Here is a 72089-nt window from a genome sequence, read left to right on the forward strand (position 1 = left end):
TGTGTTTCCTATACCTATGAGAGGAGCTGCTTTCCCTCCTGTAATTTGGCTAGGCGTTGCATTGATGCGATGGAGTGCATCGTTGCTAAAACTTCATTGTACTTATGTTGCAACTCCCTGACCTATGTATTCAGTGTCTATAGGTTTGGATCCTCCTGTAGATTTGTCACCAACTCCATTGCTTGCTCGAATAATGTCGTGCAGTCAGCAACTGTGGCATCCAGAGTGGCCATTCCTTCTTTTTATCGTGGCTTCACACTTCTCCTAGACCTCAGGCGGAGTCGTGGGCTGCAACTTTAACTACAGCTCTGTGATCTTCATATTGAGTTCAAATTGAACTCAACCAACCTCATCTTTGGCTTCGTGCACACCAGCAACTAATTTTCTGATCTTCACTTTTGGCTATGCATCCTCAGGGATATGAAGCTCAGGCACTATCTGCATGCCTCTACAACTGTTGACTCCAGTCGTGAAATTTGAGCCTACAACATCTCTTTTTATTTTAAATCTTGTGTCTTCTCATCTAACATCCACTCATTTTTCACTTTTTACTCGCTGATGAGGTTGAGATCATGTTGCTCCTAAGTTCTCAATTCCTCTATCACCCCTCCATGTAGTGCATGGAGGATCTCATTGGGGAGCACTGCTATGTTCAAGTTGATGTTCTTGAGTGTACTTAGGATGATGCAATCATCAGTTGACTCTACACAAAGGGACCCATCTAGAAATGCAATAGTCCTAAGGTCTAGGGTCCTCACCAACTCAACTGCTTGGCTCATCCCATGTGCCAGGTTCACTTGTTTTGTTTTCACTTGTCTGGTGCCCACTTGTATTCTTCTTTCTTGGATCTGTAGCTTGTGCAAATCCTTTTGGATGCTCCCCAGCATTTGCATATATTGTTGCTCGAACTGCTACAACACTTCAGTCATGGTATCCCTGATTTTATCCCCAATCTCATCGAGATCGCCCTCCATTAATACCATGGGATCACCCTGTGACTTTTCCGATTTCTGCTTCTTCCTTGATCCTCCCTATTGTTCCTTGCCACATCTCTTTAGAATAAATGGGGTGCTCTGCCCCTCATCTCCTCCACTGCCATGCCCTGAAAGTTCCTCCTCCTCTGCTTCTAGTGAAGGTGACTTGTCACTTTGTTCTGACTCGCGCTGCTCCTGCTCTGTCTATTTCTTGGCAGCGTGCTCTTGCTCCACTTGAGCTTTCTTTGTGGCTTCCTTCTTTTACTGCTTGGCGAGTGTGCAGGGAACTTTCTTGGCTTCCTCCTTTTTCTTCTGTGCTGTAGAACTTCCCGCACCCTTGCTTGTTCCAACATCTAAGTCTAAGCGGGTGCTCCACTCTACTGGCCATCATGCTACAACCTCTTGCACATCTGTCTCCGTCACCAAATATGACTAGTCATGCCATTTCTGTTGTGGATCCTTCTACAATTGAATGTATACTCTGTGGAAGTCAGCCTTGAATTCTACGTATGCTGACAGCTGCGTGTACATGGTTGGGGAAAACTTGGGTGCTGGTTAATATCCATGCGGAGACTCGCTTCCATAAGGACCCAAAATATTTTTGTCTCTGTGATCCGCGCAAGGTCCTTTGTAGCCCATAAAGAGACGAATTATGCTGCCTATGGCAATCCTCTAGCAATTCCCACATGACCTATACAATGGACAACAACAACCAAGTGTAGTGAAATGGCTTGGTTTCATCCTAGGCTTCACAATAGTTTGATAGGAACTCTTGACAGAGGTACCTGGACTAGTTGAATTGTACGCCCTTCACGCACTGAGCAGCTAAGGAAACTACAGAGACCGGAACTTCATTCGCGTGACATTTCCTCATCACCTTTCCTACTAAGATTTGTGTGGCTATTTGAACTGTGGGGTTTGATATTGATAGAATTGAATACCCTCACGACTTCTTCACAAGGTCGAAATATTTCTTCACTCTCTGCAAGTTCCTTTTCCCCCATCTTTCCACCAAACACCTTGCCCGGATTCAGTCCTTCGTATGGCAGGTGTGTGATTATGTGGATTAACATGTCAGTGATGGGGATAAGCCCTCCTATCCATAAACACCCATCATGCATCAATGTAAGAAGTTTGCGCACAAAAATTGTGTTGATAGGGGTGCAGTGATAATGGGGCACCCACAACAGATTAAGTAACCCTGAGTTCTCCACAACATGGACCCATTCCACCATCTCTAATGTGGTAACACCTGACTCTGCGTAGTAGACATGCTTCATGTATTTATTTTTTTCTAAGTGTGGAAACCTAGCATGATCTTCGAGGTCCCAATCCTCCATTTTTAACAGTGGGATTTGTGCGAGCTGCGGACCTTCAAAGAGAACCTACTCAGGAAGAAGGGGCATGGAAATGATAAACTTCTCTAAATTTGGGTCCTTTGTGATCTTCGCCTTTCCTTCCATGAAGGTATATAGTTGGGTAGCTTTGATATAGGTTCCACCCCCCAGTGTTAATATATTTTGTTCCCTGGCCTTTTTCTACCTCGAGGTCCATGGATTTCTCTGGCTGCTTGTCTTTCTTTTTTTTCTACACTGCAAAATGCTTCCTAGGGGACTCGTGCACCAGTATTGGCTTTTTCTACTTATCCTTTTTAGGTTTAATTGTTTGGGTTTCTCTGTCCGGGGTAGGCTTCAGCCTAGGCGAACTTGGCATCGTAGGTACAGGAACCAGAGCTTCCATACTTACCACCTCTAGGGTGGCTCCCTCAGAGGCCACATCACCACCAATACTCATGGTTTCTGTAGGGCTTGATCCAAACATTTTTTCTAGAATGAACTTCTGGTTTAACTCAGATAACTTAGCAAATGTAAGGCTCACGACTAAATCCTCCCAATACGATTGGTTCATAGGCAACGTACAACAAATCTCACTAGCAATTTTGAGAGTGCAAAGTGTTCTCTGTTGAACCATCACATGTAATTTATAGGGGGTTTTGAATTTGAATCCGACCGTTCCTCCCAAATTTTGACAATAAGTGTTGTTTTGGTGGTAGATCTTTAAAGATTATTGCCTTAAATGCCGCCAACCCGCTCCTCTTAATCGTCTTCTAGCTGTCAAGTCATGGACAGTGACTCCAACAGTCACTTTCCTGCTGTGCTGCATAGCACCTCCCTCCATGGCACAACTTCCTAGGTTGCAATTTCACTATTTTTCGTCCAGCTCGCCTACTGTGTAGTCCTCCAAACCTGGCAATGTAGTTTATAGTCCCACGCTCCCTTGCAACTTCATAGAGCACTAAGACTGTCCTGCCACCATATAGTCATTACGTAGGATCCCCTGTATACAGCTTCAATCGACTCCCATTCACTCTTCCCGTAAAAGGTTCTCCATTAAGCTTCGCGAGCTGAACTACGCCTCCATCTGTAATTTCTTTGATAATATATTCCCCTAGCCAATGCATCTGGAATTTTCCTAGAGATTTAGTGAACTTACTATCATATAACAAGACAAGATTGTTTACCTTGAACATGCGAAGTTTGATGTGGTCATCTGTACTTGCTGATGAAATCCTGCCAAAAATCGATCCTTGTCAAGTTCCATCAGCTGCACGAGCTAGTCTTCCAAGGCCATTTGATCTGCCATACCTGTGAGAGCTGCTATGCATCAACTAGGTACAATATAATCCATTGACATTATAGCTTCGACACCATATACCAATCTGAACGACATTTGTCCTGTTAGCTTCTTGCAAGTAGTCCTATAAGCCCATAATACTGCAGGTACGTGCACATCCCATTCATTTTGTTGCAAGTTACAGACATTCGACAGTACGTTCTCCAAAATCTTGTTGAAGGCTTTAACAGTTCCATTGGCTTGTGGTTGATACATTGTACTCTTTTGATGGTAGACCTAAAATTCTTCAGTCAACGCACTGATCATTTCATTCAGAAAGTGCGTACCCTTGTCACTCATCAACACTTTCGGGCAGCCAAATCTAGTTAAGACATACTCAAACAAAAACTTTGCTATTGTAGCCCCTGTACAATCCTTAACTGGCTGTGCTTCTTCCCATCTGGTTAGATATTTTGTTGTAGTGATGATATAGCGTGCACCAGTTTTCTTCCCTGGGGGATGAATTGGCCCAACAAATTCAATCACCCATTTTTCAAATGGCTGCAAAGATACTTGAGGTTGTAATGGAAATTCATCCCTTCACGATGGTCTGCCAATTCTCTGACATGCATCACATGCCTTACAATATGCCTTGGAATCCTTGTGCAGTGTTGGCCACCATAGAACTGCACACAAAATCTTCTGCGTAGTATCCTTTCCTACATAATGTCCTCCTGCAACCCCTCCATGAGCTTCAGCAAGAATGTTATCCCTCTCAAAACCTAGCACATATCTTCACAATATTTCATCTGCACCCATCTTATACAAATGTCTCACAATAACTAAAAAATATGTTACGTGCACTACGAGTTCCTTCTTTAGCTGACTTGTATAACCTTCCAGTTTCATCCCTATAGTGAAGAAGTGAATAATATCTACAAAATGATTATCTGCTACATGCACCACAAAGAGTTGCGCGTCTGGAAACCCTTCCTCCAGATTATTGGGCTCCTCTCCTATTTCGATCCACGATAGATGGTCAGGTCCTACATTCAACCTCCTCGACTTCACAATTACCTCAGAGTCATACTCCTGGAATAGTAGCAATCATCTACGGACCCCCCCCCCCCCCCACCCCCCCCCCCAACACAGGCTTATTGACCAGGTATTTGAAGGCAGAATGATCTGTGTACATATTAAAATGCCCTCCTAATAGATAGTGTCTAAACTTCTCGAGTGCATACACCATGGCCAGTCCTTCGCGCTCAGTAGTTGAGTAATTATTCTTAGCCTTTGATAATTTCCTACTCGCGAAGGTTATAGGATTGTCCATTTCTCCCTCACTAGTCTACATTAACACTACAACCAATGCAATGCAAGAGGCATCCATGTGTACGTGAAAATCCTTCTTCTAATCTGGTAATACCAAGATCGGAGCAGTGACCATTGTTTCTTTCAAGACATCTAAGATGCACTAACATTCTTCGTCCCAACAGAATGTTGAGTCCTTCTTCAACATTTTCTCCATGGGCACAGTAATTTGAGCATATGCTTTGATAAATTTTCTGTAATATCCCATATGTCCTAGCATCATGCACAATTGCTTAACAATTCTCGGGGCCTCCAGATTCACTATCACTGCAATCTTGGTAGGGTCCATTATCATCCCTAGCTTGCACACCATGTGACCCAGCAAAATTCCAAAGGGAACACAAAATAGGCATTTCTTTAAATTCAACGTGATTTGATATCTACGACACATATCCAACATCAAGCATAGATTTGCTACATGGCGCTTTACTTATATGAACACTGTCCAGTCATCAAAGTACTTCCAGGAACTTATGAATGAACTCCTTAAACACTACGATGAATGCGCGAGAAAATATCACAAGTGCATTCTTGAGTCCAAATGGCATCACAGTATACTGAAAACATCCCCATTCCATTGCGAAGGTCATTTTTCTCCTATCCACACGCACGATCTTAATATGATGATACCCAGAGAACCCGTCAGTGAAGGAATAAGCCTCCTTCCCTCCAACATTGTTTAATACTTCATCAGTAAATAGTGTCGGAAATGGATCATGGACACACACATCATTAAGCTTCCATAGATCTACACAAATCCTTATTTCTCCCTTCTATTTCTTCTCCTGAACTACCATCGGGCTTACCCAATCAGATTCTTCAACTGGTTCTATAATTCCTGCCTCCAACATCTTATCCAACTCTTGGTGAACCTTTTCCTCGTATTTAGGATTAAGGCGATATTGTCTTTGCTTAACAGGATTTGCTTCCATCTTTAGAATGATTTTCATAATGCCCAAATATCCTATTATGCCCTTCAAATCCGAAAAATTGGTAGGGAAAAGAAACTGATATTTTTGGAGTAACTAAACAACGTTATCTTTAGTACCAATGTTTACTTGCTTTCTTTTCAACAGTGCGGTGATGTCTGGGTTGACTATCTACGGGCCCTCGACTCCGTGATGCCCTTCTGCCTATGGAATGTTAATATTTCTTTGATCTTCATCCTCCTTGTCAGCAGTCACATTATAGCATTCTAGCACATGGCGCAGCTAGGTACTCCAGTCTGGTTGGACCCACTCCATAGGTTCTTGTGGTGTTCTAAAGATAACTACCTTAATCTCTTGTAGGGTTTCATTGATGCTTGTGAAGCCATATTCAAAACTAAAGGTCAATAAGAACCCTTCCCTCAATATATTCCACTTCGCGGTGCCATGATAAAGCTCCGTTTCCAGATACCAGTTCATGGGAATTGTGTCCAAAGTATGGTAGAATAGGTGTACCCACTCTAGCTACGGTTTTGTTCCCCATGCTTTAGTACATTTTGCTAAGTGATCGCACAGATCATCCTTCTTGCTATATTTCTCAGTCAACCTAGTGTTAGGATGCCCAAACTGTAACCTCACCATTCTTCTATAATCCCGCCATCCATCAAAGCTATCCTTGTGCGTATGCCACGATCGTGCAGGCGCAGTGCACAATGAAAAATCTAACGCTTGGAAGCGATGATCCTCAGGGACTTCACGCTCAAATGCATCCAAAAAATTATGCACATCAGTTAAACCATCATAGTAAGGTAAGTTCCTTACCTCCGACGAAACACAGCGCAACGATTTTGTCATCATATTGTAGTGCAGTGTACATACTTCATGCAAATGATTCTACCAATGCTCCAATTCTTCATCTGAATCAGAGGTGCAGGAACGCTCCCGGTCCCATGCAATCTATCCATCTGCCATCAAATTGATCCAATCCTGGTCTCGCACTGTTATTTTATAGATTTGATCCAGTTCATCCTCACTTTCTTCATAATCACGGACTGGTTTAGTGTAGCATGCTCCTTCTACAGGATCCAATAGTACTACAACTCGAAGCAATTTGTTCTCAAATGACATTGTCCTCTTTTTCCGATTGATGACCCCGTTCATGTCAATGGCCCAGTCAATTCCTAGGAGCGTGGGGTATGGATTGTTGTCATCAATGATCTCTATCACCTCAAAGTCAACCATTGCGCTTGCACCTTCTATATCAACTGTTACTCCATATAATCGTCCCGTAGGGATGATCTTCTATTGGTTCACCATTCTGAGCTGAATCAGAGACCACTACAGTGTAGGTCTCCCCATTCCTTCCCATGTTTGCTTTGGCAAAATGTTTCATCAGACTAGAGATCCAAAATGACTTGGTCCATCTCATAATCTCCTATCTGCGTGGTGAGCCTCATCTCACACCTCATTCTTGCCTTCTTTTTTCCAATATTTCTAACCACCCGGTGTCCATTAGGGACCTTCTCTTTACTAGCGCATTTGTTTATCAAATCCTGCAGCCCCTCCATAGCTTTTCTATCGCGCAACAATTTTATGTAGGTCTCCAAAAACGTAGTAAGCACAGAGGGATCAACCTCTCCAGGCATGTTGCTTTCTTGCACCTTGTCCTGGCTTCTTGAGATGGATGACTTAGCAAAGATTTTCTTGGCCTCCATAAAGGTTTCATTAGCACACACCAGATCAAAATCCAGTTCCTTATCTGGGGCCTTTCAGACCCATCCGTCCTCTTCAGGTTGTTTACCTTTATCATTGCCAGTCGTTATTCCACTTCTCATAACTATATTCATGCTTTTATCTTCCTCGCGGGGTTCAATCCTCATCATTTGTAAGTTCTGCATAGGTTGCAGAGGTTGCACTTTCGTTTCCTGCATCTTAGCTATCAGCACTGGGAATTCTTCTATAGTGTGGTCAAACTAGCTGCAGTATTGACATGACGAGCATGTCTGATTTTGACACTCCTACGCGTAGTGCCTTGGTGCTCTGCAGTTGTAATAGATCACCTGACCCCGACCTCTACCAGGTCCTCCTCCTCCTCGACCTCATCCTCGTCCCTGATATCCTCCACGCGCCTCTCTGGCACCCTACTCTGGAGGCTGAATTTCTGCTTGTATCTGGTATGTAGGTGTTCTTTCAATCATCAGCTCATAGATACGACAGTGGCACTCATCGTGGTCTGCTGATTTTCATAAGTTACAGAAAAACTACTGCGGTGTCTGGATGAAATTTTGAAGCAAATGGTAATTATCCATCACATGTTTTCCAACAACCTGACAAATAGCACACCATAGCGCAGCCTCCACGCTCGGTCCTGCTGGAGCTTCTGGCCACAGGGGAATTGGTGCCCCTCCTGTAATATAATTCGTGAATACAGGACAATGGTATTTATTGTGCCCCTGACTCTTGCACTTTAGACACCAGATTTCCGCGTGCACTTTTGGTTTAGTCTCCTTATCTTTCTTCAAGCTCTGCAATTCCAAGCAGAGGCTTTGTAACTGAGAGTGAATCTATTGTAACCCCAAGGTTGCATCCTAAATGGGTGTTGCATGAAACCTCATCGCGATTTCCAATGCTTCTGCCTGAGTTCCTATCTTCTGTTGCGACAAAGCAATCCTCAGGTGGGGCTGAAGTGAAGCTATAAACCACTCACAACATTGACCATCTGTGAGCTGCATGTTAGTTTCTCGATTCTGATAGTTCAGCCTTTGATCTAATTCCCAAGGCGTCTCATCAACCCTCATCATGATTTCCTTAAATCCAACTACTAACTGTGAGTCAGACTTAGGCTTACTAAACTCCTTGTTTAAAGCAACCTTAGTATCTGTTAGCGATGCTAGAGGATTATTAGAACAATACTTAATGTACCAAGTCAGTGCGTGATCCTGCAGAGCGGTAACCAATTGTGCCTTCTTTATATTATCATCAGTAATCTATTGTGATGTCCAAACAACATTCACAACAAACCAGAACTGCTTTGTATCTTCACTCCCATTTCCCTTGAAAATTGGTAGCTTCATAGTGTTCACCATATTGGATGGTGGTGTTGGAGGTGGGGGTGTGGGCGAAGCTGTATGCAGTGGAGGTGGAGTGGACGAATGATTTACTCTAGGAATCCCCTGAGTGATTAGCTAAGAAATGCTTCACGACGGAGGCCATTCAACCCCTTTGTCATCACTTAAAGGAGGTTGAATCAATGGACTATACTCCAGTCTTGTTCCTTCGTGGTTTATAAAGAGTCTTCCACTTTGTGTAGCTCCGAATGTCAAGGCAATGGAATAACCCGTTTTTCACACAACAACATTTTAATCCAAGTATTCAAAGATCTTAAATACTTACCTCCCAGTCCTTTGAAAAATATCTATTCATTGTAGCTGACTGAGGTATCAATTGCAAATTCTGTAACAAATCCTCCCAGAATCCGATCGAGCCAATGATCAACAGCCTGTGCGACCTAGCTTTTAGAGTCTTCTAATCATTGCACTAATTTAGGAGTCCACACTATAGATTATCAAGCTTCTATTATCACTTTGATATTTCTTTTGAAGTTAAATGAAGAAAGAAAAATCAAAGGTAACCACAAACCACTTTTGGAGATTAGGACCTAGCCTTCCTTATGCTCAGAGAGGGCTCTCTCTTTATAATTTAACTTTGTTTTAGTTAAGATGATTTTAGGCTAGTTATTGCTTGCACGTGGGGTTTTGTTTTGAAATTTGGTGGTGGAATCACTTAGATGAACAGAAGTTTGGTTTCTACCATTGGGCTATGGAGTCAAATGTTAGACAAACAAGACTGGATTGAGTTCTAAAAACAATGTCTACATGGCAAGATAGATAATTTAATGTAGATGTCAAAGGCTAATTGGTGAATAGGTTCAAATCAGATCCAGGGAGCAATTAAGGGTTCCGTAGGCCAGACTTTGGAAGGAATGAAAGAAATCAACCGGGATAGTAGAGCAATTAAGGGTTCTCAAATCCGGGTATAAGAGGAAAACATGTAAATGAATAACTGTGCAAAACAGAGTGCAATTAAACAAATTCTTAGTGATATTTCCAGTTAATTCATTTAGATTTTGAACACATTTAAGATTATGAGAACACATAAGAAAGGTAGCAAAATCACACAAAGAAATTACTTCACTGCAAATGGCTCATCTCATGAATCCTGTAGTGAAATGCTTTTATTACTTGCTCTAGTCTGTTGACTTGAAAATAGTACAATTACCCTTAGGTTCAAGATGAAAATAACTCTACAAATGCAAAATAATCCACCATAATACTTCAAATTTTGAAGTATTTATACAAAAGGAATTACAAAATATCTAAAATTGCTTTCAGAACTAATATAGGAAAAAAAGAATATCTTCTTGCAAGAAGATAGAGATAGCTATTGAACTGTTGCTTGTTGTCCCTATTATTAAGGTTCTGCTGGCTTTGATATTTTTCCCTTTATGTTGCTTCGCTGTTTGGTCTTTACATTGGATGTTCTGTTTGACTTTGATCTTTCACCTGATACTCTTTCATCGTATAACTTTAATCCTGCTGACCTATTAATATCCTTTTACCTTGATGTTTCACCTTTTAATGTAGATTTATAATTTAGTGTCCGTTTACTACAGTAAATCATTTAGTTTTTCCCATCTTTCCTCATATGGTAATTGGATATTGATAATTTTTTTGTATATCTCATCTACCTCTGTATATTTGGCAAAATTGGGCTTATTAATAAACAAGTATTTTACCTCATGTTGGAGGTAAAACAAGTTTTCAAAACTTTGGTACAAGACTTTGCCTGTTGGCATACCATTCATAGATGAAGTGATCACCTGTTCTTTGGCGACTTCCCTGATCTTCTTGTTGTACTCTACATGTGTCATTAACTTGTCATTTATAACTAAGGGATTAGGTAATCCCTTTTCCTACAACAACTCAAACTTAGCAATGAACCTGTGAATGGCTAGTTGCATGTTCTGACACTTATCTTCTAAATTCAACATTAAATTCCTCTTGGTGAGGACTCTCTTGACTTCCAAAATTGCACCTGTCCTATCAGGTATCTCAAGATCTTGTAGTTCATATTTATTCTTGGAGTTAAGGAAGTGGATGATTCTTGCTGCTTCCTCTGGCATATCTCCAAGTTTTGTTTTAACCCTTTCAATGGCTTTTGTTGCCTGCTTAATCAAATCAATCTGCTCAAAAATGACCTGGATAGATGGCTAAATATCATTGACAGAGTCAATGATATTGGCCCACAGTTTATTTTTAGCCTTTCCTATTGGTTCAGTCAAGGCCAGTTCCTTTTCCAGGTTCTTTATCCTCTCATTCATCCTTGTAGCCTTTTGCTATTCTTCCTTATGCATGGTCTAGGAAAGCTTGCAATCTATCTCAAGGATGCTGACTTTCTCTTTCAATTTTTTCATATCATTGGTCTGAATGGACATTTCTTCCATTGCTTTGAACAACCTGTTTGCTTCCTCACTGGTGGAGGCTGTTGTTGTTGATCTTGTTGCTGATGTAGTCTGTGTAGATGTTGGCATTGCAGTGGCCATTGGAGCAGTGGGAGCTAATGTTGCTTCCAGAGTAGAAGGTACAATTGTGGTCACTATTGGAATGAAAGTTGGAGGAGCTTTATCAATGCTAGCTTGTTTGAGCTGGATTAAGGTATCCAGATCCTTCTCCATCTCCTTCAGCTGGTCATTCAGTTTCAGCACCAAGTCCATCATATCCTCATGATTGGTCTGGCTTTCCAGGACTTCTTTTTTTTGTGGGTGCTGCAAGTGTGGCAACTTGAGTTGTTTCTTGAGGGTTACTATGTCCTCATTCTTCCTCTTAATCAATTTCTCTGTGGCCTTCACATCACTTGGGTCATGGCCTAGTTCAATAACCAAGTCCTCCAAGGACTTTATCCTGGTGTCTTTAGCCTATGAAGAGGCTCTCTCTAACTTGAATTGTGTTGTTATATTGTCTAATGAATCCTGCAACTTGTAAGCAGCCATGGCCTTTGCTGTGAGGGTGGAGTAGATCATTTCTCCAGCCTGCTTGTGAAATTCGATTTGATCAATGGGATGAACATCCCTGGCCAAGACCTCAAAATTGGTCTTCTTGTAGTCTGTTGAGGTCTTCAGTTGTTGTACAGTGGGCTGTAGGAATGAGACCTGCATTTTTCCTTCTTTGATGTCAAAGGCTGACATCAGTCTAGTTTGGTTTGGTGGTGTGAGCTTGAGGTATTGTGCATATGTTTCTGCCTTTAGTCTCTCATTCCTCATTTTGATCTCTTTAAATATGTCTTTAATGTCTCTTTCCTTGTCAGCTGGCCTAACATAGGAAGAGATCTCCATACTGGGTTGTCTATCTACCAACTATGTGTTGGATGTTGAGGGTTGTTGTGTCTCCTCTGATGCAGCTGCTTCTTTGCCTTTCTATCTCATTGCCTCAGTGTCAATGATTTCTTCTGATGAAATGTTATCCTCCTGTTCAAAGACATGATTCAATTTGGGCCTCTTGCTTGGCTCCATCAGCTCATCCATGGTCTCCATGGCAGAGCTAGACGCCTCATCCCTGCCCCTCTTAGGATTATTCTCCTCATTTACTGGGGTCTGTATGACTGGAGGAATGTTCGTTGGCCCTCCCTATTCTGGAACCTTCAGTAAAGAGTTATGATCAAATTGTCTCTCAAAATCAATAAGTGTATTCTCTATTTCCACAATAGTGCAATCCATTTCAATCAAGGTGTTCTCCACCCACTCATCCTGGTTAGAATACTGTTCAATGTCAGGCCTTGGGTGGTGAATATAGGCTGCCAACTTGACCCTGAGTCTGAGCTTGTTTATGACCCCATGAGGGTCATAGTGCCAGATGAAACTGTTTTTGAACTTCATTAATTGAAGTAACTTGTCGGCCTCTAGTCCAGCTTCTCTATTGTTGCAAATAAATGGGCCCATCTGGTTCTTCACTTTGAACTGGGTTTTCTTCCTATAAGCTAGGAAGTTGATGTCATCAGATTTGATCATCTACCTAAAGTACTTAAGAGAAAATATCCTCATTGGGAGGTACTTGGGCAACTTGTAGGGGGCTAGCTCACAGCCATAAATCTTGATGTCTATGTGGTTTTGGTACAAGTACCAATATCCCACCTTGTTGTTCTTGGCCAATTGTAGTACTCTTTTAATCTCTGGGCTGATTCTAGGTTGAGTCTTAGAAGTTGGTATGTTCATAACTGGGTATACAAAAGAGTATATGAAGACTTTGTATGAGGTGGAAAACTTGTGGACCAAGGGTTTCTAGTAGATGACTGATATTTCCTTTCCCTTGGTGTCCAATTTCTATATCTTCAAAGGGAATTTATCTGTCTGATAATACAGGAACATATGAAATAGCACTAAAGAGTATTTGAAGACTCTTTCAGTGGGCAATCTAGTGAATTGTTCGTGCATTCTGTTTGCAATGAACTGGGCATAATCATACATGATAGTAGGAGGCTTTCTTGGAGTGAAAATGTATAAGAAATCCATGATGACCTCATCCACATACTCATATGATGTGAATCCTAGGATGCATGAGAGCATGGTGATTATTCTCCTACCAATCTCTAAAAAAATAGTGGCAACATAGGGTGGAATGGCTTTAGGAGTATGACACTCCTCAATGATGAAATTCTGAAATATTTGTTTGATCTTGGCTGGGTCCAGTGTGATTTACAAGTCTAACAGGTTTGTAATGGAAAAAGGAGTCAGATTAGGACTAGGCTGGATTTGCAGCATCTGGTTGATGGATTCAGCAGTGATGGTGAACAATATCTCATGGTTTGGTGCCTCAATAGCCCTATGGCTTGGAACATGTTAAATTGGCAACTAGGGCAAAACTTCATGTGGGTCAGCTTATTTATGGTAGCTGATAATTTTATTGGATCCCTCTCATCGAGAGGTGTAGGATTGATCCAAAGATCATCTGATTCCGATAAGTATTTATGGAGATATGAATTTATTTTGTTTATGTAAATATAGTTAAGCCGACCAGCTCTTATGTAGGCTCTAGAAGCCCAACCGACGTGTCTATTCATCATCCTCATTTTGGTATAAATAGATGAGGATTTGATATCATTTGCACACATGTATTCTTGAGGTGGTCTCCTCTCCACGTCTGGGTTTTTGGAGAAGGGGAGAACCAAAAGAATACGCTGGCCTAAGAAGGAGCCCTAGCTGCAGATGATGCCCTAGCTAATCCATCGTAGTCAATTACTTATACAATGTTCAAGAGGAGACCTTATACGCTGTACATAGAGACTTGTTTATGTTGACGTAGCTTAAGGAGATGAACACAACTCGCAAATTCTCTCTGAAATTTCACATATACTAGAAGGAGCAGAGCCGCAGGGATTTTCGGTGAAGGGCTTGACTGCACCTCGGATGGGTATAAGGTGCAGTCAAGCTAGATCTCGGTTGGATAGAACACAAGGAAAATCTCACATTTGTCTCTTTGAATTTTTGAGCCGCAATCAAGGAGGAACAAAGCTCGCAATCAAGGAAGAAGATCTCGCATTTCCTCGCTCTGAAATCTCGCATGGAGAAGCAGGCCCGCATTAGGGTATGACTGCACCTCGACTGGGGTATTAGGTACAGTCATGACCAGAACTCGAAGGTATGATGAGGACGCAGAATTGATCTATGAACTGGGCTAAATATTCTCTCGGCATACCTATGAATCAAAGGCACAAAACTCGGATGGATAAGGAAATGAAGATCTCGGATAAGGACACTGCAGTGAGGTCTGAGCTATATACATTCTCAACAGAGACCGAATCCTTATAATGAAAGTCTCTGCATTACATGAATAGATTGATATGACAATCTCAACATAAAGATATCTCTGCTCTTTCAGAGGTACAGTATTGACATAATAACTAACCGCAGTGATAACAATGATCCTACAGTTGCTATGACAATCTGGACACACACATATATATATATATATATATATATATATATATATATATATATATATATATATATATATATATATATATATATATATATATATATATTATATATATATATATATATATATATGATATTCCTGTAGCAGTCTCGGTATACATTCTCGGCATAATCATAACAAGTATAGTAGTACAGGAATCTCGAATATCTCTGAAACTTCGGGGTAATTACAATCACACAGAACTAGGATTCATCTGATATTCTTCAGAGGAAATTACAGTGGTTCAGGACTTCGGACAAGTGTAGTGGTTCAGTACTTCGGATGAGTACAGTGGTCCTATATTTCTCGGATGGGTAACTCAGAAGTAAAGCCTCTCAATGATCCTTGTCTTGGCATAATGAACGATCTCATGAAGATCTCGGTGTAGGAAGAAAACACAGTCATGGTCTCAGTATATATGTAATGATGTTATCCAACAGAGAACACTCTGTCTTGGCATACCTCCAGATGCAGTCAAGATCTCAATTATGGTCTCGGTATAGCATATACTGTCTTGACATATTTCAAGGTACAGTAATGATCTAAGCATAGTTATGATCTCGATCTTAAAGGAAAAATAGTCACAAGGAGAAGATCGATGTAAAGGAGCAGCATGTTAAATACTGCTGTTCTAAGGCATGGATAAGTATAGTGATGGACGCAGCATGGTTGGATGCAGCATGGTGAATCAGTTGAAGTATGAGGACTGAGAAGTGTGCCTTCACCTGAGTTCAGATCAGTAGTCCTTGTCATCAGAACTATCCTGTCATCTTCATGATGAAATATCTCTGATGTCTGATCTCTTATTTTGGCAAGTCAAAGTGTTGACTTCAAATGTATTTGTACCATCTCTCTCTCTGCTGAACTTTGAAGATAAAAGAAGATTTGATCAAAGGGTTTCCCCACACATTGTGGGGTTTGTCCCTGGCTCGCGCCATATCTTGTGTCCTCTTGCATTGGCTTGTCTTTTGTGTTTTATATTTATGTTCTATCTGCAGTTTATTGTAATGATGATGTGATTGCTAACTATGAAAATTTTATAAATTGCTCTAGCATAGAACACACCTAATCTTAAAATGGTATCGGAGCTGAGGTGAAGACAATGCCCAAGCAGGAGTGAAAAAGGCAATCATCGAAGACAGTTGGGACAAGACAAAAGGATCAATGGGTTCCTCATAATTCACCTAGGGTGAAGTTGAAGCAGAGAATGTTATTAGAATGGCGCAACAAAACTTCTGATGGCATCACTTCATTGGGAAGTTAAAATCTAAGAGTAGGAAGGAAAGGTAGATGTCTTGGTTATGAGTTCAGCCCTTATGCGAAGTAGCGCCCGAATGACAGAGATGCGGGTCATCAAAGACAATGGTCGACTCTTCCACGAAAACAAGGAACCCCAAAATCTCTTTTATGTACCTTATTGAACTTGATGTCCATCTCGGAAATGGAAGTCAAAGGTTACAAGGTGGCACTTATCGATGGAAAGGTACGTGTTTGAAAATAGAATTTTTTAAAAGATGTTTTTGAGTTCAGGGTTGTATCAAGTTGCAGGAAGTCCACTGGGGACCATGTCCATTGACTCAACTCTAGAGGTCTGTGAGTAAATGGTGACTAGGATGCCTGAATTCAAAAGGAAGCATGAAGGTACATGTCTGAAATGTACCAAAGGAAAATATTATAAGGGTACCATTCCCCTCATGCAGCAGGTTCACAGGTTTGGAACAACCCGAGGAGTCTGAGAATCATGATCAAGGAATCTCATGTATACAGGTGGAAGAAAGCCCTCTATGGCTTGAAGAAAAACACCTCAGGCATAATATGAGAGGATTGATAGTTGTCTAATGCCGCTGAGATTCACCAGGAGTGAAACCGATCCAAACCTTTACTCGAAGGTTGTGGATGATAAACCTCTCGTACCGGCACCTATGTCTGACAGGTGCATACCCTCTCATTTGCAGAAGAGAGAGGGAGTTGGATTCTGAATGTGGAATGATTAACTGCAAGCCTGTGACTACGTTGAGGATCTTAACTTTCAGAAGTTATATGGTAGTGATGTCGGACCAGATTTGGGAAATGCCTTTGAGTTTCATAAACTCATTCACGTTGATGTTCTTGGTGAACTTCCGTCCGGACATATGTTTTGCAGTTAGCATGGTGAGCTCATATTTGGTTGAGCCTCACTGGATTGGTGCCAAGAATCTTCTGAGATATCTTCAGGGCACAATCTCTCATGGTTTGAGATACATTGCCGAAATATGAATCTGCATGATTATTTGAATGCTGAGTGGGCAGGAAGTGTGGAGGATCACTAGAGCACTTCTTGGTGTTGTTTCTCTTTGGAATCTGCCTCGAGCAGGAAGTAGAAGTCGATGACTCTAAGCACCCCCAAGGCAGAATACATTGCTGATAGTATGGCCTTCTGTGAGGCGGTCTAGTTGCTGAAGCTCTTTAGTGAGCTGTTTGTACACATGATGAATACCACTGTGATTCTCTGTCACAACCAGAGATGGGATTCGATTATTGAGGAATCCCGTATTTGACAATTGCTCCAGTAGATAGACATCGAATATTGCCTTATCTATGGTAAGTCGATGATCAAGGAAGCTCCATCGCATTAAGATGATGTTTAGGTTAGAGCCCCGTGGAAAGACCAAATTTGTGATTTTCCCGAATGACTTGGAGTCGTTGAGAGACCTTTGTAAAAGGGTCCTGCATACATTGAGCTCTGGGAGCTTTGGGGGGCTTGCAGTTCTATTGGAGCAACATACGACCACAGGGTGACTCACCCTCCCCTGGTGGTGCGCGCTGGAAAAAGATGATTCACTCTCTTGTGGGACAAGATGATTCACTCTCTTGTGTAGCAGGATGATTAGTTCTCTTGTGAGGCCTGGATTTATGTGATCTCCATGGAGATTGTAGCAAGATTGATGTGTTCTCCTGTGAGGCCTGGATTGATGTGTTCTCCATGGCGATTGTAGCAAGATTGATGTGTTCTCCTGTGAGGCCTGGATTGATGTGTTCTCCATGGAGATACTAGCAAGATTGATGTGTTCTCCTGTGAGGACAGGATTGATTAAGTTCTCCCGTCGAGGCATCCTACCCATGCAGTCTGGGACTCATGGGAAGTACCTCTCATCTGATCAATGAACAGGGAAATGAAGTTAGGGACCATAGTAGTACCGATGGACGCATCGTTGTATCTATCGTACTCCCTACGCTAGGATGTACTCTATTGATCTGGGATCAATGATACTGGTTTGGGACCAGTGGTAGGAGCTTGTACATATTATGACGCTGACTTCGGGTCGACTGAGACTGGTCTAGGACCGGTGGTACATACTCTGAGACTGACTTCGTGTCAGTGCAGGACTGGTCTGGGACCAGTGAGAGTCATACCTACTATGATGCTGACTTTGGGTCGGTTGAGACTGGTCTGGGACCAGTGTTACGCACTATGAGTCTGACTTCGGGTCAGTGAAGAATGGTATGAGACATTCTCGATCAATTCTTCTTCTTCTTCATAGTTTAGAAGAGCTAAGCAGAGCAGAGCAAAGCCATCAGAGTTGAGCAAAGCAAACAGAGCTAGCAAAGCCAGCAGAGCTGAGTAGAATAGAGCAGAGCCAGCAGAGATGAGCAAAGATGGGCAGAGCAGGGCAGGGCACTGATGGACGAGATAGTACAGTCAGACATATGGATCAACAGATGGAGTTTCCCCTAGTTGAGAGGGAGTGTTAAATTGGCAACTAGGGCAAAACTCCATGTGGGTCAGCTTTATTTATTGCAGCTGATAATTTTATTGGATCCCTCTCATCGAGAGGTGTAGGATTGATCCAAAGATCATCCGATTCCGATAATTATTTATGGAGATATGAATTTATTTAGTTTATGTAAATATAGTCAAGCCGACCAGCTCTTATGTAGGCTCTAGAAGCCCAACCGACGTGTCTATTCATCATCCTCATTTTGGTATAAATAGATGAGGATTTGATATCATTTGCACACACGTATTCTTGAGGTGATCTCCTCTCCACGTCTGGGTTTTTGGAGAAGGAGAGAACCAAAAGAATACGCTGGCATAAGAAGGAGCCCTAGCTGATCCATCGCAGTCAATTACTTATACGTTGTTCAGGAGGAGACCTTATACGCTGTACATAGAGACTTGTTTATGTTGACGTAGCTTAAGAAGATGAACACAACTCGCAAATTCTCTCTGAAATTTCACATATACTAGAAGGAGCAGAGCCGCAGGGATTTTCGGTGAAGGGCTTGACTGCACCTCGGATGGGTATAAGGTGCAGTCAAGCTAGATCTCAGTTGGATAAAACACAAGGAAAATCTCACATTTGTCTCTCTGAATTTTCGAGCCACAATCAAGGAAGAAGATCTTGCATTTCCTCACTCTGAAATCTCGCATGGAGAAGGAGGCCCGCATTAGGGTATGAATGCACCTCGACTGGGGTATTAGGTATAGTCATGACCAGAACGCGAAGGTATGATGAGGATGCAGAATTGATCTATGAACTAGGCTAAATATTCTCTCGACATACCTATGAATCAAAGGCACAAAACTCGAATGGATAAGGAAATGAAGATCTCGGATAAGGACACTGCAGTGAGGTCTGAGCTATATACATTCTCAACAGAGACCGAATCCTTATAATGAAAGTCTCTGCATTACATGAATAGATTGATATGACAATCTTAGCATAAAGATATCTCTGCTCTTTTAGAGGTACATTATTGACATAATAACTAATCGCAGTGATAACAATGATCCTACAGTTGCTATGACAATCTCGACATATATATATATATATATATATATATATATATATATATATATATATGATATTCCTGTAGCAGTCTCGGTATACATTCTCGGCATAATCATAACAAGTACAGTAGTACAGGAATATCGAATATCTCTAAAACTTCGGGTAATTACAATCACACAGAACTAGGATTCATCTGATATTATTCAGAGGAAATTACAGTGGTTCAGGACTTCGAACAAATGTAGTGGTTCAGTACTTCGGATGAGTACAGTGGTCCTATATTTCTCGGATGGGTAACTCAGAAGTAAAGCCTCTCAATGATCCTTGTCTTGGCATAATGAACGATCTCATGAAGATCTCGGTGTAGGAAGAAAACACAATCATGGTCTCAGTATATATGTAATGATGTTATCCAACAGAGAACACTCTGTCTTGGCATACCTCCAGATGCAGTCAAGATCTCAATTATGGTATCGGTATAGCATGTACTGTCTTGACATATTTCAAGGTACAGTAATGATCTAAGCATAGTTATGATCTCGATCTTAAAGGAAAAATAGTCACAAGGAGAAGATCGATGTAAAGGAGCATCATGTTAAATACTGTTGTTCTAAGGCATGGATAAGTATAGTGATGGACGCAGCATGGTTGGATGCAACATGGTGAATCAGTTGAAGTATGAGGACTGAGAAGTGTGCCTTCACCTAAGTTCAGATCAGTAGTCCTTGTCATCAGAACTATCCTGTCATCTTCATGATGAAATATCTCTAATGTCTTATCTCTTATTTTGGCAAGTCAAAGTGTTGACTTCAAATGTATTTGTACCATCTCTCTCTCTGCTGAACTTTGAAGATAAAAGAAGATCTGATCAAAGGGTTTCCCCACACATTGTGGGGTTTGTCCCTGGCTTGTGCCATATCTTGTGTCCTCTTGCATTGGCTTGTCTTCTGCATTTTATATTTATGTTCTATCTGCAGTTTATCGTAATGCTGATGTGATTGCTAACTATGAAAATTTTATAAATTGCTCTAGCATAGAACATACCTAATCTTAACAGAACATAACAGGCATGACAATAATGTACTATGTCTGGGAATGGATGGACTTGTGGGAAGGTATACTTGGGAAATTTGGATTCCCAAAGGTTTATATCATCACCATGGTTTAGGAACCTATCCTTGGCCTAGCAATGGATTCTCAGAAGGTGGCCTAGAGTGGCTGTGTCTTTAATTTGAAAAACCCTGTCTGTCAGGGCCAAATAGTCAATTTCTAAATGAGGGGTTGTCACTGGTTTGACATTCAAAGAGTTTGGGGCAACCATATTTGTGATAAAATGTGGGAATAGGCTTATACTTTCTATGGGAATGAAGTCTTGATAACTCTAGTACAGGGGTAGGGTATTGGCAGTTTGCAGGTAGGAGTTTTGGTATTTTAGGAGAGGGAATACTCTCAATTTAAGGGAATTCAATTAAAATCAATCAATCATTTCATGAATTTTACTGTTCATTCTAAAATGAGAGGGTCGTTCTGGTTTTATGTTGAAATACCTGGAAACTATGGTCGAGGCTGCAAACTGGTCTTTGAATGGCGGTTGTAGAGGTTTTGTGGCTTTAGGTGTGTTGTGGATGGCTGAAATGCATGTCCGGAGCTTCTTCGAGTTGTAATTGGTAGTTGGAACTAGTCGTAAAATCTCGGGGGCGCAAGAGGGCTTAGAAATCTTTTACAGAGAAAATGTGTGAAAAGAGTGAAAATGGGGGTCTTTGGGCTTTTGACGGGCAATGTTTAGAAAATTGGCAGGGAAAATATTTTCATGAACAGTGATGGTTTTCGTGCTGGGCGGGGAGGTGGTTTAGGGATATATCGCACCGCTTATGGGGGTCGAGCGATATTTTCCTGAGAGCACGTGACTTAGCGTGGTGCTGCCACGTAACCCAAGGGGGGTCAAGGAAATACCGCTCATATCACGTGGTTTCGAGCTAGTAAAGGTTGGGCAGTGAGCGGGTGCGATATGGGTGAGGGCCGTAGGATCTGGGGTTGAACAATCCAATGGTCATCGCCTGGAAAAGATGCACGGTGGGAGATGGGGGCAGGAATTAGTGGGGCCCATGGTTAATTATGCTTGAGTGTAATTAATCATTGTATATGTGTGGGGTTAATAAGGTAATGTGGGTTTATGGAACATAACAGGTAAAAGTGAATTTTCGAGATTAATAAAGTAAAGCGGGAGGGGAATAATAGTTACAATAGGATGTTTAGTGGGTTTTTCAGGGAATTAATCAAAGTGAAAGTGATTTTTCCAAGCGGAAAAGGGTTTCACACTAGGGGAAAGGGATTTTGGGGAAGGGGGATGAATTTAGAAGGTAAATTGGCTAGGGAATGTGTGAAACCTAGGGGTAGGAGTCAAAATGAAGGGAAATGGTGTCTTCACAAGCCATGAAGGGGTAAAAGGGAAATTAGTAAGACATAGTGGGGGGTGAAATGCATTCGGGGAAAATTAGGAAAATCAGCTTATGAGCATCCTTTTTCTTTCACAATTTCTCCTGCACACTGAAATACATGATTAAACATGATATATGTGCTTATGCCTCAATTAGCTTCTATTTCTACAACCTTTCTTCTACTTACCCTAACATTTTTTCTTCACTTTGTTGGGTTCACTTACGCTAGAAAACCCTTTTATTTCATTTTCTTTTAGGAAACAAACTATCTACTTCTAACCTTATATCTTCCAAGGGCTCAGATTACACTGATGAGCTCCTTTTATTTCTCTACGTATCTACTAATCTGCCAAGATTAAACTGTTTGGTCAGATTTTTATTCTCTAACTATAAACATGAAATTCAAAGCATGAAGTAGTCAAGATTAAACAGTTTGACTATCATGGGTTGTGGCATGTATGACAAGCTGCACACAACCATTATTTAAGACAGTAAAATAAAGAGTAGTGGCACTTGGACTTGCACACTTTCATGATCTGTTTTTCTGTTTGGGGTTCATATTTTTTCATTTTTTGATCTTTTCTTATTTTTCATGTCCTTTGATATTTCTTTTAGGACATACCCTCTTTACATTTTTTAATTTAATATGGAAAACATTTGCAGAAACCAAAGGTATGTACAATATTACAAGACTTAACCTTAATCAATTAAAAAATTATGAATCCTATCACTATAGCACTCTAACAGTGGCTCCACATGGGGATGGCATTTGCTGGTGAAATGTCAAGAACTCTAAAGACCAGTATCCCTTGAATTGTGACTATAGTTACCTTGTAAACTATCCTTTTGTGATTCTGCTTTATTGATACTTATGACAGTGAATCCTTCAAAGGTTAAGGCCTTCTCTCCGGGCTTCAACTTCAAAGGATTACTATCCAATCCAATCTACACTCTGCAATGTTATGCACAATGATGCAAAGCAAAGTTAACTATTGTGAGTCAACGGAAAAATAATGCTTTAGCATCCTACCATTAATAGGTCCTCCTGGTAGATATGATCCATTTACCTCTCTCAAGAAAAAGGCATTATTGCCCCTGTAGCCATAAATTACGTAAGGCCCTTGCCACAAAAAGTCAAATTTTCCATGCTTTCTTTTGTCTTCTCTCCTTGAATCCCACTTAAGGACTTTATCTCCTATGTAAAAATCATCTGCTTTAGTCTTTTTATCAAAGACTTTCTTGATTTTGTCCTAGATTACCTGTGATTTTACATATACTTCTTCTCTGTTCTGTTGTAGGTGTATAGTCTGATTTATTCTTCTCTGAATATCATTTGGTTCCACCTGTAATTCCTGGATGAAATTCATCACTAGCACTCCCAAGGATGATGGGAAAATTGCATCCATCCCATAAACCAGCTGATAGGGTGATGTTCCAATGGACTTCTTAGTAGTTAGACTATCTACCCATAAGGAATTGACTAACTTCTTGTTCCATGTCTTTTTGTTATCTTCCAGCAAATTTTTAATGATATTGACCAGGATTTTGTTAGATGACTCTACTAGTCCATCACCTTGAGGATAATAGGCTATGGAATGGCCAAGGGTGATGTGGTACTTGTTACAGAAATCTATCATTCTCTTGGATTTAAAGGCAGCTGCATTATCAGTAGTGAGCTTCTGGGGACATCCAAATCTTGATAGGATATTACTCTCTAGGAAAGAGATTATGATAGTGTATATGGCTTGCCTAGAAGGTATGGCCTCTATCCATTTGGTAAAATAGTCAGTGGCTGGCAGAATCCACTTGTGCTGAGCTAAGGAGGTTGGGTGTATTTCTCCAATGAAGTCTAACTCCCATTGTTGAAATGGCATTTAAGTGGAAATTGGTTTAAGAGGCAATGGTAAAAGTTTTCTCTTTCCCTCAAATATTTAACATTGATGACAGGAGGTTACATGTTTCTTAACATCTGCAAACAAAGTGGGCTAGTAGAAACCAGCTCTCAGGATTTTGTCAGCAGTGGTCTTCCAATACAAGTGTCCTCCACAATCCCCTGCATGAAACTCTTGCTTGATTTTATCAGCTTCATTTTCAATAAATAATTCAAAAGAATACCACTATTGTCTTTCCAAAACAATGCATTATCTATAATACAATACTTTAATGACTTCATATTTAAAAATCTAGCTTTAGTTCTTGTCAAACCAGGAGGAGCTTGTAAATTTTGTAATACAAATATAATATCTGCATACCGGGGTGAATCATAAAAGGTTCACTGATCAGTGGAGTCACCATCTCTTCCTGATCATCAAGGGCACTAATGAAGTTTATATCAAGGGCTTGATAGTTCGATTTAGCCATGATTTTGGCTAAAATTGGCCTTTGATAAGCTTAGTTGGCTTTATCTCTATGTCATATTCTAATATTGTGGAAATCCACTTGCCTCTTTTCCCTTTAGGCCCATTTTGTGTCAAAATGTCCTTAACTACAGAATTTGGAACATAAGCAATAATGTAAGAATACAGAATGTATACTTTGAAGTATTTGATAGCATTTACTAAAGCTAATGCTTATTTTTCCATGATATTGTATTTGACTGTGGAATATCTTAAGGATTTACTAAAAAATGCAATTGGTTTTTCATATCCTTGGTTGTTCTTTTGTAGCAAGACTGCTGCAATGGTGTGTTCTGAAGCAAAAGAAAAAATTCTAAAATCTTTATTAAAATCAGGACTTATTAGGACTGGAGTCTTGGTTAAGGCTTCCTTGATGGCTTCAAAGGACTATTCGGCCTCCATTGTCCATTTAAGTGTTGAGTCCTTTCTTATCATGTTATTTAAATCTCTAATTAGTTCTGTTAGATTTGAAATGAATCTCCTAAGAAAGTTTATCTTGCCTAGAAATGATTGTAACTCTCTAATGTTTCTAGGATGGGTAATGGTCAGAATGGCCTCTATTCTAGTAGGATATGTTCTAATCCCATCTTTAGATATGATATGACCCAATAGTTTTCCCTCTTCCAAACCAAAGAGTGTCTTTTTGGGATTTAAAGAAATATCAAATTTTCTACATTTGATAAATACTCTTCTCAGGTGGTCTAGGTTTTCATTGTCATATTTAGAGAAGATTGTGATGTCATATTGGTATACTATTAAGAAATCATGGATCTCCTTGGCAAAAGCTATATCCATAGCTCTTTGAAATGTGGCACTTGCATTCATTAATCCGAAAGGCATCTTCAAATACATGAAGGTACCCCATGGAGTAGTAAATGTAGTTTTGGCTTGGTCCTCAGGTTGGACTAAGATCTAGTTATACCCAAAGAATCCATCTAACAGTGAAATCCTAGATGAGCCTACTACCCTTTGTAGTATATGGTCCATTTTTGGTAGAGGATAGTTATCTTTTAGTGAGACCTTGTTTAAATTTCTAAAATCTACACAAAGTCTAATTTCACCTATCTTTTTCCTAGTTGTGACTAAGTTTGAAATCCAGTCTGAGTATCTAATGGGGGCTATTATTTGGGCATCAAACATTCTTTTGACTTCCTTCTCAATAGAGGGCATAAGAACTGGGTTTATTCTCCTAAGTTTCTGTTTGAAAGGTTTATGATCTTCTTTTAGAGGTATTTTGTGTTGGATTATGCTGGTGTCATAAGATTTTAAGTCTTCATAACTCCATGAGAATACATCCTGGAACTCTTTAAACAGATTGATGTATTTAACCTTTTCCTCTGGAGGTAAGCCTTTTGATATTTTGATGATTTTTGGTTTATCCTCAGTTCCTAGGTTAACCTCTTCTATGTCAAATCTTAGAGGTTCCATTTTTGGTTTCCTAGCTACATCATTAGAGTCAAACAAATCTTCTAAAGGTACTAATCCTTTAGGCAAAAAAATAATTTTCAAATTAAGAATCTCAGGATCATCATTCATTATTTCTTCAATCTCTACATTCTCTAAACTATCTATTTCTACTCTAGTAAATTTAGTTGGCTTAGCTACATCTAAAATATTTACATCTAGGTTACTTTCTATATTATTGTCTACTGTACAGTCAGTATCTATATTGCAATTCTGAAATTCACCTTCATTGTTCATGAAATCGTAAATCTGAGAATCCTGGGAGAAAATCTGCTAATACTTTAGGTTGTCTAGTATAACAGGCCTATGTCTAACTTCTGCAGTGTACTGATGGTTTGGTTGAAATGGAAATTTACAAGTACTAGCAAAGGTGGCCAAACTGTGGGCCTGCATGTTTTGTTTTCTAGGAATGGCAACAAAGTTTGATTCTAGGAGGTCTTTGATCAAGTCTAGAACAGTATCCCTATATCGACCAAGTCTAGGATTGTTCATAGAGTATTCACCACTAATCTGTTTAATAATCAGCTCTGAGTCTCCCATGATGGAAACTCTTTTGGCTCCCAGTTTCCTAACCAATTGTAACCCTAGAATTAGGGCTTCATATTCAGCCATGTTATTGGTACACTTGAAGTTCAATATGAAAGCATGTCCCTCAACATGATTACTCTCCATATTATGGATCCACACTCCTGCAGCAGCCCCTAACCTATTGACAGAACCATGAAAGTCTATATGCCAGAGTGATTCATGAAATATGTTCTCACTGTTAGCTGTTCTATATTTCAGGTCTTTAACTATGATTTCCTTATTATCATTTTCTGCATTGTACAAAATAAAAGAGTCCATATCTGAATGCATGGAGTATATGGGAAAGTTTTGTGGTTTTTCCTCACTACTGACCATGTATTTCATCAAGGTCTCCCTATATAATTTTCTTGGTTGGAAAAAAATAGATATGGTGGCATAAGACATATCCAACTGCAAGGATCCTTGTAGTTTTGCTCCCCATGAGCAAGATAGTAGAAATTCATATTTCGGTGGGATGTCTGCAACTACAATGTCCATTAGAATGATCTTTGTAGGGCACTGGACAAGAGTCACACATAAGTCTTTTATCAGACCAAGGCATTTAACTTGGCTGGAGTCAAAAGGAAACAAATCCTTATATGGCCTGGTAATGTCTAGGTTCAATCTTTCCATTATTGCCTTTGGCATCAAATTATGGGATGCCCCTGAGTCCAACATAGCGTTATGCAAAATTTTGTCATGAATGTTTAGGCTAATGTAAAAAGGAGGAACTCCCCCTTGCTGATGAATACCATTGGCCTCAGGGCCAAACAATAATTTAGGTTGATCATCATTTAAGTTAACAGAATCCTCTCCCTCTCCTATGTTTAAAGTTTTAGTTATCTGTGACCTATAAGATTCATTCTTTACTAGTTCGGTCAAAGGAACTGATATCTTTAATTTTGCTATTTCAGTTTTGATATTGAAAGAGAGCTGAGGTTTGTTTGTTTGATTTAGATCTTCCTTAATATGTGCAGTTTGTGTGTCCTTATTTTGTTTCTTAGTATTAGGCATTTTAGTCTATGTTCCTATTGTTTTGCCTTGATTTCTCTTATTTTTATTGTTTTCAGTAATCATCTCTGCTTGGGTTTCAGTGGAGATTATATCTACAATTTTAAGAGTTGAAGTCTCCGGTGTTTCCCTAGGGAGGATTTGTAACACTTTGTTAACTGGAGCTTCTTTTATTATCTTAGTTTGGGTTTGGATGGATCTTTTAATGGAAGTCTCATTTTTCTTTTTACTCCTAATCAAGCTATATTGTTTGTGTACCTCATATATAGCTGACTCATATCCTTGTTTAAAATCAAAAGATTCACCAGATTCTAACTACAACTGCTGCAACATATATAACTCCTGTTCTTCTTGAGTAAGAAAAACAATGTCTTCATCTTTGGTTTCTAGTAAGTTAATCTAGGTATCATCCTCTACTTATTGGTTCTGTGAATCTTCAACATAGTTCTCTTGGAAGGGGGGCCTAATCTGTTGATCTTGTGTAGCATTCTTTCCAGCATTAGGGTTCTTTATAAAATTGGGGTTTCTTATTAGTGGTTGTTGTTGTTGATTCTCCCATTGATTTTTCCTCTCCATGTTTTCTAACCTATCCATGATTCTTTCTAAACTCTTAGCTAAAATATCTACTTTTCCATCTGAAGTGGAAGCTTCCTCTTTAAATACAACTTTCTTTTCATTTCTCATTCGTGATTTCTTAGCTAATAGGTTAGCCTCTATACTAACATCATTGCTATGCATTTTTTCAAGTGTTTCAGAGTTCCTTTCCCTTATCTGGTATGACATATCAGCATTAAAACCATTAGGGAACTTAATTAATGCTAGGTCGGGTGGAGGCTTAATATTGGCTGGAATTTCATTGTAGATACTATTAAACCTAGTGCAATAGTCCTGAACTGACTCATTAGGAACTCTTCTAATGTTTCCATATTCAGAAAGTATTTGCAATGGTTTTTTCTTTCTCTCCCATCTATCAATGAATAACCTATGAAAATTTTCTACGTCTATAATATGGTTGGCAAGAAAGGCTTTGAACCATTTCTTGACATCCCCAACTAAAGTTTGGGAAAAAAATCTCATTTATACATCTGCTTCCTGTATCTCATGCAACTCAAAAAAGTCAGACATCTTGTTTACATGTTGTTGGGAAGTGTAATGACCAGTAACATCAAACAAGAAGATTTTACTCTGATAATCTGCAGGCATGGCATGGAGTTGTGTAGGTAAAACAAGAGGTGCATATTGGTTTTCCATTGCTGTGATTTTGGCTTGACTAGGGGGTAGAGTTGTGGTGCTTGAGGAAGGACTTGAAACTGATGGAGGTGAACTAGATGCAGGGAAAATTTCAAGAACCACCCTAAATTTATATGTATAATAAATGGGCTAATCCCCATGATACATAGGAAAAATGGGAGGCGATTTTATCAATAATATAATATGTATAGATAATTTTTTTGGTGAATCTCTCACCAGATTATATTATCTTGTACAGCGATGGAGAATATTTCACTGAATTATAAAATCTTGTAAAATCTTGGCAAATCTTTTACTGAATAATAAAACATTGTGAAGTCTTGGTGAATGTTTTGTTAAAGTATGAAACCATATATGATAATAAGAAAACGTATTCATTAAACTGTAATATACTAACATACATGTTTGGAAAAAAGAAACATAATTTTCTCTTCCTACAAACAATGTTCCAAGCTTCAGTGGTCATGTTGGTCAAGGTTCTTACAATACACTCTTTCATATCCTTCTATTAGTTTTGATAATATTCCACAACAAAGTTCTTGTAGGGGTTGATATTGACAACGAGTTTTGTCAAGGTAGGAGAGATTAATCTTTTCTCTACAAATTTTGTCAAGCTACCACTTTTTTCAAGTTATCAAATTTCTTCTTATTCCATAGACTCCAACTGTCAGATAAAAAAAAACATCAAGTTTGTTTACCCCAACACGCCAACAAGTAGCAAGCCCTAACTATATTATATAAGAAAGTATTAGGTATCCCAAAGGCTTGAAGGGGATCTAATTGAAAGAAGTGACCATTGTGAGAATCCTTCCAATCAATATATGAATATATAAATGTAGATTTATTATTATTTTAATTTGAAATCTTCAATTAAATAATAAAATTTAATTATGTCTCTCCCAATCTAAATTGCTTATTAGCATAATTCACTACCCTCATAGGTCTCGCATTTTTTAATAGCGTTGTAACATGTGGATTAATTTCCTTTTTGGTGAACAATCTCCACCTTTTAGGAAAATATGGTGCAATGGCTCCAACCCCTACAGATCATTAGGACAAACTAAGAATAGCACAGAAGATGAAAGGTTGTACAAACCAGCTTATTTTTCAAACAACTAATCCAACATCAATACCTAAAATTTTTCATGAAGATATCATATTGAGAATGTTTGAAAAATGGTGAGAAATCTTCTGCGAGGGTGATGCGGAAAGAGTGACAAGGTTTCATTGTCTTGAATTTTTTTTGTTAAATCAGAAAAAGTTAAAAACCAATATTAATGGAGATATTGGTATTTTTTACTAAATTTTGTGAAGTGACTAAATGTAGCTTTAACCATTCACCTTAAGATATTTTTACAATATAATTTCCTAAGTCTATTTAATGTCTTCATTATCATAAAAACCAACCTATATCCATCTTAACTCCACATGTACCACTCTGAGGGGGATGAAATCTATTTATCCCTCTGAGCACTTAGTAGACCCAGAATTAAGATGGATCTAAGATGATATAATTTCCCCTTTAAATAGCCTATGCTCACATGAATACCATGGTATTACCATGGGTCAATACCATGGGTTATCATAAACCTGGAGCTTAAAAATTACTATTATTAATTTATTAAAATTAATAAAATTAATAATTGATTTTTATTTAATTTTTTATTTTAACCAAGTTAAAATGTTTAACATACATTTAATTACAACATCCATTTTTACTCTTGATCCACCAAGCCCCTAGAGGGATCAAATATTTTTTCACTCTTTGCTAGTTTGCATATCATGATATTTGATCCCTTTGGGGGCTTAGTAGATCCAGAGTAAAGATGGATCTATGCTGGTTTAATTCCCCCATTTAAATAGGCTACATTCCACGTGAATGCCATGGGTCAATACCATGTGCCATTTTTATTTTTATTAATACTAATATTAGGGTTAATAATGTTTTCTTTCATGGTATTAATAATAATCTAGCCCATGGTATTTGACCCATAGTATTTTGCCCATAGGTTTCACGTAAATATAAGGCATTTTTTGAGTGTTTGTAAATATAAGGTTACTTATGGAGTAAATATAAAAAATGTTTTATTTATTTACCATACCTCTCATTTATTTATATGTTTATTAATTTACCATACCTCTTTTATAAATATGGTATTTGGCCCATAGGATTCACTTAAATAAAACCTATTCTTGAAAATTAGGGCGAATGGAAGGTTGTAACTCCTAATTTCAAGGGCTAAATTTACCTTTTTTACCCTCTCCCTTAAAATAAGGTGGGCTATTTGAGGCGATTTGTAAAAATGTACTGTTATCACTGAAAATGCAGTTGTCAAAAATTTTTAGCTTGGCTTGAAGATTGGGTGTTTTCGCAGCGCCTGAATTATTTTAGTAGTTTCGCAGCGCTGCCTGTTTGCGTGGTTTCGCAGCGTGCTACGAAATTGGGGATTTGTTTGAGTTTTCAGTGAAGGTCCAAATCCTAGCATGCCTATTGTATAGAGTTTTGTTTCCCTCTAGGAAGGTTGATGAGAGCAGTGGCAGTAGGTTCAAAGAGACACCTCATGATGATGTAGCTATTGTAGGATTGTCATCAAATACATTAAGGGAGTTATCTTTGAAGTCTGGTTCATAGGTGATGGTGAAAGATGTACATACTAATGTGGGAGACTTGCAGGAGATTTTGTGTTGAATCCTCCAGACAAAGTATCTATTAAATTCCATAAAACATAGAGTGTTTGATATTTTGGATTGTCTTTTCACAATCTGTAACTTCTTTCACAAAGCAGGGTGCCACAATGGATTGAAAGATTTGTGAAATATTTATGATAAAGTTCATGTTCCCGTTTGTTGGGTATTGGTGTTCAAAGTTGAATTAGTAATGCGTTGCTTGGAATGTTGGTCTTTTAAAATGCTTGTTCTCTTTTCCGGTGCTGCTGTAAGTACACAAGTTTCCAAGGAACAAGGAGCTGAACGCTCACGCACTGCACAACTATCAGTACGTGTCAGGGTTTGTGTAGCAGTCATTGAGGTTCTTATGATAGGATATATTTTACTCTCTATCAGAGATGGATGGCACTTCACTAGAGAGCAGATTGATAAATTTTCGCCTTCTAGACTTGATGGTATCGACGCTAAGAAGAAGGCTAATTTGCGGAAGTCCTACTGCAGCTTTATCAAAGACATTGGTGCGCATTTCCAGCTGCCTCAGGTAGAAGAAGTTGGTTTGGTTCTTTGAAGATGTGACAACGCTGTCCTATGAAATTCGGCACAAGAGGGACCCAACTGCTGCTGAGCGCATTTGATCATGAGGTGCTGTTGGATGCTCTATATTGCCACGGGGAATGCGCATTAACTGTTTGACAATTTCAGTCTTAGAGTTTTCTTTATCGAAATGTAGTGATTAATCGCCAAATGTCAAGTGGCTTTTATGACGGTTTGATTGCCACAAGGTCGCTACTGTTATGGACACCCGGATAGAGATGTGGCGCAAAAGCTGGAATGATATTGATTGATGTCGTTAAAAGACGAGTGCGCATTGAATAAACACAGAGGGAAGGTTGGATTTGGAGGAGAGAAAAAATGGCGCTTTTATAATTTGCAAGGATTAGTTCTGGGGTTTTCTGAAATCCGTCTTTCGGGCAAACTGTTAATGTTGATGAATATTTGATAGATAAAAGAGTATCATAAAATCGCTGCTGTCGTAGTGTTGCTCAGGTGTGCGCTATACATTTCATTCTGTGGAAGATAATCAGATCAGAGGATTTTTGTTAAGATCCTTCGATCTTGTGAAACACATATGATTAGAGTTCTTTCAGATATGGTAAAATAAAGCTCGTTTTTGGGGGTTTCAATTGTGGATTGAATCGTGCAGAAGTTGTGAATTTTGGTCTGGTAGATTGGCTACCACATGGTGGGTTTGCAGTGGAAATGTTTCTGATATTTACAATAAAGATTTGGATCGTTGGTCAGTAAGCAGGAACCCAAACGCTCTCAAGGGAACAGAAGGCTAGAGTCTGCATGGTTAAATTGTTGAAGCCATGAAGCCACATTTAATTGGAATGACAGGTCTCGGCGAAATCCATTGTCATTGTATCATTCCCCTTCTTCTGCATTGAGCTGCCATATTCACTGGTATGCTTGCGAATAAGTTGGGAAGGTACAACATTTATAAAGGAATAACTTTAACTTATCGAATGGAAGGTCACCATGCTAAGATATGATTTAGAACTTTCATCTTTCTTATTCCTTAATTGAGAGGGTGTCATCTTCACAAATTGGTTTGCCAACCAATCTGCCATCTGTAACATGTTTGCAATCTTCACAGTACTGTCATGGAATGTTGCTTTCTATCCTGGGATGGGATTCAAATCGTGCTGTTAAGAAATCTCGTTTTTCAGAGGATGAAGCACGTTTCTATATTGCAGAGATTGTGGATGTCCTTGAATACCTTCACAAAGTAGGACTGATACACCGAGATGTAAAGAGAATATACTTCTTCAAACCAACGGAAAACACCTCAATTTCAATTATTCCGAATACTTCAAACAAGAAGACCTGCACATTTGTTGGTATAGCTGCCTGCGTTCCGCCAGAGGTCCTTAAGCATGCACCTCCAACAATTGGAAACGATCTATGGGCACTGAGTTGTACTTTATATCAGATGTTGTATGACATATTACCTTTTAAAGATGGCAGTGAGTGGCTCACATTCCAAAGGATCACCTCATTTGAGATTTGAAGGCAGCAAGGAATACTACAGTGAATTTATGTTCCAATTGGGATTTATGAAGTTTTTATTGGTTTGATGCTAATCAAGTTGGCTGTGATGTGTAATGACAGAAGCAAGCTTCATCTTCTTAAAACTATTTAGGTTCCTAATAGCTGTACAAATGTCTGAAGAGATCATGAATCTAAGCAGAAAACGCTTCAAAGATACATAGGTTCTGTTTTGACATCTACAGCAGTTTCGTAGCGCGCTACGAAACTGCTGTAGAATGCTGTTTTATGGAAAAACAATGAATTTCGATGATGAGGTGAGTTAATGGTAAAAGAAGGTCTCAAACTCAGGCAGGGAGATCATACATGGGTTTCATAACCACTCAAACAGTGACAGGTGTAGCTCTTGAAGAGAAAATGAAATATTTTGTTTATTTTTATAAAGTTTTCCCAAAGGCAATTTATGACCGAACTATTAAGGTATTGGTGGAGTTACCAGAATGTTCGGTTGATACACCTGTTGGTCCTAAAAGTATCCAGATCATATAGCCTATGGTGGTTATGCGTTGTTAATTGAAGGTTCATAGAACTCGAAGTGTGGTCTTTAAATGATAAAGAGGAGTGGAAGACAGGGGACCGTGGATATAGGGTGATTAATTTCATCAATTAATAAGTTGTCTTACAGCTAGCATCCGAGACCAGCTTGCTCGGTGAATGCTCCCTTAACATATCTTAGCCATAATGAAAATCATACAGCTGTCCAGCATCCAAGAAAGCATCAAGTCTGCGAGGAGAATGAAATTAGTATTTTAGTTGAATTAGGATTGTGTAATTTTAGTTCAGCATGTTTGTAATTAATGCAGTAGTTAAAAGCATGTAGGAGTAGTTAATAGCCACCTTCGAGGCTCCCCTCATGCTGGAGGAGGAAGCTCGAGGTGTTTGAGTTTGCTTGCCTATATATGGGCCAAGGTGAGATGTAGAAAGGGTTGGACTGTATATACAAAAACAGAGTTTTATAGAGCTTATGAAAAGACTGTTACAGTAATAGCAAACAGAGTTTTTTCTTCCCAAGATTCTCAATGCATCTCTTTGTTCAAATGTGATGGTGGTTTTAGTTTCTTAATGTTCTTTTTACAGCCTTGTTATGGTACAATCCCTCAGAATTCATATTATATCCTCTGACTTCCTGTGTGCTTGACAGGCTGTGGGTTTTGGTGAAGCATGTTTGAACATCACTCAGAATTCATTTTTTAATGCTCTGACTTCCTGTATGTTCAGCAGGCTTTGATTTAGGTAAATTATGTTTGAACCTTTGATGATGCAAAGAGCCTTGGCTTCTATGAGATGACTGTGATTTGGTTTATTAACTGTGAGAGACTCCATAGCCCAATGAAGACTAATTTGATGTATGTCCAGCCAGTTATATTTTTATAAATGTGTGAAGAGTTAGCCCTCTAGTGTTTGAAGGATTTTGTCAAGAGTCATGAGAGAGCCCTCTCTGATTAGGAAGGCTAATTCCTAATCTAAAGTATGGTCTGAAACAGTTACATGAGACCTTGCTTGGTTGCAGTCCCTAGTACTGGTTTTGTGATAACATTTTGGTGCGTCTGCCGGGAGCTTAAGATTGGATTTCTGAAGGTAGCAGGAGTTCAAATGATTTTCAAGGCTGCAAAACTACCTTGGCGACTCCATTGTTGAAGAATTCAAAGTTATATATTCATGGTGATTCCACTGGAGTTATGAAAGACCCAGAAGCTGCCCTTCTTTGTTCAAGGTATGCATGCATAGATTTCTCAGGACTTCATGGTTTCCCAAACCATTTTCCCAAGGATGTTTATTTTCTAAAGAATGGTCCGAAATTTAACGGTGAAGACTTGAGTTTAACGTTGGAGCATATCTCAGATTTTTGTCATTTTGCACAGCTTCTTAGAATTAAACATGAGGATGTTTGCATAAGGTTATTTTATGATTCTTTCCAAGGGAAATGCAAACAGTGGGTTGAATGCTTGCCTGCCAAGTCCATTAAGTCATTGCCAGACTTTTGGCTTTTGTTCTTGGAGGAATGGATAGATAGGCCAGAGGTGGAAGTAAAATCTCCTTCAGTTGAAGGTTTTAAACAGTGGAATGATGATCATAATAAAGAAGAAACAAATGAATCTTTTTCTTTGTCCCTGTCCTCATATCTGGAATCTTTTGACTGCAAGTCAGAGGATAAGATGAAATTTTTTGATGAAATTGCCAAAGATATTGAGAAAGAAATTGAAGGTTTAGAAGGACAGATTCAGGCATACAATTTTCATGATCATGATTATTATTCTCAAAAGTTTCCTGTGACAGAGCGCAAGGAGACTATGCTGCTTCCATCCTCTTTCATGATTGAGGAACTGAACACTGTGATTGAAGATCAGTTTGCACAGCTGGAAAGTTTCAAGGAAGGACAAGCTGATCATGTGTTCTGGGACCCTATAGCTGATTATATGGAAGAGTTTTATTCTCCAGTGTTTCAGCTTACCTATGAAGATCAGAGACAGTTTCAGTGGCAGCGGTCTTTACACTATTATATCAGTTCTGAAATCCGATACAATCAAGGAAGATTTCAGTGGCAGCGGTCATTACACTGTCATATTGGTTCTGAATTCCGGGATAGGCAAAGAAATCAAATGTCAGACAAAGCAAAGGATTGGCTGCATTGGAAGTTTCATATTGATTGAGCTGAGGAAAGTTTGAATGGTTAGGGTAGGTAGGTAGAGGTAATTGCAAATAAGCTCAAGTTCAACTGAGCATTTTTCAGTAGGTATAGTTCTCATTCTCCTACAGTCATGCTTGTCAAGAAAATTTCAGTTTGTCAAAATGGATAAGGCACTGGAGCTGCGTGTTCTTAGCGCACCACAAGGGCACACTATCCCTAGTGGAGCCACTGTTATCACTGAAAATGCAGTTGTCAAAAATTTTTAGCTTGGCTTGAAGATTGGGTGTTTTCGCAGCGCCTGAATTATTTTAGCAGTTTCGCAGCGCTGCCTGTTTGCGTGGTTTCGCAGCGTGCTACGAAATTGGGGATTTGTTTGAGTTTTCAGTGAAGGTCCAAATCCTAGCATGCCTATTGTATAGAGTTTTGTTTCCCTCTAGGAAGGTTGATGAGAGCAGTGGCAGTAGGTTCAAAGAGACACCTCATGATGATGTAGCTATTGTAGGATTGTCATCAAATACATTAAGGGAGTTATCTTTGAAGTCTGGTTCATAGGTGATGGTGAAAGATGTACATACTAATGTGGGAGACTTGCAGGAGATTTTGTGTTGAATCCTCCAGACAAAGTATCTATTAAATTCCATAAAACATAGAGTGTTTGATATTTTGGATTGTCTTTTCACAATCTGTAACTTCTTTCACAAAGCAGGGTGCCACAATGGATTGAAAGATTTGTGAAATATTTATGATAAAGTTCATGTTCCCGTTTGTTGGGTATTGGTGTTCAAAGTTGAATTAGTAATGCGTTGCTTGGAATGTTGGTCTTTTAAAATGCTTGTTCTCTTTTCCGGTGCTGTTGTAAGTACACAAGTTTCCAAGGAACAAGGAGCTGAACGCTCACGCACTGCATAGCTATCAGTACGTGTCAGGGTTTGTGTAGCAGTCATTGAGGTTCTTATGATAGGATATATTTTACTCTCTATCAGAGATGGATGGCACTTCACTAGAGAGCAGATTGATAAATTTTCGCCTTCTAGACTTGATGGTATCGACGCTAAGAAGAAGGCTAATTTGCGGAAGTCCTACTGCAGCTTTATCAAAGACATTGGCGCGCATTTCCAGCTGCCTCAGGTAGAAGAAGTTGGTTTGGTTCTTTGAAGATGTGACAACGCTGTCCTATGAAATTCGGCACAAGAGGGACCCAACTGTTGCTGAGCGCATTTGATCATGAGGTGCTGTTGGATGCTCTATATTGCCACGGGGAATGCGCATTAACTGTTTGACAATTTCAGTCTTAGAGTTTTCTTTATCGATATGTAGTGATTAATCGCCAAATGTCAAGTGGCTTTTATGACGGTTTGATTGCCACAAGGTCGCTACTGTTATGGACACCCGGATAGAGATGTGGCGCAAAAGCTGGAATGATATTGATTGATGTCGTTAAAAGACGAGTGCGCATTGAATAAACACAGAGGGAAGGTTGGATTTGGAGGAGAGAAAAAATGGCGCTTTTATAATTTGCAAGGATTAGTTCTGGGGTTTTCTGAAATCCGTCTTTCGGGCAAACTGTTAATGTTGATGAATATTTGATAGATAAAAGAGTATCATAAAATCGCTGCTGTCGTAGTGTTGCTCAGGTGTGCGCTATACATTTCATTCTGTGGAAGATAATCAGATCAGAGGATTTTTGTTAAGATCCTTCGATCTTGTGAAACACATATGATTAGAGTTCTTTCAGATATGGTAAAATAAAGCTCGTTTTTGGGGGTTTCAATTGTGGATTGAATCGTGCAGAAGTTGTGAATTTTGGTCTGGTAGATTGGCTACCACATGGTGGGTTTGCAGTGGAAATGTTTCTGATATTTACAATAAAGATTTGGATCGTTGGTCAGTAAGCAGGAACCCAAACGCTCTCAAGGGAACAGAAGGCTAGAGTCTGCATGGTTAAATTGTTGAAGCCATGAAGCCACATTTAATTGGAATGACAGGTCTCGGCGAAATCCATTGCCGTTGTATCATTCCCCTTCTTCTGCATTGAGCTGCCATATTCACTGGTATGCTTGGGAATAAGTTGGGAAGGTACAACATTTATAAAGGAATAACTTTAACTTATGGAATGGAAGGTCACCGTGCTAAGATATGATTTAGAACTTTCATCTTTCTTATTCCTTAATTGAGAGGGTGTCATCTTCACAAATTGGTTTGCCAACCAATCTGCCATCTGTAACATGTTTGCAATCTTCACAGTATTGTCATGGAATGTTGCTTTCTATCCTGGGATGGGATTCAAATCGTGCTGTTAAGAAATCTCGTTTTTCAGAGGATGAAGCACGTTTCTATATTGCAGAGATTGTGGATGTCCTTGAATACCTTCACAAAGTAGGACTAATACACCGAGATGTAAAGAGAATATACTTCTTCAAACCAACGGAAAACACCTCAATTTCAATTATTCCGAATACTTCAAACAAGAAGACCTGCACATTTGTTGGTATAGCTGCCTGCGTTCCGCCAGAGGTCCTTAAGCATGCACCTCCAACAATTGGAAACGATCTATGGGCACTGAGTTGTACTTTATATCAGATGTTGTATGACATATTACCTTTTAAAGATGGCAGTGAGTGGCTCACATTCCAAAGGATCACCTCATTTGAGATTTGAAGGCAGCAAGGAATACTACAGTGAATTTATGTTCCAGTTGGGATTTATGAAGTTTTTATTGGTTTGATGCTAATCAAGTTGGCTGTGATGTGTAATGACAGAAGCAAGCTTCATCTTCTTAAAACTATTTAGGTTCCTAATAGCTGTACAAATGTCTGAAGAGATCATGAATCTAAGCAGAAAACGCTTCAAAGATACATAGGTTCTGTTTTGACATCTACAGCAGTTTCGTAGCGCGCTACGAAACTGCTGTAGAATGCTGTTTTATGGAAAAACAATGAATTTCGATGATGAGGTGAGTTAATGGTAAAAGAAGGTCTCAAACTCAGGCAGGGAGATCATACATGGGTTTCATAACCACTCAAACAGTGACAGGTGTAGCTCTTGAAGAGAAAATGAAATATTTTGTTTATTTTTATAAAGTTTTCCCAAAGGCAATTTATGACCGAACTATTAAGGTATTGGTGGAGTTACCAGAATGTTCGGTTGATACACCTGTTGGTCCTAAAAGTATCCAGATCATATAGCCTATGGTGGTTATGCGTTGTTAATTGAAGGTTCATAGAACTCGGAGTGTGGTCTTTAAATGATAAAGAGGAGTGGAAGACAGGGGACCGTGGATATAGGGTGATTAATTTCATCAATTAATAAGTTGTCTTACAGCTAGCATCCGAGACCAGCTTGCTCGGTGAATGCTCCCTTAACATATCTTAGCCATAATGAAAATCATACAGCTGTCCATCATCCAAGAAAGCATCAAGTCTGCGAGGAGAATGAAATTAGTATTTTAGTTGAATTAGGATTGTGTAATTTTAGTTCAGCATGTTTGTAATTAATGCAGTAGTTAAAAGCATGTAGGAGTAGTTAATAGCCACCTTCGAGGCTCCCCTCATGCTGGAGGAGGAAGCTCGAGGTGTTTGAGTTTGCTTGCCTATATATGGGCCAAGGTGAGATGTAGAAAGGGTTGGACTGTATATACAAAAACAGAGTTTTATAGAGCTTATGAAAAGACTGTTACAGTAATAGCAAACAGAGTTTTTTCTTCCCAAGATTCTCAATGCATCTCTTTGTTCAAATGTGATGGTGGTTTTAGTTTCTTAATGTTCTTTTTACAGCCTTGTTATGGTACAATCCCTCAGAATTCATATTATATGCTCTGACTTCCTGTGTGCTTGACAGGCTGTGGGTTTTGGTGAAGCATGTTTGAACATCACTCAGAATTCATTTTTTAATGCTCTGACTTCCTGTATGTTCAGCAGGCTTTGATTTAGGTAAATTATGTTTGAACCTTTGACGATGCAAAGAGCCTTGGCTTCTATGAGATGACTGTGATTTGGTTTATTAACTGTGAGAGACTCCATAGCCCAATGAAGACTAATTTGATGTATGTCCAGCCAGTTATATTTTTATAAATGTGTGAAGAGTTAGCCCTCTAGTGTTTGAAGGATTTTGTCAAGAGTCATGAGAGAGCCCTCTCTGATTAGGAAGGCTAATTCCTAATCTAAAGTATGGTCTGAAACAGTTACATGAGACCTTGCTTGGTTGCAGTCCCTAGTACTGGTTTTGTGATAACATGTACTATGATACAAAATATTCCCCCACTAAAAATTTAAAACCCTTTAATTTCACCAAAGGGCGAACATTCGCCCCTAAAATTTTCCATGACTAGATGATGATGAAGATGGTTGATTAATAACTAGTTTAGGTGATTGGATTGTGGTAGATACAATTGGTGAAGTTGTGGTAAAAGAAGGGGTATTTAGAGTGAGTGAAGTTTGTATAGAAACTTCAAGGGCAGTAGTAGTAAGGGCAGCTACTTCAACAGACTGTTGAATGTAAGAATTACCTATATTTCTTATCAATTTAGAGGCCCAAGCTTCTATCTTGTCAAAAGTCTCAACTAAAAATTTATCTAAATCTGAATGAATAATCCTTTTTGATTCAATGAGTTGAACAAGCTCTGGGTCTAAGACTATTTCATGGATTGCATTCTCAGATTTTCTTCTGAATAATGAGAGATCAAATGACAAATCAAAAGGGATGTCCTCTAAAGTTGACAATTCCTTAGGGAGTGAATTGGATCTAACTAACCTACTACTACTGGTTTGAGTTTCTATTGTTTTGGGTTGTCTTAAAATTCTCTCTGGGTTATCAACTATAGTTGCAGGGTTTAGATCTTGGTTTTCCCTGGTATAGTGAATCTTCTTAGGAGCCATAATTTTAACTTTTAAAACTATTTTTATGAAATTGTTAAAAATTTACTTTAGAAAATGACCTTAAGGGGCTCAAGATTAAATTCAAGGTTTCCTTAAAGCTTTATGAGACTGAGGATCGAAGTCCCCAGTATGGTCACCAGAAATGTTATCACTCTGATATTTCTTTTCAAGTTAAATGGAGAAAGAAAAATTAAAGGTAACCACAAACCACTTTTGGAGATCAGGACCTAGCCTTCCTGATGCTCAGAGACAGCTCTCTCTTTATAATTTAACTTTGTTTTATTTAAGATGATTTTAGGCTAGTTATTGCTTGCACTTGGGGTTTTGTTTTGAAATTTGGTGGTGGAATCACTTTACTTAGATGAACATAAGTTTGATTTCTACCATTGGGCTATGGAGTCAAATGTCAGACAAATAATACTGGATTGAGTTCTAAATGTGTCTACAGGGCAAGATAGATGTGATACCGTAGATCTCAAAGGTTAAATGGTGAATGGGTTCAAATTGGATCCAGGGAGCAATTAAGGGTTCCCTAGGCCGAACTTTGGAAGGAATGAAAGAAATCAACTGGGATAGGAGAGCAATTAAGGGTTCTCAAATCCAGGTATTAGAGGAAAACATGTAAATGACTAACTGTGCAAAACAGAGTGTATTTAAACAAATTTTGAGTGATATTTCGAGTTAATTCATTTAGATTTTGAACACATTTAAGATTAATAAAACACATAAGAAAGGTAACAAAATCACACAAAGAAAGTACTTCACTGCAAATGGCTCATCTCATGAATCCTGTAGCGAAATGATTTTATTACTTGCTCCAGTCTGTTGACTTGAAAATGGTACAATCACCCTTAGGTTCAAGATCAAAATAACTCTACAAATGTAAAATAATCCACCATAATACTTCGAATTTTGAAGTATTTATACAAAAGGAATTACAAAATATCTGAAACTGCTTTCAGAACTAATCTAGGAAAAAATGAATATCTTCTTGCAAGAAGATAGAGACAGCTATTGAACTGCTGCTTGTTGTCCCTGTTATTAAGGTTCTGCTGGCTTTGATCTTTTTCCCTTTATGCTGCTTGGCTATTTGGTCTTTACGCTGGATGTTCTATTTTACTTTGACCTTTCATCTGATACTCTTTCATCTAATACTCTTTAATCCTACTGACCTTTTAATATCCTTTTACCTTGTTGTTTCAATTTTTACTGGAGATTTATAATTTACTGTCCTTTTGCTATAGTAAATCATTCATTTTTTCCCATATTTCCTCATCTGGTAATTAGATATTGATCATTTTTCTGTATATCTCATCTACCTCTATATATTTGGCAAAAGTGGGCTTATTAATAAACAAGTGTTTTACCTCATGCTGGAGGTAAAACAAGTTTTCAAAAGTTTGGTACAAGACATTGCCTATTGGCATACCCTTCATAGATGAAGTGATCACCTGTTCTTTGGCCACTTCCCTAATCTTCGTGTTGTAATCTGCATGTGTCATTAACTTGTCATTTATAATTAAGGGATTAGGTAATCCCTTTTCCTTCAACAGCTCAAACTTAGCCATGAACCTGTCAACGACTAGCTGCATGTTCTAACACTTATCTTCTAAATTCAACATTAAATTCCTCTTGGTGAGGACTCTCTTGACTTCCAAAATTACACTTGTCCTATCAGGTATCTCAAGCTCTTGCAGTTCATATTTATTCTTGGAGTTAAGGAAGTGGATGATTCTTGTTTCTTCCTCTGGCATATCTCCAAGTTTTGTTTTAACCCTTTCAATGGCTTCTGTTGCCTGCTTAATCAAATCAATCTACTCAAAAATGACCTGGATAGATGGTCAAATATCATTGACAAAGTCAATGATATTGGCCCACAATTGCTCTTTAGCCTTTCCTATTGGTTCAATCAAGTTCAATTCCTTTTCTAGGCTCTTTATCCTCTCATTCATCCTTGCAGCCTTTTGTTATTCTTCCTTATGCATGATCTAGGCAAGCTTGCAATTTGTCTCAAGGCTGCTAACTTTCTCTTTCAATTTGTTCATCTCATTGGTCTGAATGGACATTTCTTCCATTGCTTTGACCAACCTGTTTGCTTCCTCACTGGTGGAGGTTGTTGTTGTTGATCTTGTTGTTGATGTAGTCTAAGCAAATGTTGGTAGTGCAGTGGCCATTGGAGCAGTGGGAGCTAATGCTACTGCCAGAGTAGAAGGTACAGCTGTGGTCACTTTTGGAATGATAGTTGTAGGAGATTTATCAATGTTAGCTTGTTTGATCTGGATTAAGGTATCCAACTCCTTCTCCATCTCCTTCAACTGGTCATTTAGTTGCAACACCAAGTCCATCATCTCCTCATGATTTGTCTAGCTTTCGAGGACTTCTTTTGTCTGTGGGTGCTGCAAGTGAGGAAAATTGAGTTGTTTCTTGAGGGCTGCTATGTCCTCATTCTTCTTCTTGATCAGTTTCTTTGTGGCCTTCACATCACTTGGGTCATGGCCCAGTTCAATAGCCAAGTCCTCCAAGGACTTTATCCTAGTGTCTTTAGACTGTGAAGAGGCTCTCTCCAACTTGAATTATGTTGTTATATTGTTTAATGAATCCTGCAACTTGTAAGCAACCATGTCCTTTACTATGAGGCTAGAGTAGATCATTTCTCCAGTCTCCTTGTGAAATTCGATCTTATCAATGGGATGAACATCCCTGGCCAAGACCTCAAAATTGATCTTCTTGTAGTCTGCTAATGTCTTTGGTTGCTGTACAGTGGGCAGTAGGAATGAGACCTGCATTTTTCATTCTTTGATATCAAAGGCTGACATCAGTCTAGTTTGGTTTGGTGGTGTGATCTTGAGGTATTGTGCATATTTTTCTGCCTTTAGTATCTCATTCCTCATTTTGATCTCTTTAAATCTGCCTTTAATGTCTCTTTCCTTGTCAGCTAGCCTGACATAGGAAGTGATATCCATACTGGGTTGTCTATCTACCAATTGTGTGTTGGATGTTGAGGGTTGTTGTGTCTCCTCTGATGCAACTACTTCTTTGCCTGTTTGTCTCATTGCCTCAGTGTCAATGATTTCTTCTGATGCAATGTTATCCTCCTGTTCAAAGACAAGATTCAGTTTGGGCCTCTTGCTTGGCTCCATCAGCTCATCCGTGGTCTCCATGGCAGAGCTAGACACCTCATCCTTGCTCCTCATAGGATTCTTCTCCTCATTTACTGGGGTCTATATGACTAGAGGAATGTTCATTGGCCCTCCCTGTTCTGGAACCAATAGGAAAGAGTTATGATCAAACTGTCTCTCCAAATCAATAAGTGTATTCTCTATGTCCACAACAGTGATGTCCATGTCAATCAAGATGTTCTCCACCCACTCATCTTGGTTAGCATAGTGTTCAATGTCAGGCCTTGGGTGGTGGATGTAGGCTGCCAACTTGACCCTAAGTCTGAGCTTGTTTATGACCCCATGAGGGTCATAGTGCTATATGAAACTGTTTTTGAACTTCATTAATTGAAGTAACTTGTCGGCCTCTGGTCCAGATTTGCTGTTGTTGCAAATAATTGCGTCCATCTAGTTCTTCACTTTGAACTGGGTTTTCTTCCTATAAGCTAGGAAGTTGATGTCATCAGAGTTGATCATATGCCTAAAGTACTCAAGAGCAAATATCCTCATTGGGAGGTACTTGGGCAACTTGTAGGGGACTAGCTCACAGCCATAAATCCTGATCCCTGTGTGGTTTTGGTGCAAGTACCAATCTCCCACCTTGCTGTTCTTGGCCAATTGCAGTACTCTTTTAATCTCTGGGCTAATTCTAGGCTGAGTCTTAGAAGTAAACATGTTCATAATTGGGTATACAAAAGAGTCTATGAAGTATTTGCATGAGGTGGAAAACTTGTGGACCAAGAGTGTCCAGTAGATGATTGATCTTTCCTTTCCATTGGTGTCTGATTTCTGGATCTTCAAAGGGAATTTATCTGTCTCATAATACAAGAACATATGAAACAACAATGAAGAGTATTTGAAGACTCTTTCAGTGGGAAATCTAGTGAACTGTTCATGCATTCTGTCTGCAATGAACTGGGCATAATCATACATGAAAGCAGGAGGCTTTCCTAGAGTGAAAATGGATAAGAAGGCCATGATGACCTCATCCACATACTCATCTGATGTGAATCCTAGGATGCATGAGAGCGTGGTGATTATTCTCCTACCAGTCTCTAAAAAAATAGTGGCAACATAGGGTGGAATGGCTTTAGGAGTATGACACTCCTCAATGATGAAATTCTGAAATATTTGTTTGATCTTGGTTGGGTCCAGTGTGATGTACAGGTCCAACATGTTTGCAATGGACAAAGGAGTCATATTAGGACTAGGCTGGATTTGCAGCATCTGGTTGATGGATTTAGAAGTCATGGTGAACAATATCTCATGGTTTGGTGCCTCAATAGCCCTATGGCTTGGAACATAACAGGCATGAAAAAAATGTACTATGTTTGGGAATGGGTAGACTTCTAGGATGTATACTTGGGAAAATTGGATTCCCAAAGGTTTATATCATCACCATGGTTTAGGAACCTATCCTTAGCCCATCAATGGATTCTCAGAAGGTGGCCTGGAGTGGTTGTGTCTTTAATTTGAAAATCCCTGTCTACCAGGGCCAAATGGTCAATGTCTAAATGAGGGGTTGTCACTGGTCTGACATTCAAAGAGGTTGGGGTAGCCATATTTGTGATAAAATGTGGGAATTAGGCTTATACTGTTTGTGGGAATGAAGTCTTGATAACTCTGGTACAAGGGTAGGGTATTGGCAGTTTGCAGGTAGGAGTTTTGGTATTTTAGGAGGGGGAATACTCTCAATTTTAGGGAATTCAATCAAATTCAATCAATTATTTCATGAATTTTACCATTCGTTTTAAAATTAGAGGGTCGTTCTAGTTTTATGTCGAAATACCTAGAAATTATGGTTAGGGCTACAAACTGGTCTTTGAATGGTGGTTGCAGAGGTTTTGTGGCTTCAGGTGTGCTGTGGATGGCTGAAATGGGTGTTTGAAGCTTCTTTAGGCTGCAATTGATAATCAGAACTGGTCATAAAAGCTCGGGGGCACAAGAGGGTTTAGAACTCTTTCACAGAGAAAATGCATGAAAAGAGTGAAAATGGGGGTCTTTGGGCTTTTGATGGGCAATGTTTAGAAAATTGCCGAGGAAAATGTTTTTATGAACAGTGATGGTTTTCGTGCTGGGCGGGGAGGTGGTTTAGGGAGATATCGCACTGCTTATGGGGGTCGGGAGGTATTTTCCCGAGAGCGCGCAACTTAGCATGGTGCCGCCATGTAACCCAAGGGGGGACAGGGCAATACCTCTCATATCGTGTGCTTTCGAGCTGGTAAAGGTCGGGCAATGAGAGGGTGCAATATGGGCGAGGGCCATAGGATCTGGGGGTGAACGATCCAACGGTCATCGCGTGGTGGAGATGCACGTGTGAGATGGGGGTGGGATTTAGCGGGGCCCATGGTTAATTACGATTAAGTATAATTAATCACTGTATATGTGCGGGGTTAATAAAATAAAGCGGGTGTATGGAACATAACGGGTAAAAATGAATTTTCAGGATTAATAAAGTAAAGCAGGAGGGGAATAATAGTTAGGATAGGAGGTTTAGTGGGTTTTTCGGGGAATTAATCAAAGGAAAAGTGAATTTTCCAAGGGGAAAAGGGTTTCACACTAGGGGAAAGGGATTTTGGCAAAGGGGCATGAATTTAGAAGGTAAATTGGCTAGGGAATGTGTGAAACCTAGGGTAGGAGTCAAAATGAAGGGAAATGGTGTCTTCACAAGCCATGAAGGGGTAAAAGGGAGATTAGTAAGTATATAGTGGGGGGTGAATTGCAATGGGGGAAAATTAGGCAAATTAGCTTATGAGCATCCTTTTTCTTTCACAATTGCTCTTGTACATTGAAACACATGATTAAACATGATATATGTGCTTATGCGTCAATTAGCTTGTATTTCTGCAACCTTTCTTCTACTTACCCTAACATTTTTTCTTCACTTTGTTGGGTGCACTTAAGCTAGAAAACCCGTTTCTTTCCTTTTCTTTTGTGAAACAAACTATATACTTCTAACCTTATATCTTTCAAGGGCTCAGATTACACTGATGATCTCCTTTTATTTCTCTGCCTATCTACTAATCTGCCAAGATTAAACTATTTGGTCAGATTTTTATTCTCTAACTATAAACATGAAATTCAAAGCATGAAGTAGTCAAGATTAAACAGTTTGAATATCATGGGTTGTGGCATGTATGAAAAGTTGCACACAACCATTATTTAATACAGTAAAGTAATTTAAGAGTACTGGCACTTGGACTTGCACATTTTCATGATCTGTTTTTTTGTTTGGGGTTCATATTTTTTCATTTTTTTATCTTTTCTTATTTTTCTTGTCCTTTGATATTTCTTTTAGGACATACCCTCTTTGCATTTTTTAATTTTAATATGGAAAACATTTGTAGAAAGCAAAGGTATGTACAATATTACAAGACTTAACCTCAGCCAATTCAAAAATTATGAATCCTATCACTATAGGACTGTAACAGCTTCCACCTTCCTTGGCTGGCTATCAATTTAGCTAACCACTTGTACAGTTCAATGGCAAAAGTGAAGAAGAATTTCTCTTGTATATCTATATATAGATACCTGTTCAATCACTATTCTTTTGGCAAGCTTGGATTCCTATTTTCTTGTTCCACGAACTCGTGAATCTTCCGATCCAACCACTTTTCAATTTCTTTCTTGGTTGGATTCTAGTGGTGCAACATCACACATCTCTTTCAAGTAGATCTCGGTCCTGGCAACGGAACCATTTGTTAGCTTAGGGGTCCTGACCCAGGTTCAGAGTTAGTTACAACAACCAAAAAATACCTACACTATTGGCCCTTTCGGCAACAACCCGTGTAGCGCAAGCTGTAGTCTCACTTGAAGCAGTATGGGGGGATGTAAGAACCAAGTTTCTGCATCCAGAGACAAGTGTGATGTCTTTTAGCACCTCTGTTAAAACAACCTTTAGACCTTCATGGCGGTCTATGATCAACCTTTGCAGACCCTTAACAGTCGATTTATCCACTTACGTGCATCAGAGAACAACCCTTAATTAGTGTTCGTACAGATCTACTGAAGTTATTTAGTAAACATAACAAAATTCATAACGGTCTTCGCGAAAGTACTTAACATGCATTACGTACATTTATTAAGACTTATTCAAGAGAATCACGCATCATTAGATCAATATTCCATAAACACATTATTCATCAACAACATATGTCATCAATAGAAGTAAACATAGATAAAAAAATATACACATGAATTCTTCAGTAACTTTCTTTATTGATATTTAGTTAAAATTTACAGACTCAAGACTACCCTGCGCACTCAGCTGCAAAATATACCTAGGCCTTTGCTCACTTAGCTGTAGATCCTTTCTTCTCCTATCTGACTCACTTCTTTACGCTATCACTTCTCTTCTATTGACCCATTACATCCGATTTCTACATAGACATGCCTTAGACTCTCTAAGACACACCTATTTATAGCCTTTTTCATACAATCCCATGGTCCGCGGACCATGGGTAGGTCACAAAACCAACTCAAAATTTAAATAAACAAGGGGCTAAAACCCCTTTGACTCCTAATCCTCTACGCGCTCTACATCCCCAAATCGTGGAGGCTTTACATTAATTACAAAAATATATCAAAACTTGGGTTATTTTAACCCCAAAACTGACCCAAGGGATCCCATACTAGCAGCAGGATCCACCTTGCATGTCGAAGGCAACATTGGAGGCACTGATCAATATAGCGGATTGGTATGCCTCACCGTCTATCACCTTCATACGGATGTACAACATGAATAAGCCTCCACATGTTTTGCCAAAGTTTTCCATAGACAAGATAGTCATGCAAGAAGTATCATACCACATCTCGCGAGATTGTCAGCTAGGCTGCACCAGAAGAAAAAGGCACCTTGACCACCTCTTCCATTGCAGATCAGGTTGTACGAGATAAAAAACCTCAAGCATGTGGATGTCGAAACAGAGGAGATCAAGAAATACCCTTTCGATGTCCGAAGCTTCAATCCGTATGACCCGCATTGTATTTTGAAAGATCACTGCGTGAGAGTACAGTTTCTGTGGATCCACGGGGTGTGTCATTGGGTGGAGGAAGACCCATGGAGATATTGTTACAGCTTCTCCAGGACCAATGAACTGGTCAACATCACTGTGGAATGGTTAGCGAAGCAGCATCCAGGAGAGCACCAACAGTAGCAGCAACAAATGTAAACATACCGACACACGACAAAGGCAAGAGGAAGATTGTCGACAATGCGAAGGTAGAACAAAGCTACAAGTTCAGGGAAAAACCACTTGTACAGAAAGAAGCTTTAGAAATAGAGGCAAAGAGGCAACAACATGACAGGAGGAACACGCAAAGGCAAAGAGAAAAACAAATGATGGAAGAAACGATGAAGGAGTTGCATGAGTTAAAGGAGCAACTCTGGATGGAACATGTGTTGCATAGACCAGAGAAGGAAGCGCAACAAGAATAGGTACAATAGGGGGTGCAACATGTATAGATAAATGAAACTGCACCTGTATAGGTAGTAGACTCATCTGAACAGTCGGAACCAAGCAGACAGGGTGAACAATCACAGGAGAAGGACTTCGCTCAAGAGATTGAACAAGCACTTGAGCAAATGGATATGGATATGGAGCAACAAGAGCTAGAGAAAGAAATTGACCTCATGCCTTACCATCAAGTGGTCGACCTACCAGCTTCACCAGATTTGGAAGCGGAGCAAGTCCCAAGTGACCAAGGAGACACTGAGATCCTTGGAGACAATCCGGAAGAAGCTATACACAACATATCATTCGACGAGTCGCAGCATAGAGTTGTGCAATCATGTAGAGTGTCTATTCTAGACGATCACACATCTCCTGTGTAGTTTGAGGAATGAGTGATCATGTTTGATGTGCACAAGAATCCAGCAGCATTGGTCGATGCTACCAGAGCATATGTCGAAGCCACTATCTCGAGTGTTTGCTTCTTGATAAATGAGAATGAGTGAATGGCTAAGGTGTTACAGATGGATAAGCAAGGAGGAGAATTGGTTACAACATCCGCCCAAGAAGAATTGAAGAAGATAATACTAGATGAAGTATTTCCCCTTGAGATAGTCATGCAGGCATTGTATTCCAAGTTTGGTACTGTGCATAAGGCAGTCATCCATCTCAATGGTTGGCTAAAACGATGTGCTAGGAGAGCACATATCTTGTCAAACTTGCATAATGTTGTTGACTATGGACAATGAGATACAAGGGAGCCCTGTTACACTTGCCCAAGATGATGAAGCCCAGAGCGGTCAAGCTGAAGGCATGAATCCAAAGCCATATATGGGACTATGAAGAAATCTTGCAGCTCATCACTAGTTTGCAGGCTTCCCATGCATGGGTATTTAGGAGTATGGATGTTTTTGTGCACGCACATGTGATCCCATCTATTAGGACACTCACCGAGGAAAAGACAAAGGCACAGGTACAACTGGAGCTTGACTTGTACTTTGACGAGCTGATGTGCATAGCCACTAGCACAGACTTGGTGATCGGTGCGGACACCATGCATTAGTATGTCAATGGTCCAGCCACAATTAAGATAATGATGTGCATGTTATTAAACGAGTTGGACAAAGGATCCAGAGAAGTGTACCCATATGCTACAAAGGGAAGAGTTCGTTTCCACAAATATGTCACCGTAGAGTACACAGACACCATCGCGGACTACTGAGCTTGGCATTAGTTCACTACTATTGACCACCATGAGGATGTCGAAGAGCTAGTCTTCCTGCAGTTGTTCGAGTGATAGTGATGTCTTGCATGGCTTGCTCAAGCCTATTTTATCTCACATGGGTACATGTGCAGATTGTATGTAATGTCTTGTCAAGTGGAATTTCAAGTGTCGATAGTTGGATGTAACAATCATAGAGTAGATGAAGAGTCACGAGGGTAGATGAATAGTCAAAAAGGGGAATGTCAAGGGCTGCCCCACCCTTTTCTATATATAGTCCCTCATAACTCATTATAGAGGCTTTTGGTCAACCAAGCTTCCGATAGGGGTATCTTAGAGAAATCTTGGAGAGTATTGTAACGAGCCTTGGCTTCTCCACTATGTAGAGCTAGTATATCTCTTTGGAGGAGCAGGTGGAAATGACTGTAACATTCCACTGTTGGAACTAGTGGTTGGTTATGGTTGTAGTGTATGATTGGAACTTTCACTTCTTAATATAGCAGAGCCAACATGCTTCATGCATATGTTGTTATTTTATTTCGGCTAACTTGTTTACTCTAATGATATATGTATATGTTTGCTTACGCATGCATGTATGTCTTTCCTATAAAATTATGTATGAATCTTACTGAAATGTGATGTTGGTTTAACCATCACTTTGAATTTTCATCTTACTTTCTTTCCAGTTTGTGATGCATATTTTCTCGTGTGTTCCCTTCCTAACTCTGTGCTTTCACAGTTTTCCAAGGGGCACACTCACCTCACCCTCCGTGTGTTAGAACTATTCATGCACCTTCCTTGACTTTCTACATATGTGATAGCCTTGCTACCAACAAGGACATATTACTTGCCTCTCCACGTAACTGCGGTCAAGGCGATACCGTATGACCCACTTCTAGGACTCCTACACCAAACAGTCTGAGGTCTAGTTGGGACTTCTTACCTGGGAGATCCCGTGACATGTTGGCGGGTCGAGCACCGTCAACATTCTGGCGCTTGCAGGAGGGCGAGATGACAAGATGTGTCCTCTCATCCTATTCTGAACCTTTGCACATCTATCATGGATTCTATTACACTCATCCCTCCATAATGTCTTTTGCATGTCGAACCTCTCAACTCACAAGGGAGTTTTTTTATCTATTGTCTGATTTCACGTATGATGGTGAAGGAAAAGTAGCCTGGCCTAAGTACTTAGAAGAGCTCTATGAATTCCTTGAGAATGCAGATGAGTTCTATGCTGAAGAGGTTAGTTTGCTGCTATCATACACACTCTGCGAATCCCCACAATGGTGGTGCTGCAGTCTTCCTCCTACTTGCGTGTAGTCACTTGAGTAGTTCTGTGATCTCATTGAATCTACTTTCCATCATTTTGATCTAGAACCTCTTGACCAAAAACTGTTACAACAACGAAAGGCCTCGCATGAATCACCTATGGAATTTTGGGAATGCTTCCATGTTTTGCAATTTCAAGCTCCGAAAATTCAGATGAAAGAATATTGTCGTAACAAATTAGTCAATCCCAAGAAGAAGTTCAAGCCCAAGCCCCACTTAGAATACTTCGGTGATGGAGCTATGCAATCATAGATGGACACAATTGCTGTCATAAGTGATTGTCTGCCGTCTCCTCATCAAACAACTCCACCACTGCAGAGTGATGTGAGAGAACATGCACACACATCTATTCAATTGTCACATCTTCTCGACATTGCTCCTTCTGATTTTTGCGCAAGCTTGGTTGTGAATTCATTGGGTTATCACATGCATTTTCTACCTCAACCTTTGTCTTCATACTTGGATGATCCTCCGGATGACACTGTCTTGTGTTCCTACATTCCGGGCTCTACACTTGTTGTGAATGAGGATCAAGCCATCGCATGTGTATCTCTGTCTACGGATGCACCCATTGTTGATCATTCACAGAACACACTCGATGTCAATCCATCATCTGACAATGGAGAGGACACATTATTCATTGAAAATCCACTTGCTTTTTCATCTACCTTTTTCGGAAACGCAGAGGTTGAAATTCTCATCTACCCCTCTGTTTGATTCATCAGATCATGACGATGCTAATGAAGTCATTAATTTTGTTGATCGTAGTTGTCGTGATCTATTACTCCCATATTCGATCATGATGATGATTCTATCGCACTTGATTTTTCTAATTTACTTCTGCTTCCTCTTTGTTTTGTTATTTATTTCCTTGTTTATGTTCATAGGTTAGTTTCACATGAGACCGTGCGTGACTCTTGAAACAAGTTGGGTAAAGTACAAGAGGACTTGTGCAGTTATCAATACTTGGTTATCTATCATCTTGCCTCTGTATGAAGAACTTGTTATCTTTAGTCCATGATATGCCGATGGAAAATACGTACTGTTCAAAGTGAACCTTGGTGAAAACACAACGCTTGCGCGCTAACTAGTGTCACCTACTCTAGTCAGTTGTTTTGGGTTAATCCTTGTCAGCTCAGTCAAGTAGAGTAAGGTGAGGGGGAAAACCTTAACAAGCACGTCAGAGGTATATATAAACTAATTCTCTGAAGGAACAAACTCTTCTACTCTCAATAAGTCAGGATCCCTCTTCTGCCTCTAAAATGAATAAGTGTTATGCACAGTTATGAAAAGTGAAAATTTTCAAAAAAAAAGAAAAAAAGGAAAAATGAATAAGGTGAAAGAAGTGAAAGGGTTCCTGCACAGAGAGGTTATGCAAGTAACTCCGCTGGGGTACTGACCAAGCTCGCTGGTAGCAAAGCGATGCTTGTGTTCCTATGTGACCCTGTTGGGGTACTGTCCAGGCCTGCTGGTAGCGCAATGACACCAGAGATGAAACTAAAACTCTGACGACTATATTGCTTGTGCACCAATATACCCCTCATCCCCAATTGAAAAAAATGTGTTGGCTTGGCTTGGAATGTGTGTCGATCGACCAAGATCTTGGAATATGCTACATCTTACAATCAAGCAAGTGTGGAAACTAAGATGAACAGAGAACTGAACAATACTTCCAGAGGTGTTAGAATTTCTTTTCACGAACAAGGTCCATTCAGAGGGCTAGAGTCCTACCAGTGTGTTTCCAAGTGTTATAGTGGCTATAACCACCCTCCAAAATTTTTCCTTAGCTTCATTTTGGAGCCTCCCTACCAACCATCCTTAACAGCATGTCTTGCATTGTCAAGTACATGAGCTTCATTGGTTTTCTAGCAGCTTGCTAACCTGTGCATGATAGATTGTTTCACTCTCCTCATAGGATGCTAATCCAGGCTTGGTCTAGCTACTGGTTGAGCAACTCCCTTAGGAAATTGCGCAATTATATAGGGGAACAAAACTTCCCTCCAGAAAAATCGCAAATCTAACTGGCAGCCTATTAGGCTCAGAAACTATGCAATCCTATCAGACAACCTACCCAGTGAAAACTGCGCAATCTAGGCCAATAGTGCTACTCAGCCTAGAAACTGCACAATTCTTGGCAGCAGTCAGCGGATCCTCCCAGAAATTGCATAATCCCTCTGGACAGCCAGCCCAACTTCCCCCATATACTATGCAAATTTTGTCCTCAGTCAAGCAGGTTGTTGCATGTGCCCTCAAGTTGACTGGTTCCACCCGGGACCAAGAAAACTTGACTTGCATGCATGGGCTGCTATTTCCAAAAATAGAAAAAAGTAACATGAAAAAGAATCCCTATATTTTAGGGAGCTATTTTTAGCAGCTGAAGGTTACATGCAAAGATTGTTTTAGAAACTTTCCTCCGAATGTTGCTTTTTCCTAGATTTGCGGCATGTGTGTCATGAGCCTCAAACTTATTTATTCAACACTTCAGAGCTCATTATTCACACCGATCTTGGAGCTATGACATCCCACAACGCATCTAGGAGTCTTTGACACATCCAGCTCATCTATTTTCGGGTAAGTCCGTTTAACTTGTCTTTTGCAGCATTTATGTCGCTTTTTGTGTTTTAGCTTGTGTGAGTGTTGTCTTCTTGATTTTTGTGAATGCTTGCTATTGTTTGCATGCATATTAGCTTGTACAAGAACTGTTTCAATTTTCATTAGCATCTCACTACTATCACATGCATGACACAGTTTTGCACGAATGGTCGCCGATTCGATGACTCATCTCACAGACATGCATGTTGTTCCATTTTCTGAATCTTGCATTCACTGTTTTCATGCATGATCATTCACCTCTGCTTACACTCATTATTGCCATGTATTCACATCTTCATTTACTTTCAGTTTCCCGTCAGTGGGTCTGGGCATCCTTTGTCCAGACTCTGCCTCACGAAGACAACATTGTGCAATTATGAGAGGGAAGGCTCTGCCTTCCTCCCAGAAAATGCGTAGTTTTGGCTAGTGACTACCCTCTAGTATTTCCTTGTGCAATTCTGAGAGGCAGTGACTGCTAGCCTAGTAAATTGTGCAATGCAGTCCCTGGGCCTGCAACACTTTCTGGCTAAAATTGTGCATTGTGCAATCCAAGTAGTGAGCAGGCCATTCTAGATTGCACATTTCACAATCCCAGCAGTCAACCAGCCTCTTGAAAGTCTAGAATAACTTTTTCGCAGTTTTGGCAGTTAGTCTCCAGAACTCCCAGTGAAAATTACGCAATCCTTGCCAGTCAATCCCCAGGTATGTTACATGTCATTCCTTAAGTTTGCTTTGGTTTTAGCTGACAGATTTCTTGCCATGCATGTCCAGATATAGTAGATGTTCGTCCGTCTCTCAATAGTTCAGGGTCAATGGCCTCCAAGAGAGCAGGGTCAAAGGACACCGAGGAAAGCACAACTGGAGCAGCAGTTGAGTGAGTGTCTACGAGTTCGCTGATCTACGAAGACACCAAGATAATTGTAGACAAAGACATCAAGCTGAAATGGCAAGAGCTCAATGATGCATTCTCAGGAACATTCAGGGAAGATCTCAAAGACCGCTAAGTCCATGTGAACATTCACAAGTCCGGCTTGTACCGAATAGCACACAGGTATATGCATTCCCATGTGCCGACATCATACATTGGATCGTCTTGCACACTAATCCTAAGACGATGACATTAAGCAGTGTCAGTGGGATGAAGGTTGCTACCTTCAGGGCACAAGATTATCAGCAAATGTACCATTTGTCGAAGCTAGTAATCACAATGGAGACACCCTTCAACATACCCAGCAGCAATGTGAACCCCATGGATATCTTGAATAACTAGGTGAAGGAGCCAGCCAAATTCAGGATGACACCCAACCAGATTTAAAAGACGAAGATACTATGGAAGGAATATCAATACTTGGTCATCTTTGCATGTCACTTGTATAACCAAGAGAGAACTGAGACCTTCTCGAAGAGTTGGGTGATCATGTTGGACCAACTAGCCAATGAAGGCAACGCATGCAACTGGTTTGACATGTTGGCTCACAGGATAGAGGAACAGGTAATAGGAGCTTGGCAATCGCCCAAAGGTTAGAAAGAAGAAATCTACATATCTGCTTACATCTTGGATGCAATCTGTGCCCGTCAGGAGTCCCAAGCATGAAGTGGGCATGGACATCGATGGAAACCTCTATCAACACTTGTTGTAAACTATTTTCTGAATGCAGCTTCAGAGGAGTTATCACACAACTGCTAGATCATTTTATCACCCCGGTGTACAAGATGATATTTGAGTAGGATCCACCTTGCATGTCGAAGGCAAAAATCGAGGCACTGATCGATATAGCAGATTGGTATGCCTCACCATCTGACACCTTCATACAGATGTACAATGCGGAGAAGCCTCTGCATGTTTTGCCAAAGTTTTCCATGGACAAGCTCGTCATGCAAGAAGTATCATACCACATCTCGGTAGGACTGTCAGCTAGGTTGCATTGGAAGAAGAAGGCACCTTGCCCCACTCTTCCATTTTGAGTCGAGTTGTACGAGATACAGAAAATCAAATATGTGGATGTACAAATAGAGGAGATCGAGAAATACCCTTTCAACGTTAGAAGCTTCAATCCATATGACCCTCATTGTATTGTGAAAGATCACTGCATGAGAGTATAGTTTTAGTGGATCCACGGGGCACGTCACTGGGCGAAGGAAGACCCATGGAGATATTGTTACAACTTCTCGAGGCCTAATGAAGTGGTTGGAATCACTGTGGAATGGTTAGTGAAGCAACATCTAGGAGAGCATTGGTAGCAACAGCAACAGAGGTAAACATACTGGTGTGCGACAAAGGCAAGAGGAAGATTGTCGATAGTGCGGCGATAGAACAAAGTTACAAGTTCAGAGTAGACCCACTTATACAGAAAGAAGCATTAGTGATAGATGTGAAGAGGCAAAAATGCGATAGGAAGAACACACGAAGACAGAGAGAAAAATAGAGGATGGAGGAAATGATGAAGGAGTTGCATGAGTTGAAGGAGAAACTCCGAAAGGAATAGGAGCTATGGAGACAGGAGAAGGAAGCACATCAAGCACAGGTACAACAGGGGGCACAACATGTATAGACAGATGAAATTGTGCCTGTATAGGTAGTAGACTCATCCGAACAGCTGGCACCAAGAAGACAGGGTGAGTAGTCGCAGTCACAGGACTTCACTCAAGAGATTGAAAAAGAACTTGAGTAGATGGATACGGATATGGAGCAACAAGAGCTAGAGAAAGACATCGACCTCCTACCTTACCACCAAGAGGTCAACTTACCAGCTTCACTAGATCTAGAAGTGGAGCAATTCCCAAGTGACCAAGGAGACACTAAGATCCTTGGAGACAATCCAGAAGAAGAGATGCACAACATATCATTCGACGAGTTGCAACATAGAGTTGTGCAATCATGCAGAGTGTCTACTCCAGATGATCACACATCTCCTGCACAGTTCGAGGAACAAGTGATCGTGTCTGATGTGCACAAGCATCCAGTAGCATGAGCCGATGCTACTAGGGCATATGGCGAAGCCACTAGCTTGAGTGTTCGCTTCTTGATAGCTGAGAATGAGCGAATGGCTAAGGAGTTACAGACGACCAAGGAAGGAGGAGAACTAGTTACAACATCCTCCTAAGAAGTATTGAAGAAAGCGATACTAGATGAAGTATTGTCCCTTGAGATAGTCATGCGAGCATTGTATTGCAAGTTTGGTACTATGCATAAGGCAGTTGTCCATCTCAATGGTTGGCAGCATCGATGTGTTAGGAGAGCACATATCTTGTCAAAATTTCATGCTACTGTTGACTACATGAAAACGTGGACAATGAGATATAAGGGAGACCCATTACACTTGCCCAAGATGATGAAGACCAGAGACGTTGAGCTGAAGGCACGCATCCAGAGCCAGATCCGGGACTATGAAGAACTCCGACAGCTCATCACTAGTTTGCAGGCTTCCCATGCATGGGTATTTAGGAGTATGGATGTTTTTGTGCATGCACATATGATCCCATCTATCGAGACACTAAATGAGGCAAAGCCAATGTCACAAGTTTGACTAGAGCTTGAATCACACTTTGACGAGTTGATGCGCATAGCCATCAACGCAGACATGGTGATTAGTCCAAACACCATGCACCAATATGTTGCTGGTCTAGCCACACTCAAGACAATGATGTGCATGTTATGAGATGAGTTGGACATAGGAGCCAGAGAAGCATACCCAAATGCTACAAAGGCAAGAGTTCATTCCCAAAAATATGTCACCATAGAGTACACAGACACCATCACGACTACTGAGCTTGGAATCCATTCGCTACTATTCACCACTGTGAGGATGTCAAAGAGCTAGTCTTCCCGCAGTTGTCTGAGTCATAGTGATGTCTTGCATGGCTTGCTCAAGCCTATCTTGTCTCACATGGGTACATGTGCAAATTTTATGTAACGTCTTTTCAAGTGGAAGTTCAAGTGTTGATAGTTGGATGTAACAGTCATAGAGTAGATGAAGATTCTTGAGGGTAGATGAACAGTCACAAAGGGGAATGTCAAGGGTGACCCCACCCTTTGCTATATAAAGTCCCTAATAACTCATTGTAGAGGCTTTTGTATAGAAATTTTGAATAATAAACACTTATTCAATAGAGATTATCCTGATTATACACTATTTTAGAATACATGCACAATACATAACCTCCTCTACATTGATCATCAATTTAGCAGCATTAAAAACAATGAAACATCAATCGCGTGCACACATTAACATAGTATGTAACCCAGGGAAAGCTTACAGCTGAAAACCCCACACTATCTGTATATTAATGATTGATAACATGTAACAATACATAATACAACACTCCTCACAAGTATCCAGCACTATCTCCACCTGTTACACACAAAACTAGCTCAGATCCGAACAAGTCACAAGTTCAAATCTCCTCCGCTGCTTTCCCTGCCTTTATTGCACAATACCAAGTGAAAATCACTCACAATGAAAATCACGTGAGCACAGGCTATATCACTGGGCATATACTGAGCAATCCTCATGGGCATACTCAATCCATTGATTGTGAAAGATCTCATGCACAACTATAGTCACAACTGATACCAATCTCAGCCTCTAACACCTGTCTCCACTGAACTGTACATGCACTGAGTTAACTGAGGTATTCTTCAGTTGCTTTATGAGTTAATAATTAGTGAATTAATTTAATCAATTAATTCACATCACTCATCACTAGTCTATTTGCAGTTAGACTAATTACAGCTAGTTTAACAAAGTCAAACTGAACACAACTCCATCAACTCCACATCCACCTCCACAAAACTCAACCACATGAGTTCTAACTGAAGTCCTGCATGCAATAGCTCAATTGACCCACAAGAAAAGCGTATTTCCTTTTGACAACTGCATGTGCCACATCTGTAGCTCAAACTGAAGTGCTCTAAGAGGATAAGGTAAAGTTTATAGTCTAAATATTATTATGAGACAATAATATTTGACTTTTCTATTTTTAGCCTGGAAGTCTAAAAATAGACTTCGATCACTCCGTTATGAACCAGAAATAGAAGTCCATCTATTTTTCCCAACAAGACCAATCATCCATAAACAACATCCTGCAACTCATAGACCATGATCCATATGTCTAAAAATAGACTTTGCGCCATAATTTGCCTGCGGGCCCACTTAGTGAAGGCGACTCCTTTCCACTAAGCTCCATCATCTTGTTGCATTCTCAACATTTTGGTCAGGCAAGCTTCTGATAGGAGTATCTTAGAGAAAGCTTGGAGATTATTGTAATGAGCCTTGCCTTCTCCACTATGCAGAGGTAGTATATCTCTTTGGAGGAGCAGGTGGCAGTGAATGTAACGTTCCGCTGTCGAAACTAGTGGTTGGTCATGGTTGTATTGTATGATTGGAACTTTCACTTATTAATATAACAAAGCCAACACATTTCATGCATATGTTGTTATTTTATTTTGGCTAACTTGTTTACTCTAATGATATATGTATCTATTTTCTTACGCATGCATGTATGGATTTCCTGTACAAGTATGTATGAATCTTACTAAAATGTGTTGTTGGTTTAACCATCACTTTGGATTGTCAGCTTACTTTCTTTCTATTTTGTGATGCATCTTTGCTCATGTGTTCCCTTCTTAACTGCGTTCTTTCACAGGTTTCCAAGGGGTGAAATCACCTCACCATTTTTGTGTTAGAACCGTTCATGCACCTTCCTTGAATTACTGCACATGTCACACCCTTTCTACCAACAGGGACATCTTACCTTCCTTTGCACACAACTGCGGTAAGGGCGATACTGCACAACCCACTACTAGGACTCCTACACCAAACGGTCTAAGGTCTAGTTGAGACTTCTTGCCGGGGAGATCCCATGACATATTGGTGGGTCCAATGCCATCAAGAGAAGGTGAAGATCACCACAATCACCAAAAATCTTCCTTTACAAACCATCCTATTCACCATAGCTCATGTATCTGGGATGCAAGCCCTACATGAGAGTTCAAAATCCCAATTCCAGTATGGATTTGAGTGTCTGACCCCCACCATATTCAACTGGTGTGGAGGCCTTCTAGCGAATATGAAAAGATAGCTGACCAAAGGGAAGTAAGGAAACCTGAGACAATTTTGGTTCGACTTGATACTGGTGACTTTCTTCCTAGAGTAGGTGCTCCTATTCTGGTATTAGTGAGCAGAGGTACCAGATCCTACCCCCCAAGACCCGAGGTTAGTGAGGTGGAGTCAACTCATGCCTCGAGGAGGGATGGGTTAGCAGATGCACTACCCTCCACAGTTTTTTACTTGGTTGTAGCACCAATTACTCATGGTGGATGACTATGCATATGCTAGCAAAGATTTTGATGGGATCCAGATCTACCTCTGCCACCAGGAGAATAGTGGACTGATGCAGGTAAATATTTTTTTTTGGATTTTTTTCAAGTCTTATGATTTTTTTGTAAAAATGTAAACTGAGACTCGACTTATGATAAATGTGTAGATGTGGGACCCAAAAGACCGCCTGGCATGTCACCAATAGCATGGCAGACTACTCATCAGATAGTGGGCGCTGACTATGAGGAAGGGGCGGACCCCTTAACTGAGATGGAGTGCAACCTAGAAGCGATTACTCAGGGAGTTCTGGAGTATGCTACTATAGACGAGGTTCCATTGCACTGGAAGAGACACACAATGGGAGTATCTGCAAGACTGCGTCGGTTGTTAGGCTGAGTGATCAAAGCAGTCTCATGCTATCATGAGCACCGTGCAGGTTGATAGCCTTTCTAGTTATTTTACACATTTTGTAGGCTTTGAAAGCCAAGTGTCCCAGAACACTTTATTTTTTGAGATTTTGATGTAAAAACTTCGACAGACTCGATATATATATATATATATATATATATATATATATATATATATATATATATATATATATATATATATATATATATATATATATATATATATATATATATATATAGATATATATATGCATGCTTTATTTTCTACTTATGTGTCCAGAATATGATCAGTTTTATAAATGATGCAAATGTCTATCAAGAACATAATTTGCTAATGCATCTGTTAATGTATTCAAATTGCATGGAATATGTTGATATGTGATAAAATCAAAATTTCTTTCTAGTAATCGAACATGTAGATACATACACAATATTTGTGGATTTCTCACTGAATAATGATTGTTTAACTGTAACACAATGAGCTGTGAATCTAACTTGACAACTAAATCTCTAATGCCAAGAGAAACTACTTCTGACAATAGTTCAATGACTGCACTGTATTCAACAATATTGTTAGTTGTTTGACTGAGGCATATACCTTGTAATTCAATCAACTCGCCATCAAGGGAAAAGAGTGCCCAAGCTGTGGAGACAAACTTCGTGTGCTATGACAAGCACCATTAGCAAAACCGACATAATGACTTGATGTCATATACAAACTGAGTGGAACACAAGGTAAGCAAAACACACATGTCTGCAAAGCAAACAAACACACCAAAAATATAAAAAAACGTACACTAATGAATTCAAAAAGTCATTACACGAATTTCGCACATAATACTTTTTCAAATACAACCCATTTCGAGGCTGTGACAATGCATTTCCTTCGTAATCAACTAGCTCATAGGTGCCTTTCTGAAAAATATGTTTGAAAATATATGGCCCATGCCAGATAGGTTCGAACATTCTAGTGCCTAACTTATCATTAGCCTGATCATAAAGAAGGACCAGGTTGCCTTTAGAAAAAGAGCGAGGAGAAATGGTTTGATCAAAAGGAGCTTTGATACAATTCTTTTGGGCTTCGATTACCATCACGGAAATTTGACGGGTCTCGTCAAGCCTCTCAGGTTAGAGTAACCGCTCCTCTTTAGGCGAGGTAATAGGAAGAAGTTCGACAACTAATTTGAGCAAAGGGATTTCTCATTTGATCGGAAGAGTTTCCTCTAAACCATAAACCAACTAGAATGGAGTGAATCTAGTGGTTCTTTTAGTGAAAGTTTTGTAAGCCTAGATAGCTGAGAATAACATCAAATGCCAGTGCTTTTTGTGCTTCCCAATGGTGCGTTGAGGCATAGTAATCAAAACTTTATTAATTTCTTTGACTTGTCCATTGGCCTATGGATAGTAAGGAGTTGAGCTATCATGACGAAGGCCCAACTCAGTAGTTAGCTCTACCATCATATACTCATGAAAATTTGATCCATGGTCAGTTATAATGGCTTGAGGAACACCAAAACACGCTATGACGTGGTTGAAGAGGAACTGAGCAATAGTAATATTGTCAGCATTGTATGTGGGAATCACCTCATCCCATTTAGTGAAATAGTCGATGGCGACAATAATATAGCCATGCCCCCCGACCAAGCGAGGGTTACATGTCATGAAGTCTATGCCCCATTTAGCGAATGGTCCAATGGTAACTACTAGGTGTAAGGGTGCTGGTAGGGTGCACTGCTCATGGTTAAAAATCTGGCATTCATGGCATTTCTGAACAACCATAATAAAATCCTTAAAGATGGAAGGCAAGAAATAGCTAATCCGAAGGATTTTTTGAGTAGTTGCATAGCCATATATATGACCACCATAGGAACTAGAGTGGCAGTCATTCAAAACCCATTCAAACTCTTCAAGTGTTAGACGTCTGTGAAGAATAGAGTCCACACGGACTCGGTACAATGAATCACCAAGAATTTGATAGGGTTGGGACTAATGCAAGATGTGGCGTCAATCCGATCGAGACAACTCAGATCAGAAGATTTGGGTTTGAAGATAAATGATAATATATCCATACCACGGGTCAAGAGTGTTGATGAGAAATAGAGTTTCATTGGGAATATGCTTAGTAAAATCAGTAGAAGTGATTGCAGACGGAAGGGCACATATCAACTCAGCAAAAGCAAGTGATTTCTTTGATTTGGCAGCAGTAAAATCCAAATCAAAATCATGTAGGATAACAATCCATTTGGAGTATTTTCCCCCTAGTAATTGACGAGTCAATATATATGTCATGAGGTTGCAATCAAAATCACTGTGGCTTTCTGTAAAAGCATATAATGTCAAAATATTTGGACAACATGGACTATTGTCGAGGAAAGCTTCTCAACATGGGCATATCAAGACTCAGTGTCAAGGATATTTTGACTTAAATAATAAACCACATGTTTGTTGCCATCATCTTCATCTTGAAATAACACCATAGCAATGGTAGTATCAGTTGCATTCAAGTATAGGAAATAATCGCATCGATAATCAGGGGGATGCAGTAAAGGAGCACTGATAAGCATGCATTCCAAAGTTGTTGGCTTGATGGGGCCTGACCCAGGTTTGGAGTTAATTGGCCAAACAAATCCCTATACTACTGGCCCTTTCAGCAACAGTCCACGGAGCGTGGATTCAGGTCTCACTCGAAGTAGTATGGGAAGGTGCTAGAACCAGGTTTCCTCACCCTTGAGATGTCTGAGAGGTTTGACTGGTCCCACTGTTTGTCCCTATGCGCAGGTCACTTCGCACACTTCCCTGTTCCTCACACCCTGATACACTGCCTTCGCACAACCCTAACCAGGGGTTGTGGAGCTTCTGCGCTGCTAGAGCCGTGCTCTACGCTATTACCTGAGGTCTTACTTATCTTCCTATACCAGTTAATTACCTTCGCATACTTGGATGTCTTACATTATAATTAGTTATACAAAAGATTCATATAAGTTCACGCAAAAAATAAATAGTATACTTGCAGATTATACCCAATCACATATTAAAACAGGAAAAGATGCATAGAAATATGGTAAACTTCTCTTTATTGATTCTTCCAACAATTACAGACTCGACCTACCCTGCCACTTAGCTGCGAACTACTTGGCCTCTGTGCACTTGGCTACATAGCCTTCCCCTACTCTACGACCCAAAGACACACTTTACACTTTTTCTCAATCACTTAGACTTCTCATCCTCTTATGCCCTTTTTCTACACTTATAGCCTCACTCTATTTATACAATCCCATGGTCCGCAAAGCATGGGTAGGTCTATTAAGCTGACATTACATTACAAAATGAGGGCAGACAACTGTGTGACTCTATCATAATTTCGCGCTCCGCGCCACAATTCGCAGAGCTTTTACAAAAAGATTTGGTCAAAACATGGGATTTAAGCCCCAAAATATGCCTTGGGGGGATTCCATGCCCAACAGGCCCTCAACAAAAACATCATGACTCACCTCAAGTCACTCTGTTGGAACGGAGTCCTTCCAACTCTGCTCGAATTGTTGCAAGGTCGGCAGTGCACTGAGCTGCTATCTACTGGATCTGCTACATGCCTGTATCCCCTGTATTTGTTTATAGCCCCAAGCCTTCTTCTGGATCCTTGGAGTGCGAAGATTGTGCTTTTTCCGGCTAGTCAGATAGCTGGGCCACCCTTGTAGGGTTTTAATCGACTGCCATTCACTTTGCTTGGGAAAGGCTCTCCATTTAGTTTGACTAGCTATACCGCACCTCCATTTGTGACCTCCTTAACAACATATGGTCCCAGCCAATGCATTCTGAACTTTCCCGAGAATTTATCAAACTTACTGTCATACAACAGCACTAAATCATTTACCTTGAAGGCGCGCAACTTAATATGGTGATCATGCCAGGCCTTCTCACGTTGCTTTTGCACTTGCTGATGAAAGCCAACCAGGAACCATTCCTCCTTAAGTTCTTCCAACTGCACGATACTTGTGAGAAATGCTATGCGCAGACTAGGTACAATATATTCCAATGGCATGACAACTTCCATGCCATAAACCAATCGGAAAGGTGTCTGTCCCGTCAGTTTCTTACACGTTGTCTTATAATCCCATAGTAGTGTAGGTACACGCAGGTCCCAATCGCTTCGCTGCACGTTGCAGACTTTTGTTAGTGTAGTCTCAAGTATTTTGTTGAATGCTTCTACTATCCCATTGGCTTGTGGGTGATATGGTGTGCTTTTTTGATGATACACCTGCAACTCTTCTATTAGTGCACTGATGGTTTCATTCAAGAAATGTGTATCGCAATCACTCATTAGGATTTTTGGACATCCAAATCGAGTCAACACATGTTCAAACAAAAACTTCGCAGCCATGGTGGTTGTGCAGTCTTTGACTGGCTGTGCTTCTGCCCAACGAGTCAGGTACTCTGTCGCAGTGATAATGTATCGCGCACCCATTTTTCCATGATTTTTGATAGGTCCTACAAAGTCTATTGCCCAATTTTCGAAGGGCTGCAACATTATTTGTGGATTCAAGCGCATCTGGTTCCTCCACGATGGTTTACTTGTCCTTTGACATATATCACAGGCCTTACAATGTGCTTTTGAATCCTAATGAAGGGTTGGCCACCACAACCCTGCGTGGAGAATATTTTGCGTGGTTGCTCGTCCTACATAATGTCCTCCTGCAACACCCCCATGGGCTTCTATGAGGATCTGACTTCGTTCAAATTTAGGTACATACCTTTGCAGTATCTCATCATTGCCCATTTTTTATAGGTGCCCCGCGATGACAGAAAGATCAGTCGCGCGCACCACCAGTTCCTTCTTTTGCTGGATGGAGTATTCCTTCAATGTAGTTCCCGTTGTTAGAAAGTGGATTATATCTTCAAAGTGTCTGTCCGCTATGCGCATAGCAAAGAGTTGTGTGTCAGGTAATCCTTCCTCCAAACTAGTAGGTTCCTCTCCTATCTCAATATGCGACAAGTGATTCAGTCTCATGTTCAGGCGTCCAGGATTCACCACGACCTCAAAGTCATATTCTTGGAACAATAGGAGCCACCTGCATATGTGACCCCCCAACACAGGCTTGTTGACCAAGTATTTTAGCGCGGAATGGTCTGTATACATCTTGAAATGTCCCCCTAGCAAATAGTGTCGGTATTTTTGGAGCGCATACACCATAGCCAACCCCTCGCATTTGGTTGTGGAATAGTTCTTTTCTGCTTTAGACAACCTGCGACTTGCAAACGCAATAGGGTGATCCAAGCCCTCTCCACCTTCTTGTGTTAGCACCACTCCCAGTGCTATACATGACACGTCAACATGGACATGAAACTCCACATCCCATTTTGGGAAGACTAGGATTGGGGCAGAGGCCAATTTCTCTTTTAGTACATCCAGGCTCTTCATGCAATCATCATTCCAGCAAAACGTGACATCCTTTTTCAATAGCTTCTCCATTGGTGCGGTGATCTGGGCATAGCTTTTGATGAACTTCCTGTAGTACCCCGTATGTCCCAGGGTAGCGCGCAACTGTTTAACACTTCACAGTGCTTCCAAATTCAGAATTACTGCAATCTTCATAGGGTCTACCATTAGTCCCTATTTGCAGACCACATGTCCCAACAGGTTCCCAAAGGGAACGAGGAACATACACTTTTTAAGGTTCAGCATGATTTGGTGTCATCGACAAGTATCCAACATCAAGCGTAAGCTCACTACATGGTGCTTAAACAATCTAAATACAATCCAATCATCTAGATAGACCTCCAGGAATTTGTGGATATACTCTTTGAATGTTGCAACAACTATGTGCGAAAAGATGGCCAGTGCATTCTTCAACCCAAACAACATAATGGTGTATTGAAAGTAGCCCCACTCAGTCACGAAGGTTGTGTTGCTCCTATCTTCCAACGCGATTTTGATTTGGTGGTACCCTAAGAACCCATCAGTAAAAGGATATGCTTCTTGCCCATTAACATTTTCTAATACTTCATCTGTGAACGGAGTCGAGAATGGGTCATGCACACGGGCATCATTCAATTTCCTTAGGTCCACGCATATTCTTATCTCACCCTTTTGCTTCTTCTCCTACACTACCATAGGGCTTACCTAGTCAGATTCTTCCACTGGCTCAATGATTCTGGCTGCGAGCATTTTTTCTAGTTCCATGCGGACCTTTTCCTTGTACTTCAGATTCAAGCGTAAGACCTCTACTTAACCGGCTTCACGCCGGGTTTTAGGGTGATCTTCATCATCCCTAAATCACCAACGATCCCCTTTAAGTCCGTGACCTTGGTCGAGAATAAGTCTTGGTACTCGCAGAGTAACTCAGCAATATTATCCACCGTCGTGTCATCCCAGTAGTCACTGAGTGTTGCATACTTCGATTCGGCCTCCATACCAATGTTTACCTGCTTTGTCTTTACCGGAACAGTTATGTCAGGGTCTTCAATCAATGGCCCTTGAACCTCGCGATAGCCTTCAGTTTCTGGAATGTTAACTTTTTGCGGATCTTCATCGTCTTCTTCAATATTTACGTTGTAACACTCCAACGCGTAGCTCAGCTGGGTCGCCCATTTAGGCTGAAGCACTTTCATTTGCTCCTGGGGTATTTTAAAGATAGTTGCTTTTATTGCCTGTAGCACGTCATCAACAGTATCCCACCAACGATCCTCAAATGTGAAGGTTAACAGGAATCCCTCGCGCAAGATATCCCATTCATTCGTGCCATGGCGGAGCTCTGTCTCTATATACCAATTCATGGGTATAATATCTAGGGTATGACAGAACAAGTGTACCCACTCAGGTTGTGGCTCTTCCCCATAGACCTTTGTTCATTTTGCGAGGTGTGTAGGTGGATCATCCTGTCCATCATATTTTTCTTTTAACCGCATCTAAGGCTTCCCAAATTGCATGCACATCATTCTTCTACATTCATGCCAATCCTCAAAACTTGTTTGGTGTGTACCCCACAATCTTGCAGGCATAGCTTGTAGTACCCATTTCAGAGCATCAAAGTGTTGCTGTTCTGGTACTTCTCTTTCAAATTTGTTCAGGAAGTCATCCACCTTGCTTAACCTGTCATACGTAGGCAAATCTCTTACCTCTGTTGCTATGTAGCGCAATGACCTTGTCATCATGTTACAGTTGAGAATGGTTACCTCATGTAACCGGTTCTACCATCGTTCTATCTCCTCGTCAGAATCTAATGTGCAGGAGCTTTTGCGCTTCCATGAGATTCAACCATCTATGTTTGGATTTACCTACTCTTGCTCCTGCGCTGTTATCTTATAGATGCAGTCCAGATCGTCATCGCTATCGTAGTTGTGCACTAGCTCTATGTAGCGCAATCCTTTTGCGGGGTCTAAAGGTACCACTACTTGCAGAGACTTTTTCTCAAATATCATCTTGCGCTTCTTTCGATTTATCACTCCATTCATGTCACTGGCCCAATCTATTCCCAATAGTGCAGGGTAGGGATTGTTGTCATCAACAATATCTATTACTTTGAAATCTACCAGCACGCTTGCTTATTCAATATCTACTATGATTCCTTGCAATCTCCCCATAGGTAGGATCTTTTACTGGTTCACCATTCATAGTTGGATAGAAGACCATTGCAACACAGGCCTGCCCATGCGCTCCCATGTCTGCTTTGGTAAGATGTTCACGTTCGATCCTAGATCCAGAATCACTTGGTCCATCTCATATTCCCCAATCTACACGGTCAATCTCATCTCCCTTCCTGTTTGCGTTGTGTGCTTCTCGAGCTTCCAGACTATGCATGGTTCTCCTGGCGTAGTCCCAGCGCATCTAGTTATGAGTTCTTGTAGCCCCTTTACAACCTTGTTGTTGTGTAGCAGCTTCATGCATGTCTCCAAGAACGTAGTGAGCATCGATGGGTCCATTTCTGGCTCCAATCTGTCTTTACTTCCTGAAGTGGAGGCATCAGCGAAGCTCCTCTTAGCTTCCATGAAGGTCTCCTTAGTGTGCTCCAAATCAAATTCTGGTTCCTTCGTTGGAGCCTTGCAAACCCAAGTACTTTCTTCAGGCTGCTTTCCTTTGTCATCCCCCATCATAATTCCACTCTAGAGCATGACATTTACATTAGGGTCTTCCTTGTGTGGCTCAGACCTCATCATGTGTAGGTTCTGAGTTAAGGTAGGATGGAGTGCTCCTCTATCGCACAGCCTCGCTATCAGTGCGGGAAAGTCCTCCATCTCATGATCAAACAATGTACAATACAAGCATGGGTCACGTTGGATTTTTACAATCGTGGGCATAATGCCTTGGCCCTCCAAAATTGTAACATATCATTTGTCCGCGACCTCTTCCTGGTCCCCCTCCAGCTCGGCCTCATTCGTGCCCCTGAAATCCAGTGCGCGCCATTCCTGCGTTTTGATCAAGGGGTCGTGTTTCGACCTGAACTCTATAGGTAGGAGTTCGATCCATCATCAGCTCATAACTTCTATAGGCGCACTCATCATGTCTCACTGACCTACAGAAATTACAGAACAACTGCTGTGAATTTTGCGTATACTTTTGTAATAGATGGTAGTTATCTGTAGCATGCTTTCCTCCTATCTAAAAAATCGCGCACCATAGTGCAGGTGCCGCGCTTGGTCCTAATTTTTCCATCAGTCTTAGTGGCATTGGCCCTCCTCCCGCAAGGTAATTCACAAACACCGGGCAATGGTCCTTGTCGTGCCCTTGGCCCTTGCATTTTACGCACCATACCTCATCATGCATCTCTGGGCGGGTTGTCCTATCTTATTTCAAACTTTGCATCTCAAGGCACAAGTTTTTCAACTGCACGTGAATTTATTGAACTCCTAGGTTGGGATCTTGTATTGGGGTCTCGTGCAATCTCATCACGACCTCAAAGGCCTCGGCCTGAGTGCTTAGCCTCTGTTGCGACAATGCGTTCCGTAGATGCGGCTTTAACGATGCTATAAACCATTCGTGGTGTTGCCCATATGTTAACGTCATGTTTGCTTTGTGAATCGTGCACTTCAATCTTTGATCCAACTCCCATGGGGTCTCGCCTAGTAGCATTGTGATTTCCTTGAACCCAATGATCGACTGTGCCTCTGACTTTAGCCTGCTAAATTATTTGTTTAGCGTGGCTTGGATATCCACAATCCCTGCATTCAGATTGTCATTGAAATGCTTAATGTACCATGTTAGCGCACGATCCTGTAGAGTGCTAACCAATGTTTCCTTCTTTATATTATCATCCGTGACTCCCTGTGCTTCCCATACAACTTTTATCATGAACAAGAACTGGTCCGGATCTTCATTCCCTACTCCCTTGAACACTAGTAGCTTTATTGCGCTTACCATATTACTTCGCGGTGGTGGCGAAGGTGGTATGGGCGAAGACGGGGGTGAAGAAAATGAAATTGGCGGTGGTGTGGGTGGGGGTGGTATGCGCGGAATTCTCTGCCTTATCAGATTGATCAGACTTCTTGGTGAGACCTTCGAGAGCTCTTCTTCACCCACTCATGGAGGTTAAATCAAGGGGCTAGTTTCTAGTTCTGTTCTACCTTTGTTTCTGTAGATTCTCCCACTTTGCATAGCACCTAACATCAATTTATTCACATAACCTGTTTTTCACACAGTAGCATTTTAGTCCAAGTGTTCAAAGATTTAATGTACTTACCTCGCAGTCCTTTGAGGAAGCATTGTTTTGCCTCACTATAACTAACTGAAGTATCTACCGCGAATTCGGTGATGAATCCTCCTATGAGTCGATCGAGCTAGTGATCGACATCGTGCGCGATCTTATCTTCTGATACTTCCAGTCTGTGCACCAATTTTGGAGTCCACACAATAGGTCTATGGAGTTTACACCTTCCTTGGCTATCTGCTAGCTTCGCTATCCACTCGTATAACTCAGTGTGGAAGGATGCAACGAAAATTTCATGGATCTCTATATATAAGTAGTAGTCTAACCACTCTTCATTTGATAGTCACGGATTCCTGTTTTCCTGCGTCGTGAATTTGTGAATATTCCTATCCAACCAATATTCAATTCCTTTCTTTATTGGATTCTAGTGATACGACATCAGACATCTCTATGCAGATCCCGGCTCTGACAACAGAACCATTTGTTGGCTTGATGGGGCCTGACCCATCTTCAGAGTTAATTAGCTAAACAAATTCTTGTACTACTGGCCCTTTCAGCAACAGTCCGTGGAGCGCAGACTGAGGTCTCACCTGAAGTAGTATGGGAGGGTACTAGAACTAGGTTTCTGCACCCTTGAGATGTCTGAGAGGTTTGACTGGTCCCACTATTTGTCCCTGCACGTAGGTCACTTCGCGCACTTCCTTTTTCCTCACGCCTTGATACACTACCTTCACGCAGCCCTAACCAGGGGTTGTGGAGCTTCCACGTTGCTAGAGCCGTGCTCTGCGCTATTACATGAGGTCTTACTTATCTTCCTATACCAGTTAATTACCTTCGCGCACTTGGATTTCTTACGTTATAATTAGTTATATAAAAAATTCA

Source organism: Pinus tabuliformis, chromosome 5_1, assembly GCF_031772625.1.
Source record: "Pinus tabuliformis cultivar Carrire ecotype Pingquan chromosome 5_1, CPIR1, whole genome shotgun sequence".
NCBI lineage: Eukaryota > Viridiplantae > Streptophyta > Pinopsida > Pinales > Pinaceae > Pinus > Pinus tabuliformis.